This window comes from Artibeus jamaicensis, unplaced genomic scaffold, assembly GCF_021234435.1.
Source record: "Artibeus jamaicensis isolate MK-2021 breed Jamaican fruit bat unplaced genomic scaffold, CSHL_Jam_final scaffold_537, whole genome shotgun sequence".
Classification (NCBI taxonomy): domain Eukaryota; kingdom Metazoa; phylum Chordata; class Mammalia; order Chiroptera; family Phyllostomidae; genus Artibeus; species Artibeus jamaicensis.
The window spans coordinates 29,767,456-29,839,544 of NW_026522047.1; positions in this window are offsets into that span (position 1 = coordinate 29,767,456).

A 72,089-nucleotide genomic window follows, 5' to 3' on the forward strand; every position below is an offset into this window, starting at 1 on the left:
TCTATGGCAGCAACACTGCTTCTGCTTCATCCCTTGCCCCCAATGCTTGGTTGGCTAGTCTATGATGGGTAAGACCCTTCAGAGGAACGGCAACCTAAGCCAGACATGATCACTTGGGAGGCAATAAAGGAAGGACTCAGGGGCTTCAACAAAGAGGAAAGGATGGATCCTAACCCTCTGGCTATTCTGACACAGCCTGAGTCCCCATTTCCATCTGGGAGAAGTGCTTCTTGGCTCTAATCCACTTAAGCCTAAAACCTGTGATGGGGGAGGTGGTGCAGCCCCTTGCTGGCTAGAGCAGGGTCTGGGGTGATTGGGCATAAGAAAGAATTCACAGAGTCCTGTAAAGCCTGCTTTGCTAAGAGTACTTTTATTCATATAATAAGGGTCCGAACAGGAAATGAGTATGTTTCCCAAAGTTTTGTGCAACCCCTTACCTGACAGACACTGACTCAGACTAAACCCTCAGATTTCTTAGGAATGTTATCTACTGTTTGATCTTTGCCACCTGACATTGATTGATGAGCTTCACCTGTATTCCTGTGTATTACAACCCAGTAAAAGCCATTGACGAAGGGGCTCTTGGTCTTTTTCCTCTGAGAGATTGGCCACCTCTCCTCCCCAAGCAGATCATGTCTTGGTAGTTTCATTTCCATCCATGGCACATGGGGGGACTTTTCAGGCAAAGTTGCTCCCACACCAGTCCTGGAGGTTCATAGTCTAAGCTCAGGAGCCAGTACTGTCGGGCTCTGGTAAATGCCCACTTCCTGGTCTTCAGCCAGCCACATTCTTGTTATATCCTCACTTGACAGAGAGGGGCAGCAAACTCCACTGCCTCCTCTTATGAGGACACTAATCTCATTCACAAGGGCTCCTCTCTATGACCTAAGCATCCCTCAAAGGCCTCATCTCCTAATACCTTCGCACTTGGCATTAGGCTTCCCACATGTGAATTTAGAGGGAGACACAAATATTCAGTTCATAACAGTAGCCACTTACTGGTTTTATTGAACTTGTGGATTATGGCAAGAAGCCGGTCTATGGTATTTTGAAAGAATTCGAAGCATGACCCACTTTACAGACTGGGGAGGTGAAGATTTAGAAGCCAGAGAGAGAAGAAGATGAGCTCCAGTCCAGCCCCTGAGAATGGGCCATGGCAAGGTTGCCCATGAAGTGCTTCCATTTACTGGAGGTTTGGTTGAAAAAAGAAAGACAGACCTTGGAAGGGACTCCACACAACAGATAAATTACTTTTCTCTTCATGAGCCCTAAATGCATACTAGGAGGGGAAACCAGAAGCATTTCTCTAGTTCAAGTCCCTGAGTAAGGAAACACATGACAAGAGAAAAGGAACTTCCCCATAAGAGATCTCCTTTCTGATATGTCTACAGAAGCAAAAGCAAAGCAAAGTTAATATTCAGTGAATAATTCTGCTCAAACTGTAGGCTTTTTGAGTACAGAGACTTTACAATGGAATCTATTTCTCCTTCCTAATAGGTACTTCTTGTGGGTCTTCAATACTTATTTATTATGGGCACCAATGTGAGCAGATGAATCATGATTTTCATTTTATTTCTTTAAACACAAATCTTCAAATGAGTGGCTTTAATTTTTAAGTGAAAGTGGAATTTTCCTTTTTAAAAATATTTTTATTTATGTATTTTTAGAGAGAGGGGAGGAAGAGAGAAAAAGAGGGAAAGAACCATCAGTGTATGGTTACCTCTCATGCATCCCCTACTTGGGGACCCAGGCATGTGCTCTGACTGGGAATCAAACCAGTAACCCTTTGGTTCACAGGCCGGCACTCAATCCATAAATATTTCTACATTATGTTCTACACCTGCCCAACAGAATCTCCCCATTCTGATCAAAGAGGGGAGATTCTGATCAATCCTACCCATCCTTTAATATCCAATTCAAAATTCACTCTTTCCCCATAATTAATTTCTCTAATCAAATGACCCCAAATTTTCTTTTTCCCCAAACTACTTACAACTTATAGTGACTTTGCACAACTCAGTTTTTATTTTTCAAATGTTTTCTCATATGGCTGTTGATATTTTTTTGTGTATGCATCTCTTCTCTTGTATGAATTGTGATTCTGGGGAATGAGAAACATACCTACCCCTTTTCAACTTGCCCTTGTGCCTAGAAGAGCACTGAGCAGATCCAAGCTGCCCTGCTCTGCTTACTGACTGTGCGCTAAGTAAACAAAAGCCTGATGTGCTGTGCCATTTCCGGCCTGGACTCTGCTGTTTCATGGTCAGCTGCACATCCTTCATGGCAATTTACATTTCTGAGCCAAGTCCATAGTAATTACACAGCCTCCAGATTTTGAATTTGCCGTTGTGGTCCCCTTTTCCAAGCAGACATGGCTCTTTTTCTAACGCAATTCTGAGATGTTACCATTCATCAAAATTAGCACATAATTAAATTATTAGCCTATCAATTAAAATTACACATTGTTTCATGTCAGTTGGATTTTCAACATTGCATGATGGCTTCTCCTAGGTTTAGCTTCAGAATGTGGTTAGGTCACATGCTGTGTAAATAGGAGACTAAAGTTTCACATGTTCAAGGGGAACTTAGAGATAATATCCGGTGCCTACAAATGTTTAAAATCTCGATTAATAAGTTTCTTTTCCATGGCTTGAAGAAATGGTCAAAAATATGCTCAAAATTTAGTTAAGAATGTTGTTTACCATGACATTATTTATAAAGGGTTAGAAGCTGGAAACTTATTCTTTCTTAAGAAATGGGAATTTAAAAAATTAAATTCTGGTATATGTATTGTGTGTGTGTTATGTATAAATGTATGTGATTATTGAAATGATGTAAAATAATTTGTCTACATGGTAGTAAATGTGATGTTATTGATGAACTGCATGAATGACATATCATATTAAAAATAAGAAATACGTGAACATATAGATAAACAAAGAGAGGGAGGTCTAAAACATCCACACAAAAGTGACGTCATATTTATCTCTTGGCGAGCGGAAGGATATGTGTTTTTCTTTTATTCAATTACTGTTACTCTATATTTATCTGGGTTAGCTTGGGTTGCTTTGGAAAACATTTGAAATTTAAATCATAAGTATTAAAGTATGCTATTGTCAAGAGAATTTGAAAAAGATCTATACATTGACTACATTTAAGTAGATTGTGAATTCCCAGTTAACTTCAGCGGCGTGGATGTGAGATGGGGTTGACATAGTTTCCAGGTACCTGGGCTCCAGGTCATAAGAAAGTAAAAGGCGACCAAGGTTTGAAAAATATTCTCTACCCACATCCAATGCAAAGAGCCCATCTTTATCTAGAAGCTGAGGGACTCTGTGCATGGTAATCAGCTACAGCAGCCTGCACAGTTTTATTTGGCTCCTCCAAATGATAGGCATACTAATTTGTCATGAGACTTCCCTTCTGTGCGTTAGAGGTCATAGAGTTAATGATAGAAGCATGGTTTGCAGGCAATTCTTGTTGCTTTTTTTTTTTACAAACAATGATAAACTGCAAAAAGAAGTAAGGCATTAAGAGGAAGAGACTGATGTGTGTTTATAGAAGTCTGTACAGTAGACTTTATAACAACAATAGTCATTATTTTCCTGGTACCTTTTGTCCTGGCTGCATGAGCATATTTAAAACAATAATTAATTAAGAACTGGGAGTGGATTTAACGAAAAGCTCACTGTTGCACAGTTCTTTAGTTCCTGGGCCATTCAATCGTCTATGCCATAGTGGTTTTTACAGGTATTTACTGAGCATCTGCTGTGTGTTCCCGGCACTGTACTGAGATTTAGTGGCAAACAGTCACTGCTTTTAAGAATTTGAGGATTCCAATTAGAAGTCACATGTTTTTTACTATAAGCTAAATGCCGTTGGTACTCAGCACACTTCTATGGTGTTTTACATGGGTTACTTTGTAACAAAATATGATAGCGCAAGATTACTTACCTCTGGTTTGCTCTACATTACCACAGGAAAGGCTTCAGACCAGGCCTTTTTCAATGTGAGATGCGTGAGCACCACACACAGAGGGAAATCTTGGGACTCTATCCTGGGAACTTCTCAGCCAGTTAAATCCAGCATCTCTTGCTGTTTTTTCCACACTCTGTCCAATATACAAATCCCTCAAGTCATATTTCAATTCAGGGCCCATTCTTAGCAGGTTCCTCGGGGTCTTCTTTTAATTGTCCCTTCTTCAAGAGAACTTTTCTAATCTCACTACCTAAGTTAGGTCTCCTCTTGTTATTTTCTAACAAGCTCTATCCCTCTACAATTTTTTGCCCTCCTAGCAACAATCACAGCCTGTCAACACCTTATTCTCTATTTACTCACGCACTGTCATTGCATTCACTAGACTCTAACCTGCACGGGGCTGTGATGAGGTGTACCTTCACTATTGCATTCCCATTGCCTGGCACAGTTTATTCAACATATAAAAGGCATTCTGTAACGATTTCACAAAAGAAAAATGAAGCAATTCACTAACTACCATCACCTCCCTTTGGCAAAGGACTTCCCAGAATTCTTCACTGGCTTGTTGGAAAGCCGTTGTGTGGTCTCTCCTGGAGCACATGCCCACCAACCTCAGGCTGAGGAGTGATTGTGTCCACGCAAAGAAGGTCTTAAGTGCTGCCTTCCGGAGAAGTGAACCGTGAGTGGGACAGTTCCATTTAAAAGACTTGGGCACGGGACAGAAATGTAATATTCAATCTTAAAGCAAACTCAGAGAGGTTAATTATATTTTCCAAGGTCAGGACTTGAATTTGGATTTGTCTGACATTAAAGCTCAGGCTGTGGCCATGCCAAACACACTCTGGCTGATGTAATGAGATTCAATTTCTTATCTGCCGACTTCTATCCCAAATGACATTGCATTCTGCACCTCTGAAAGAGAAAAAAACGGGAGGCGAATGGTTGCTTGGCAACGAAGGCACCAGGATGTCCTGGCTGCAGCCTAATCAGCTGGAACCTGGCAAACTTCCCAGGATTAGAGTAACAGGAACAATTATTTATCTGGACCCTCATATCCTATCAGGGTTGCTTTGAATTCCAGACTTGCATATCAAAATTGCAAACATCATTTCCAATGTCACATCATCTAAAATGGAATTCTGTTCTTTAGGGTAATTTAAAACTCTATGGGCTAATGATTTATCTATTGATGAATTTACCCAATGTTATCCTATCAACTATTGAAGAATTTCTACATAAGCCATGCTATATAAAAAGTTTTTCCTGATTTTAAGACAGTTTATTTTATGTGCCTAAGTCACACATCTAGACCATTAAATTACCTAAATAGAACCAGTAGTTTTTATTTGTTTAGGAGTAGATTTAAGATTATAGCCCTTCGCCAGTCTTCCATTCCCAAGCAAGGGACTAGGCAGCCGTGCAGAGCATACAAATTGGGTTGCAGGACCTTTTGTGTGACACTTAGGCATTCACAGAAAATATAAAACATTTGAAATTGAAATGATTGAAAAGGTGGAAGATCGGTGAGGCCTCGTTTGGAGAGAGATACGCTGTGCGCCCACGTCCCACCATCCCTCACAGCCATGGTGAGGAAATGAGAGCTGTTTGCTCACCTCAAGACTAGTGAGGGTGCTTCCACTGACCATGAAAGCACTTTGCTATGGGCCCCTGCATTTGAGGACAAAGTGAATGGCTTATGTCTGAAAAATCTCCATCGCCAAAAGCTGCCAGCATGACTTTTTATAGCAGAGTTGGGGTTTTGCTTTGGAAAGAAACTCCCCCGGCACTAACTATAGTTCGAAGTGATGTGTATCCATGGGCCTGTAAGCCCCACTTGAGAAAGATGAAGGGGGATTTCTGACACCGTGTGTTAAAGGGTCTCTTGGAGAGGCAGAAAAGTCTCCTGAGAAAGATGCCTGGAGCATTCAAAATTGTATAGCCGAGGGTCGAGCAAGAAGTCAAAAGTGGAAAACTAGAAATTGCAGCTCTTAGTCATGGGAGGCAAAGGAGATGTCTGCCAGGGCTCCAAGAAAGAAAGTGCAAGCATCAATCGAGAAATTGATTGATGCTTGAATCGAGTGGCTGAATCGAGAAACAAGGAGACAGCGGCCCACTCCACTGCAGGCTTCGGGCTGGAGCTGTGGGAGAGGAAACCTTGGCTGTCAATTCAACGTGAGAGTGTCAAGGTGAGACTGTTACATGGGACTTGACATTTAATTATTGAATGGAGTCTGTTCTAGAGAACAGAGGGGCTGAAGGTCTTTTCTCTGCAAGAGTGTCCAGGAAAGGTACGAAGCCAGTCCTAGAGTGCATGAAACTAGCCCCAGAGCCCCAGAGTGGCATTCCTGAATAATGAAGGGAAACAATACAGGGGTTTTCTTTGTTTCTCGTGATTTCTGCTTGTGAACACCACTGGCTTTCTATCATTTCCTAAGGAAAGAGCTCCACGCTTAGTTTTACTAGCATTTTGACATAATTCCAAACACCTGATAACTGAATATCCTAGCTCACAGAAAGTAAAAGGTGAATGGTAGGAGCAGGGGAAAAAAGAGTTGTACAAGGATGAAAGGCAGTGATGAAAATTATCCAGGGCAGGCGCCATTTGGGCTCTGTACCATTCCTGAGTTTTCATCAACTACAGTATGGTCTCATTAATTTGAGCTAACCAAGTGGAACTAATGTGGTGTCATCAGTGAGCCAGGCACGCTGGCATTCATTGACACCGCATGTGATTTCCTGGGCCAGAGTTTCTCCACGGGGTGTTGGGATGGTGTACAGCAGGCGTAATGTACTGAGAGCCCACGTGTTAAGGAAGCCTCGTCTCTTCACCCTGTGAGCCACCCAGAGATGATTGTTTGCTACGCTTGCCCTGACTCGTAAAACGCTGAGAAGGAGCCCTACAGGCCATGCTGTGAACTAGATATTAATAGCCCCATTTTATAAAGTAGGAAATGGAAGCTCATAGTGAGACTAATTAAATTTGTACTGAAGAACTAATGTTCATCTAACTTAAACTCTTCACTAGACATTTTCTTCCAAAGTAATGGCAAATTAGGAGGACAGATTTTTTGCTGTGACTTAAGCATGACTTTCAAATACAATTTCAAGGACATTGCAACTTCTTGAATCAATTTTCTAAGAAATGTAACACGACCTATTTGTATATAGGTGATCCCTGTACAAAGAATAAAGAATAACTAACACTATATGTGAGGCACTGATCTGGGTACTGTGTATGTACTCATTATTTAACCATCATACAAAAATCAATCAGAAATACTGATACAAGGGAAGTGTAAAAACTCATGTCACATAGAACAGTAAGTGAGCAAAGTCAGAATTCAGGCTCAGCTCTTCTGACTTCAGGACCACTGCACTTAACTGTGACTTTTTTTTTGTACTGGCCACATAGGAAATTAATACTTAAATGACAAAATCCACGAAGAAAGGAAAATTATTAAACTGAACAGCAATGACATACAAACTGTGGTAAGGGTATTTGTTCACAAATTAGAATTCTTTTAAACTAATCGAAGTAAGAAAAAACTCCCAGAAGATGGATGGAGGAAAAGGCTGAGCCCGAAGCAGTGGGTGAAGCTTCAGCAAGACGCCTACAAGAGAAAAGAGGTGGTGATTGCCTTCTCTCCTGACTCCGCCCAAAACAGGCATTTTCTCTCTTCAAGCTCTGACAACATCTCTCTTGGGTTTGCCAATTTCTGTTGCGTAAATATTCCCTGACCTTAACTGATTTCGAGCTAGTAATGCGATGTAATTGAACAGGAAGTTGGGTGCACAATTGACTCTTGAATCAGTGCAGCCCAGTCCAATGCAACCCGGATCGGGGTCATGTTACTTGGAAGGAAAAATCACTGTCCTTGTCTCGCCCCAAAAGGAACCATTAGCAAGACTTGCCTTTTAGAAAGAAATGCTAAGAACCAACATGACACCTCTCCACAGCAAAACTAAAAACTTCTGAAAACTGTAATCTGAAGATTTCTCCCTTCATAGTTTCATTCACTTAGGAAAATTGTAGTTATGTAAAATATCCCCTCACTCCTCCAGGCAATGTCTTCCTGGATATTTCTGTTAATAGGGAACTTAGTTTTTATTAACTTTTATTTTTTTGTCAGCAATTTCTTTTCTATTTTTTTAACGAGGATGCAATTGTTAATGCATTTTCTTCTTTAGAATGAATGCAATTATTACACTGTACATAAAATAATGTTTCTTTGACTTTTTGAGTATAAGTAAAATCAAGAAATTTAAAGTTTTGGCTGAAGTTATTTTTTCTGCATATAAGACTTATTCTTATACAGTAGGTTTTTTCACAACCAATGAGTTTGGTCACTATGACACTGTGATGAACATGTTTATAGGACACCTGGCTATATCAATGAAACACAAATCTCTGAATGATCATTCCAGTCTAGGAGGGAAGATCAAAAGGTCTATGTCATACAGCACTAAAGACGAGGTCCATGAAAGAAATAAATGATAAGCTAGACTTTATTTAAATTAAAAATTTCTGCTCTGTGAAAGGTGATATCAAGAGAATTAGAAGACAATCCATGGACTGAGAGAAATTTTGCAGAAGACACGATTGACAAAAGATTGACTATTATCTAAAATATACAAAGAACTCTTAAAAGTGGACAATAGGAAAAGAAACAACCTGGTTTAGAACAATGAGCCAAAGATTCTAACAGACACCTCACCCAAGACGTAGGGATAAGGAAGAAGCACGTGAAGAAGATCCACATAATATGTCATCAGGAAACACATGAAAACAACATGAGCTACCACTACAGACCTGGTAGAACAGCCAAGATCCAGAGCACTGACATCACCAAATGATGGTGAGGATGGGGAGCACCGGGAACTCTCACTCATTGCTGGTGGGAACTTCACATGGCACAGCCACTTTGGAAGACGGCTGGCAGCTTGTTACTAAACTAAACGCTTTCTTAACACATGACCCAGTGACTGCACTTTATGCTAGTTACCCAAAGGAGTGAAAAACTGAGACCCGCACAAAACCTGCACACAGATGTTTATAGTATAAACATTTCAAAATGGTTATAGACTAAACATGTATTTGTGATTGTCAAAACTTGAAAGTAAGTAGATGAATGAATAAATACACTGACACATCCAGACAATGGAATTATCAGTCAGCACTGAAAAGAAATCAGCTATCAAGTCATGAAAAGCCATGGAGAAATTTAAATGCATATTACAGAGAAAAATAAGCTGATCTGAGAGGGCTATATACTAGATTACTCCAACTATGTGACATTCTAGAAAAAACAAACTATGGATACATTTTTAAAAATCAGTGGTTGCCAGGAATGGGAAAGGAGAGGGATATATGGGGAGAGCCCAGAGGATTTTAAGGGCAGCAAAAATACCTGTACAATATCATAATGTCAGTATTCCTTTATCCAAACCCATAGAATGTACAACACCAAGAGTAAACCCCAATGTAACTTTGGACTTTGGTGATTGTGATATATCAATATAGTTTCCTTCTTGGTCAAAACTGAGTCATTCTGGTAAAGTATGTTGATAATGGGGTAGGCTACATATGTGAAGGCAGAGGGTATATGAGAACTCTTTTTGCTGCCTCCTAAATTTTGTGGTAAACCCAAATTCGATCTAAAAAGAAGTTTTTTTGCTTTTTTTTTAAAAGCAGATTAAGAGCGTGGGCCTGCAAAGCAAAGGATCGCGGTTCGATTCCCAGTCAGGGCACATACCTGGGTTGTAGGCCAGTTCCCAGTGGGGGAAGTAGGAGAAGCAACCATACATTGATATTTCCTTCCCTCTCTCCTTCCCTTCCCCTCTAAAGACAAATACATAAAATCTTTTTAAAAAATAAATAATTAATTAATTAAAAATCAGATTAGTGTCCTGAAAGATCCTAGAACAATATCTTCCCTTAATAATGCTATTTTTACTTAATAAGGTTGCTACTGATAAACCCAACAGAATCATCTATCAATGTCTTCAGAGATCTTATTGATTAAAAACATGGCATTCTGTCCCAGTGATGAATTGTTTCCCAGTTCCTGGCAGAGCTGGAGCCTCCTGACTCAACCCAGCACTGCTGTTCTACTGCGCAGCCCCCCACGATGCACACAAACACGGATGCTATGAAAGTTGTGCCAAGCACAACACAATGAGGCCTATTCAAGGAATTGCCATCTGGGTTTAAAATACACCAAGTTGTGTTAACAGGCTAGTGGTTTATCTCTTGGTCTCAGAACAGACTGAATGAGAGCTGTGGCACCTCAGACAGACACTGCACCATTTCTCATGTGAGCCTGTGCGTTCCTAATGCCCGCCAACCGCTTCATTCGAATTACTTGGTGGTGGATGAGCTACAGACATACACGGACCCAGTTAGCATGGGAGACAATCTGGATTTCTTCTACGGGTAACATTTTGTGTGAGGGAGAAACTGCCACACTCAGATGCAGAAACAAGAGATGGTTGTACCGGTGCGGAAAGGAGAGTAGCTTTATTTTCCATTCTGATACCCATAAAATTTTAACACATGTCAAGTAAATTAAATAACTAACACAGGCTAAATCTAACAAATAATTCTTCCTTGAAGTATTTGAGATTTAATTTTATGTTTCTCAAAAGAAGTATCTGCATTGTCTTCAGGAAGAACAAAAAAAAAGCCCCTTTAAATATAGACAAAATGCAAAAGGATAAGAGATAGCCTTATATTTACTGAAATATATGAAAGACTCATATTGTTCCCCCTTAGCCATTTTTGTAGTGTGCAGAGTTTCTAAGAAAAGGAGACCTAACTTCTCACTAATCAATCAATCAGTCAATCAATCAACATACATTTATTTATTTTAAATATTCCAGCATTTATAAGAATGTCAAATAAAGCCTTTAGGGACTGAAAAAGTTCTGCTGCAGAACTGTCTCTTTGACAAGTAGAACCTAAGAGGATAAAACAGCTCACATTCTGCATTAAAGCAATTATGCTACAATGCCCGCTATGACACATACTCATAAAATAGTGGGGGGAGGTATGCTCTTAGTTAAAAGAAAAGAAAGTGACAATAAAAATCAATGTCTCAACTCATAGCCTGAGTCACAATGGGCCACACCTACAGAAATGACAGCAGTTTGACATATGAAAGAAATGGGAGTAATTTTCTCTTGTCAGTAAATGAAATTTGCTTTAAGTCAGCCTGGCAAAGATTGTCAAGGAAGAATAAGAAGTCACAGATTTGGAAATTTCAAGGTCAAATGCCAGCAGAATCTCAATTAATGAAATCATTAAATGCCACTTCAACTCTGGTTGATGGCAATGAAATAAACTGACAGCATCACAGCATAGCTGTCCTCCCAAAGGTCAGTGCGCAGGGACAAGGAAGGCGGGCCCCAGACACCCAAGACTCCTTGTGGGGACCCATCTTCCTTGCTAACTCACGTGCTCCCAGTGCTAGTTTGAATATATGTTAACAAAGTTGTCATATATTTCACATGTAGTTTCATTATATAGCCATTAAATAGAAAGGATAGTCTTTGAGTAAACTAAAGTATGCAAGATTTTAAATGGAAAAATACCATGGTCTCCTTCATAATAATTTTCTGTGAAACAGAATTATTTGCTTACCTCCTTTAAACACCCCACGCAAATGTATCAGAAACTGCTCCTGATTTTTCCCTCTGAATGTACCCAACATCCAAACACTTCTGACCACCCCTCTATCCCAGTGCTTGTCAAAGCCCCCCAAATTCCTCATGTGGACAATCACCTCCTCACTGGTCTCCCTGCTGCTACTCTGGGTTTTCCTAAAGGATCTTCTCAACAATCCTCTGATCCTTTTAAAATCTGAAACACATTTTTTAAAAATGCATGTTGCTTAACCACTGCATTTCACTGTGAGAGAAAGTGGTAGTCCTTCTAGTGACCTCCATCTGGCTCACCCCCACCCCATCCCCCCCCCCGCCACTGCCTTCCTTTACTCACTCTGTTTCAACCCCTTAGGAGCCCCCTTCAGCCCCCCTGGCAATTCCTTCTGCATGGAACTCTCTTCCCAGATAATGGTGTGGCTAAATCTTAATCTGCTTCCAGTGTCAGATATCACTTTCTCAAAGAGAATTATTCTATTCCAAATCTCCCTTACCCTGCTTGTTTTTTTTCTCATAGCACTAATTACCTACTACTATACAATATTACTTATTTGTTTATTACAGTTATTGTTAATTGTCTGTCTCCTTATTATGAAATAGACTCCATGAGGAATAGGATCTTTGAGTTAATGTCTACCATATCCCAGGCACCTAGATTAACAGTTCTAGGCACACACTTATTACCAGAGAAATGTTTGTTGAATGAATGAACTATAGACAGTGGCATGAAAGCTCAATTCACTCGCAGGACTGGGATAAAATTTAATTTAAAAAGAAAGCCTGTGCTTGCTTGGAAGAGATAAGCAATAAGGCTAACTCATGATGACATAATGAATAAATAATTTCTACATTTAAACTAATGATTATAAACAATAGCAACAACATTGTGAACTGGTAAAACATTAGAATGCGATTTTAAAGTTTCACGGTAGAAAATAAAAAATAATTTATAAATAAGAGTTTAAATAATTGATCACCTTCAAAGGGTTTTTTACTTATCCATTTCAATAAATGGAAGATAAGAAATAATTCTTGAAGAACAGTTATATTTTTCTTTGTTTTATTTTAGTTGTTCAATTTCAATTGTCTCCCTTTTCCCCCCATTAGTCCCTCCTGCCCTACCCATTCCCCACCTTCCACTTATATTTTTCAAAGAACTGTTTCATGCATTTCATGGTGCTCCTGTTCCTGGTACTGCCAAGCTCACTATATAGGCTTTCTCTAACCCCAACCAAGCAAGAGGTTAGTATTAGGATACCCATTCAACAGACAAAAAAACTGAGGCTCAGGGAATATAAGAAGTCTTGCCCTGTGCTCAAGAAGCTCGACATACTGGAGCAACAGTTGCCTAAATACTTCTGTGACTTTGCCTTTCCTATACCTAGAAAAATTATCTTTGATTTATACTTGTTTCAACCTTGTCAAAAGCAGTTTGGGCATACCAATTTAGCACATTCAAAAGATTTGGCAGATAGTTTGCTAATAGCTTCTGTCATTTCAAAGTTTCATGATATAATTATTTTATTAGTATTTAGTAATTTCATACTGGAGAAGAAAAATTGATTCAAGATTATGGCAAAACTAGTTAGATGATCCATACCAACTTCAGAAACATTTAAATATGATTTGTTGAAATCTATTCCAATTAATTGCCAGCATCATCTAGGTACAGCCATTCTCTTCATGTTTGTAAAATATTTGGAATTTTTACCAAATATACAAAGCTTGTATCTAGTAAAGTTGTCATTAATATACCCTAACACACTTTGGTTTTGCAATGATGAAATTGGAGTAAATTTAGCATGTAAAATGAATATATTTCCCCTCATTGATTTTAACAAAAGTTATTCTTAAAAACAAACAAATAAAACTTTGGGCTATAAACAGAACAAATGCTTTTACAGTATCTGAGAGAGATCAATGTGAATATTATTATATAAAACTATGGAACATATTATAAGTGTATGAACTGTTACAAATTGAAAACACCTATGTAACTGACATTCAGATAAAGAAACAAAACTAACAGAATTCTCGAAGCTGCCCTTGCACTCCGACCCCTTCAGGTCATTAAAATACCACTCCCTCCCTGCAAGAGTCATCGCTATGCTTGGTGAAATCCTTGTTTCTTCATTTACTTTTCATTATTATTCCCTTCCAGCTTTGTTGAGATACGATTGACAAAAAAGAAATTGAATTTATTTAAGTCAGCAATTTGCAATCTATTTCATTTCATGGCACACATAAACTAATTACTAAAATTCTATGGCAAACCAAAAAATATATTTTTTGCTGATCTGACCAAAAAAATGAGTGTGATTTTGATTCATTCACATGGGACAGTCACTGTTGTATTGGCTGTTGCCATTTGATTTATTTGACAATCTAAGGGGAAAGAGGTCAGTGCCCTGACTAAATAGTCAAGTATTATATGTTTTAAAAATTCTTGGCACACCAGTTGAAAATGATGATTCAAGTTACACATTTTCATTTTTGTGAACCATATATTAGATTATTTAATATACATACACATTGTGAAATGATTGCCACCATAAGTTATTTAACACGGTACCTCCTGTAGTTGCCTTTTGTGTGTGTGTGTCCGTGTATGGCGAGAACACTCACCATCTATTCAAGTAGCGCATTTCCAGCACACAATGCACTGTTGTTTACCATGGTCACCATACTATGCACTGCCCAGAACTCAGTCATCTTATAACTGAATAGTGTGGTACCTCGTGATCAGCACCTCCCCTTTTGCCCAAACCTCAGCCTCTGGCAACCACCATTCTACTCCCAGGTTCTGTAAGTTTAACTTTTTAAAATTCCACGGTAAGTGAGATTCTGAAGTATTTGTCTTTCCGTGTCTGGTTTATTTCACATCACGTAATGTTCTCCCGGTTCATTTATGTTGTCCCAGATGGAGTCTTCGTTTCTTCACAGCATTTCTAAACATTTGGAGATGAAATTCATCTTGAAGCAGCTACGGAAGCTGCCCGTCTACAAGAGGAGAGAAAAAAGTCGTTGAGCTGGTGTACGGTAAGTTGCCTGAAAGAAATACAAAGATACACTTTTTCCTCCACTGTCTTGTCAGCCTAAGAAGAACTGCAGTTCTATAGTTTATGTCTTCGCGTTCATCTGAATTTTATGGAGTGGGTATGCCATTAAAAAAGGGGAGTGAAGAGAATCTAAAGAGCTCTTCCTTTAAATTCTAATAACCAAGAAAGAATCATGATGTTAATCTAATGAAAACTTTAGAAGCCATCTCAAGTCAACAAAGAATATTTCCTTATTCAGGAAGCCCATGTTTTATATTAAATGCCTTATCAATTACATTGCCGTCCTTTATTCTCATATCTTACTGAACTTTTATGCAATGTTTTGGTAATAAAAGTGTTGAGAAATTTTTAAAATGTCCAAATGAGGTTAGTATTTTTTTTTCAAGGAGAAATACAGTAGTATAGGTGGCTGTGGTCAGAGTTTTCTTAAGGGAAAATTGCTCTGGGAAAGTAGTTATGTTGAAACCAATCTGCTCAGTATCATGAAGAGGAATTTTGAAGTAGCGACATCTGTTTGACCCATCAGGTTGAAAATGCAAACACTCTGACCATGTAAATTATAGCAAATTCTGTTTGCTACCAAAACCCCAATGGCCCTGTCCTGGTCTAACCAGAAAAAAAGTATATATTTTTGTATTTTTGGAAACAGAAAATAAAATTGCATTCATGATTCAACTTTATAAATTAGATAAAAAATTTAAAAAAGAAAAAAATCATCCGTAATTCCACTGCTCACAAATAACTCTGAAAATGTCACTCTGTGTTCTGTTTTTTTCCTTCCATTTATATGTCATATATTTGTTAACAAGATAGAATAATATTATATTACTGTCCTGCAATGTGATTTTTGTCATTTAGCAATGCGTTTTAAGTATGTTGTCACATCATTCATTATTTATTTGTAAAATACATTTTACTTTTAAGATGTATTTTAATAAACACACTGGTGAGATTGTTGTTGAGGATTTCATTTGTTTTATATGTGTGTATACAAATGCATATGCGTGCATGTCTGTATATGAATTATTTGTATTATTTGCCCATTTTTCCATTGGTATATTTCTCTTTATTATTATATTCTATGGAGCCAACATAGTAAAGATTTCACTGTCAAATATTCATGACTCCAATTTCCAGTTTAAAATTTGTCTTTCAAGTTTGTTTATTTTTAAATTTACATTTAGAAATTTTCTTAATTTTTTCTTCAGTGTGATGCTTCAGTAAGATAGTGCTCAAAATATAATTACATAAACTTTCAACCATATTTTTCTTTACTCTATACATGATTCTATTTTTTTTACATTTAGTCTTTAATCCTTACCTGGAATAAAATAACTTTAGAAAAACAGGGGAAATATTATTTTATTTCAAAAATATTATCAGTTTTAACATATTTATTGGATAATTCATTCTCTCAGCCTGATATAGAATGAAATTTTTATCAAATGCTAAATTCTTATAGGTACTTAGATCTATTTATAAGTTTTCTACCCTTGTTCAATTTGTGTAATAATGATTTATCATTACTATACTACTTTTAAAGATTTTTTAGCTTGATCATACATTTTACTTTCTGGTTGGGCATGTCTTCTCCTTAATTCATGGAGCATCATTATCCACTTCATTACTAGTAAAGAAACCTTGGGTCAGCATGCTTCCATTTATTTCCTCTGAGACTTCAGCTTCCATTGCCATATGTTTTACTTCTGCATGTTATACTCTAGTCCCACAAGATGTTGTTATTATTTTTGCTTTAAACAATCACCAGACTAATTTTGCCCCACTTCTGAGAAATAAAATCCTTGTGAGGTTCTACTCAGTGCCCCGTGTGTTAGGGGATATTGCCACTCCGGTGAAACTGAGCCCAAGAGAGATCAGATGGACTCCAGCACTCCAGGCAAATTCTAAGGCTCCACCTCGACAGTCCCTTCACTCCATCGTGTGACTGATTTACAAAGTAGAAAGGGAGATGGCAAGAAGGGAAGTGAGGCCAGATCAATCCACTGGTGGATCCAAGGAGCCAGTACCCAGTTGGAGGGGGTCACCGAGAGTTTCAGTGGTCCCAGGAAGCAAAACTGGGAGCAGCTTACAGAGAAGCTTGGAGACAGAGGGGTGCCAAGTAGATGACTCTAGGGAGAAGATAAAACATTCTTCTTCCTTCGCTACCAACCTCCCCACATCATTTCACCACCATGAAATAAGGAAAGGTAACTCTGAGTGGGAAGTATCTGTTGCTTGGGGTCTGCACTGTGTACCAGCTCAGCCTCCTTTAACATCTGCATTCCACTGACACATCTCTACAGACCCCAGGAGTGCCGCAGAAAATGATTTAAAAGTGACTCTCCTGAGTGAGGCGTGTAGGTTTTCGATGATTTGGTCCCTGGACTCTCCAGTCCTTCCCTTGAATTCCCCCTTTCCTTCTCTGCCTATGTCCAACCACGCAGAACTATCTTCAGGTCCCATAGTGCACTTTGTCATTTGTGTCTCTGTTTCGTTGTCTCTGTCTCTCTCTCCAGAACGATGTTTTCTTTGTATCTACTGGGCAAACATTTACTCGTTTTGAGAATCTGCCTCAGGATCTTGGATTAGACTACCTGAGCATATGTGTAGCACAGACACTTCTGTGTGGAGGTGTCTACACACCACTGGAATTGTGAACTGAGATCAGGGAACGAATCTGGGGTTATGGTTTGTCTCTATGTCCTGTTGTCCAGCACACAGTACTTGGCACATAGTCATCATAGATCTGACAGGAAAGTTTCTGTTAGCTGTAGCTTTATAATGTAGTGACTTAAGACAAAAAACATTTATGTGTCTCATAATTGTTTAAGTTGCTGGGCAGTCCTGCTGACCTGGGCTGGATTTGGCTGATCTCAGAGGCCTTGCTCATGTGTCCATCTGTGGTGAGCTGGCTGGTTCAAGATGGCCCGAGCTGACAAGGCTCATCTCTGTGGGTGTGGGCTCTTCTCAGCAGTGTTCAGAGGCCCAGCATAAGCAAATGCAGGAGGCTTCCTGAGCACTAGGCTCTCAACTGGCACAATGCCATCTCTGTCATATTCTGTAGAAAAAAAATAATGCACAGGGCCAGCCCTGCTTCATGGCGCAGGGAGAAGAAATGAGCAATCGGTACCATTTTTGCAATTATTTCATAAGTAAAAATATTGACTGTATGTAACAACTATGTTGGTATTCTGTTGGTATACGTGAGCAAGACCTAAGATTGTCCTAAAGATGTGGGTGGGATACAGATTAGATACATGACTTTCGTAAAAATACAATTTAAACACAAAGGAAAACAAGGAAGTTCATTTTAAAAATCTTACTAGTTGATCTGCCTGCTCCAGAAGATAAGTCATTAAAACAATGGTATCAGTAGTCTCAGATCCACTTAGTAGGTTTACCTGGGTGTGCTTAGGAATCAAGCTTAAACATTCCTCAGAGGAAGTTGGAGTCTTTCATTCCATAAACCCAGGAAACCTCAAGCTGCCCCATGTAACAGAGTGGCAAGGACGCGTAGGAGTTGGTGGTGCAATTTCTGGGCCATTTCAAGGGACACTGGTTTTCCAAAACAATCTTTGTTTCTCTTTTCCTGAATATCATAAAAACTTAACCTAAGTACCACGAAATACAAAGCTTTGAAATGACAAGTTTTATATCTAAAGTCATAAAGATAGAACGATTCAGTTTGAAGTGGAATTCAAAAGTGTTCCCCTGGCTGCTCTAACAAGCTTATGGACTTTATCTTTTAATTTACATAAAATAAACATGTTTAGCATAATATTGTTGTACAGTGTAAAATAAATCTTTTCCCCATCTGAGTTCTTTTACAATCTGAACATCAAACTGAAAATTGACCATTTAGAACATTGACCTGAAAGAAATCATTTGGCAAAATCACATAGAAAAAGGTTTGCTTTTAAGGTTAAATATCCTCTTAAAAATGGAACAAAGAACAAAATGCTTTAATAACAGACATTATAGCAAAAAGGTATATAAAGAGGAAAATTAAAGAATATGTTGCAATTTTTAGATTTTTAAGTATTGGGAGAAATGTGCTTCATAAGTAAGAATGTCATTAAGTGGCACATTCCAATCAATTTTTGTTCACTTTGCTCCTGAAATGACTGTCAACCAGATCTATTCAGCTTCATACTCATTCTTGAAAGATAAGATTGATGGAGTCAGTTACTGAAACACATGGGAAGAGGGGCTGGAAGAAGAAGAGGCTGCTGTCAGAATTGTGGCAGTTATGTGCCAGGAAATGACAAGTCAGTGCTGGTGTGAGACAATGACTAGCAGTGGCAGAGAAGTGGGCAGAGGCCTCGTGTGAGAGAGAGTTGCCAAACCACTTTGTCCAGTCAACTCTCGAGTCAGTGCCTGGGAAAGCAACCACAGGCCCTCTCTGGAAAGCTGCTAACACTCAACTAATTATTCTGGGAGGTGCAGAACACAAAATACATTCTCTATTTTATGGAAAGGCCAGTTGTCAAGCTTAGAGAGGGTGTAAGGGAAGACCAAGAACAGGGTCCAGACACACAGGTTTTCAGAACTGTGGGACATCAGTCAAGGCCTTTGGTCCTTCAGGTGACTTACTCAGGTGACCCAACATAAGATCAGACAGCCCTGGATTTCCAGACCTCGGTAAAAGGTAAAGTGGAAACTGGAAAAGTTTCCAGTCTCCTCCTACAGGACTAGGAGATGAGAAAACTCTCAATGACTCAGGCATAAATAGCAAGTCAAGGCCAACAACTTAGAAAAGCTTGTTCACAGGACCCCATTCAGGTTTTGTGGGCCATTAAGTTTATACAGCTGGGAGATGTGGTTCTCTTAAGAAAATACAAATAGAAAACATGATTTGAAAATAAATATTAATTTAGAATTTCAAAGAAAAAGTCAACCAATGTTTGGAGTCTTAAATATTCATATTTTTTCTGAAATGTTTTTAGTCAATTTACCAAAAACATTTTCTTAGTCATATTCTCTGGCTTCCCCCTCTTACCTACAATATGCTATACCTTCTGGCAACTCTTAAATCTCAGTGGAGTCCACAGAAGGAAGGATATATGAAGCTAAATCTTCATGATGTTCACTGGAAATCCATCTTGTGATTCAGTGAAATGCTGATCTTGAGTGACCTGATTTGTATTTAAAACTGGCTGTCAATGAAGTTCCATGTCCTATTCACATTGTGGAATTCTAGACCTCAAAAACTAGAAATCTAGCCATTAGGGATCATCTAGACTAAACCTAGTATTTTTCATACCAGTAAACCGAAACTCAGAGTTAGGGAATTACTGAGGATGCCATGCCAGCCCCTCTTGCCTGCTGGTCTTTGTAAGAGAGCCCACTGCCCACTGTCTCTTCAACCAGAACTGGAGTGATTTACCCCGTTTTGATCAATTAAAAAGTTGAGGGAATAGGCACACACAAAAAGATTTTGCACTTCCTTCCTCCTGAGCATTATAATTCAGCACAGCAGGACAACAAGCATGGGCGACAAGTGATCTTAAGTCAGTAAGTCTGGCAACACAACTGAGCAATACCTGTTAGTGTCTGTTATCTAAATGGACATCTTTACAAAGGTGTCTTTGTAAAGAACTCAGTGCTAAGATGTTACTCCTATTAATACTGATTCCTATGAATAGAAATATATTTGGATTCACTGTATACTACATTCTGTAAAAGTATCATTCAAAAGATCTAACTAATATCACTGTTCTGTGTCTCTATCTGGATAGTCTGCCCCAGCTTTCTACCATTATCACATCACCTCTCCATTGCTGTTTGGTTTTCACTTAGCCTGACACTGCTGAGTTCTGTCTTCAGAATTAATAAACTGCATTTCTTTCCAAAGCTCTTCAAGCAAAGTGGTTTTAATTCACTTGGTTCCGGAAGATCTGTGCCTCATCACACTCTTCACATCTGCCTTCCATTCACTGTAACAAAGTTATTTGCTGATGTCATTTCTCATTTGGCTCACAAATGCCAACCTCTGGAGGTAGTTTCTTATACTCATTGTCTCAGAATGAAAGAATTGGCTTCAAGTGTCTTGTTTGGGGACACTCTGTGCCTGTCGGGTATGAATAGGTAACTACAGATTTCTGGGCAGTGACTATGGTGCAATGTCAGCAGAGTGGGGTTTTTTGTTATTGCTTTTTACTTTGCCTTCTCCAGCACCTATGAATGTGAACTGCTAATGGACGCCTTCTGTAGATCTAGCCTCTACTCCAGAATCCACATCCACTATTTAGGGTTCCATGAATGAGTGTCCATGTCCCAGCACTTCTGTCCCTGACACAGGCTCTGCTAGCTCTTGGATCCTGCTTGGAACCCCAGTCCCCTGTTGATATGACACTGTGTCTTGTTACTTATTTGATAACGTGGGTGGGTTTCCATAGGAAGTTTGTGCTATTCTTATTATATTTCTAAACTACCCACCTGTGTTTATTTGACAAACATGAAGTAACTCCCAGGCGTTAGGTACTGTATTAGATACAGTGACAAGTAAAACATGCATTGTATACACGAGATTAACATCTAGGCTTTCTTCCTCTGTGTCAACTGTCAGTATGAATTATGAACTAATAAACACTCGAGGAAGCGTAATATGTTCATACTTCCTATTTCTATAAACATTATGTGTTTGGGTTTCCTTTAGGTTCTATTGCTATAGGATTGACAGATGACCTTTCTCATTTGGACATTGGAAGTTGAATACTCTGGGTCTCTGCAGACTAGTTTACTCTGTAAACTAATAAAAATGTACTGGACATCTGTACATCTGCTCTTGTCTCTGCGTGAAGCAGATGTGTCACTGTCACGCAGCCTAAGTTGATTACTGTAGGTGATTTCAAGGAGAGAACAGAATTTAATCAAGGGGAACATTTTTCTAGAGGGGTAGTTATAAGCCCTTATTTTGTACTTATAAGATTGAACTTGATAAGGCAGCATAGAAAAAATGAATAGCAGGAGGCTAGTTTATAACCAAAACCAGTAACCTTGGGAACTCACAAACTGGACGAAGATGAACAGAACCTTAGTAGTAGTTGGTGGCATCCTTGGAAACAGAAAAGTATAGAGAGTTGGGAGTAAGGGAGGTCATTTGGGACTATCCTGGTGAAAGAACGCAGGTGGGCAGGCTTTGGAAAAAAGCAGGATGAGCAGGGGTGAAAGGCAGAGGGTGCGCGTGTGCTCCCTGGATTATCTCCACACCCTGCCATTGAGCTCTGGAAGATTCCGCCAGCCCCACCCCACAACCTATTAACCTCTGTGCAAATCCTCCTTTACTTAAAAGGCATCAGTGAATTTCTGTATCTTGCAAATTTCCCTGTGTTTGTTTTTGATAAATGACACAATATCGCCTCAAACTCATCATGTATACACAGGGAACTCAAAGTTAATGGTGACTGAAGTATGAAATTGTTACTGGCTTCCTCCTAGTACCAGCATTTCGGGGAGTGATTATAGACTGCTACGAAATGAAGAGGTCCTTATGCACGTTTACAGTCGATGAAAGAACTACAAAGAGTGCAAATGTTTTCCGAGTACAGAGCTGTGGCTCAACTGAAAGCAATGTGTGGCTCATCATGCTCTCAGCTGCCTGTGTCCCGCACCCTCACAAATGCATCTCCCAGAGCAGCTGGAGAAACAACTGGGACACAGGCAGATTAGTGAGCACTCATCCATGTTCGCTGCTGCCAAGGTGAATCTTCCCAAGTCCTGATTATGTTTATTTAAGTGAAACATCTGCCAATAAAAAGGAGACATGTTTATGGTCACGGAAGCACCATGGCTTCTGTTCTCGGAATCATAGTAACACCGACGCTGGCTGGATGGCTGTGTCCTTGGGCATTTTGTTTTGTTCTTTTTATTATCATTACACAGCCATAAACCCTGTAAAGTGAACTTCTTGTGCCACTGAGATGGCTAACAGCTCTGGCAATAAAAGAGCTGATTGCTGCCTATGAGGTTGAAAAACGATGGTGGAGGGGACGCGCTCAGGAAGCAACTGCGTTCACTAACGTAAACCGATCTTGGACGCTTCTTCCCAGAGCTTAGACACGAAGCAGCGATGAGCCAGCTGAGCACTGTGAGAACTCTGCATGTTCTCACAGATACGAGCAGCCTGAGTGTGAACTGTTTTAATTTTTTTTCATTTTTTCTAGGAGTAGTCATAAATAAGAGGCTGTCCATTATCCAGGGATAGAACTGGGAAAGATATGTAAATAGACTGAAGCAGTATATTCTGGGTAGGATTGTCTCTATTATCCTACTCATAAATTTATTTGGGAAAGAAATGGACTATTATAAGAACATAAAACTTGAGGCCCCTTCATGTGTCCATTCAACAACTACTTCAGGTCCTATTTTGTAGAGGGCACAAATCCCAGTTACAACGTATTGATAGATGGATGGATGGGACTGAGCAGATTGGGCAGAAGTAATAGGAGACACATGTTACTACTGCTGTGTAGAGAAAAATGGGCAGTCTCTAGAATACACATGGAATAATAATACACTGAGCACAGACTGGACTGGAAGGAGTCTAGGGAATAGAGAATAATTTGGGGCTTCAGTATGTTGCAAGAGATTCATATAATCGAAATGAATCAGTATAAAAGTTGGAGTTACTTAGGATGCTATAGTTTCTGAGAAATGGGAACCAAGTCTGTAATCAACCCCGCTAAAGAAAATTGGCTACAGAGTATGTAAGTGCAGTTTTATCTTTCCCATTTTTAAAGGGAATACATATCCCCTTGTTTAAATACCCCAACACAAATTATATTAATTGCAGTTTTTCAGAACAAAAAGCTAGCTTATTTTGAAAATGTGGCACATAGTTAATTCCCCAGCAGACACTTTAACTAGACAGCATTTTCAGGGAAATGAGTACACAGAAACACTCAGAATGGCCCATTCTGTACAAACCCTGTCCCAGAACAGGTATTTCCAGTGGTGTTTGTCCATGAATCAACACAATACGAAGTCAGCAGAAACAACACATTGCAGACAGAAAGATTTCAATAGCACCAAAGGAGTTCAAGGTCACGGCGACATTATCAGCAGAGAGTAGCGAGGGCCAGCCACCGCTGCGTGGTCTGGTTCAGCAGTTTCTGAGTATTCCTTCGCATGTTTACACATCTTTTGATTATTAATATAAAAAAATTAAACACACACACACTTATCCCTTACCCTATTCCATTCTTCTAGAAATGTTTCACTCTTTGTTTCTAAAAATAGTGCAATCTCTCATCCTTGAACATCTATCAAGTTTTTTTTCCCCATAAAGGACAGCACTTAATGGAATTAGTTCTCTTTGATTCAGCTCATACATGTTTTATTTTATTCCTACTTTATTTTTGAAATATTAAGCGGCTGTACAATATTTCAGAATCTGACATGTTGTTTTATGTGGATACTTTCCAGATTAAATAATATTTTTAGAACTTTCTTTAATAATGCATACCTGCTGGAATTATTGCATTTCCTAGTAGAAGCTGCATTTTCTCAACCACTTCCATCTTCTTTCACAATAGATAAAAATGTACTATGATCAGAAAACGATTTTTACTAAAAATTGACTAAATATTACAAAGTTTTTTAAAATTTTGTTTTTAAAAATTTCACCTGGAAGAAACACGTTTTGAGAACTATGAGAAAGAGAATAAAAAATACTCATTGAGAGTGTTAGGAAAAACAGGCCCAGGTATGAGGAAAAGCTTGGAGGTCTGCATGATTCACAAAAGCACCAATAAATCAATCAGTGTAAGGTACAGGTAGAATACTGAGAAGAATCCAAGAAAAGACATTCATAACAGAATCTAAGACTAGTAACTGATATTTATTGTGAGGTTACTACGTGCCAAGTCCTGTGCATAAATTATTTAATTTTCTTTCAATTCTGTAAAGTGGGTACTATCATTGTGCTTATTTCATAGCTATTAAACTGAGCAAGGGGGCAATTTGCCTAATTTACCACAGCTCAAGAATCCAAATGCTGTTGCCCTTCCACATGGCCATCATGCCACTGTGCCAGCTGGCAAAAGGAAGTTCAGGGCCAGATCCAAAGTGCTATAACACTGTGCAATTTTTTTGCAGCTTCAGGTGTACAGGGAAAATTACCCATTCACACATACATTAAATAGTTCCTCCGCCTTGGAGAAACACAGAAGTAGTACAATTAAACAACATTGTTATTACTTTGATTTATCCCTAAACATAAATTGTCACTGTTAAGAAGATGTGTTGAGTAAGAAAACTCATAAGCAAGATTCTTTTTCTCATATATATTTTCCCCTTTCTCAGTTGCCGCCGAGGTACAGAAAGTGAAGTTAGTTGTACTAGTTTGTATCTGGTGCCCTGGTGGCATTGGTCTTTCTAAGGCCTCTTTCTTTTATTTTGCTTGTCATAGCTCATCACCACTCCTATTCCATTGCAAATGCATTGAATGAATGTCAGGACATAGACAAATCCTGAACAGATGTGTGGAACTGCTTTCTGAATGAATCTGTCACTGGCTGGACCTCATTTTTTTTTCTCTACAGAAGGCTGGATTGAGCTCCAGGTTGTTCGAAGCCAGTTTGCTTTCTCACCTGACATCAGGAAGACTCACATTCTCTTCTGCACTGGCCAGATTTGACTTTCTACTGCTGTCTTATTTGATGCATCAAAAGGAGTGATTTCACTGTTTTGATTACTAGGGTTAGCACTCATCATTTCAAACACTTGCTGGCCACACCAATGTGTACTCATCTTTCTCCTGGGTGTCCTCTTTTTGTCATGAGCTATTTTCCAACTCTAATGTCATAAATATATTCACCTTTATTTTCTTCCAGTGTTTGTATGGTATTAGTCTTTTTCTCCTAGTATTGGTCTTTAAGGAATTTCTGTGAAAATATTTTCAGGAGGATAATGAAGTTACAGTTGATTTGAGAAAAATGATGAATGTTATTTTATGATGTTAAATTGTGCCAATCATTAACAATGTGTTTCTCTTCATTATTCAGGGGTTTGTGAGGTTTTTTTTGTCTTTTTATAGAATTTTTAATGTGGCTATTACTTATTGTTTATTATATGTTATAATGTTCAACAGAGAAGTGTATACATATTCTATGAATAGCTCAATGAATTATCACAAAGAGACCACATCCTTGTAATCACCACCTAGATATAAAACAGGAATATTAACAGCACCTTCAAGAAAACTTCCTCCCTCCCGAAATTACATGTTATTTTGATTTCTAATAGTCCAGCTTAGTTTTTCTGATTTTTAGATTTTATACAAATGGAATCATATCAAATACCATTTTGGGTCTTTTATCTTTTACCATTATGTTGGTGAGATTCATCTATGCTTTTCGTGTAACAGTAGATAAGTGCTTTGTGGAATAACAGTTTAATTTTGTCTAATTTTTTTGGTCCTCTTAGACAGTTGGGCTTCCAGTTTAAAGCTATTATGAAAAACATCTACTTTGTACATAGCTTTTGGTGAAATTGCTATAATGTAAGTATTCATATGTTCAGCTTCAGCTAAGAATGTCATGCAATTTTCAAAAGTAATGGTAACAACTTCCTTTCACACCAACAGTGAAGCATCTATTGGCTGCACATTCTCATCACCCCAGGCCTGACGGGTATTTCTTCTTGCTGTGTCTTTCTTTAGGCACCACAGCAAGAGGAGCACAGTGTTCTTTTGCCCCTTTAACTGAATGTGTTAACTTAGGTGACTTGGCTAAGGTGGCATTTGCCATCATCCACTTCAAATTTAATAGTTTCCCTTTGCAATTAGTAATTGGGTGCTGATAATTTGGAGATGTGTAAATATCCCCTTTTCCTCATCCACCTTCCACCCACTAGTATTTGCACTGACTGATCATTTTCTAACCACATTTTCTACTATATTCATGAATATAAATGTATAGTAGGCTCTGTGTTGTAAAGTAAGCATCTGCCCTTTTAGAACAAGCTCTTAAGAGTTCATTTATTAGAAATGAACTATAACTTGTTTTATGACATAGCATTTCATCTATCTCATGAACATTCTATGTGCACTTGAACTTTATAGAATGAAGATTTATGTTGTAACAGAGCAGTTATTTTAAAGATTTCATTTATAATACACATCAGCTGCCTCAGTGCAGGTGGCGAGAGCATGTCCACAGTTGTGGACTCTCTCATATTTGCTCCTCTGCCTTGGTATCCTCAGGTGGGATTCCTCACTTTTTTGTATATAAAATTCCATGGTGTGTTTGTTAAAATTACATGTTCTTGCTACCTGTTTTCACATATCCTGATCCTTTGGATTTTGGAGAAAGTTCAATAATTAACATAAAAAAACAAGGCAATTTTAATGCAAGTGGTTGGGAAACAGTGCCTACATCATATCTTCACTTGCTCTGCTGTTTGAACTGACATCAATGTGTCCATCTTTGTTAGATGCTTGGTCTTTTTGCACTGGAGAGTTTAGGGAGTGGGCTGTTCAAATAGTGTAACATTGACTCATGGTAGCACCAACAGCTACTTTACTGCAATCCAAACTCTAAAGTTTAAATGTCAATTTACCAAGGCATTTTTCTTGCTTTGGGTTTAAACATAATAAATAGCTAGATTACCTAACAATCTGAAAGTTCAAAGCGCTCTGTTCACAAAGCAATAACATGTTTAAGTGAAAGGAAAGCCTACCAGATCAGGAAATGAACAGCATTCTAAACCCAGATCCCCTCTCTCATGGTGCTAGTCTTCCCCATCGCCGACTGTATGGGAGACAGCCAAACACAGGAGTGACACAGGGCTGTTGCCTGCTGAATCATCTTCCATGTGGTGGACAGTTGGTAGGGTCAATGTGAAGGCATCTACTCCTTCAGGGACATTGATATTTTTACGTGCACCAATTCATAAAAGGTAAGTTACCTGCTTTACTAATTCTTCATTAAACTTTTGATTTTTCACTCAACTCCTTCAGTTGATGAGAACATTGATGTGTCTGTGTTAAATGGCACAGGCGTTTGAAGGGCAGATTTTTAGCTCTATTTTAATTGGATAGAACTTTCATTTTCATCTTTTTTTATTTTTTAGAAAGCCAGTTTGTGCTAGTTGTGGAAATAATTATCCAACACACGGCTTTAAAAAATCTATTAGAACGATCCCCTGGGAAAGTCAAAAGCCAGGCAGGATTAGCTTTCCAAGAGGGAGAACAGTTGTTTAAACTCAAATGTTGCACAATCCAACAAATTTCTAAGGTTTATTTTTAGCATAAATTCAGCTATTCTATTTTTCCCCTACAACTGAGTGAGAACATTAAAATGATTAACGTTGCCCTAAATCACTCCACCACCTCATGTTAGAAAGACAGAAATTAGACTATGTACATAAGGGAACGGAAAAAGCTGTGAAATTCTAATTTTCACCTCATTTTTACTGGAGTATTTTCTCAAATGCTTTTTTCTTTAACATTTCATGTGCCACAGTAGTAAAAAGTAGACCAAATAATATCAGGGAAAAGTAGAATCAATGCTGCCCTTTAAAATCAACCCGAAGGCTTTGTTATCTCTTTAAATTCTTTTTTAAATAAAATAATTATGTACCAATTGGTTTACAATTATTATGTACCAATAATAATTATATTATCATTGTTATTATCATCATTATTTTATTATGAACACCTGCTTCAGCTGTAAGGTCACTGAAACGCAGAGGACAAGGTAATAAAAGAGATTTCATTTGAAAATGTTCTAAATATCTCTCCCTATGTAACTGAGTATTAGAAGACCAGTCAACTCTGGGGACTTGGTTTCTTTAACTATAAAATGGATTGAATGTAAAGTCATTATAAATATAGTTATTGATAAAGGAAGCAGATATGATATCCAAACATACTTTAAAGTAACAAAATATAATCTATCATAGGAAATAATTATTCTGTTCATAGATAACATGCTTTATAGGCCTAAATAATTAGAATCTTAAATAAAATCAGCTTCTATGAGCTTCAGTTTCTTTGTTGTCAAAAGTGAAAAGAGTTGGACTAAATCAGATGTTCTTTACCTGGGTTGTGATGTGTGGTCTCAGAGGAACAAAGTGACCCCAGTACAGTGTGAAAACTTTTGAATGAGTGCACAATCACTGGGAAGAGTACACGTACTTTCTTTTTGGATTCTCATAGCATCCAAAGCTAAGAACACAGCAGATGATCCCATTGTCCCATTGCTCTGACACCCTAAGGGTTGTGACTTTCAACTCCGCTTGGGGTTCTGATTAAGAAAAAGATTTCCTTTTTTTGTTGTACTTACAGTCCAAGTGATTATATGTTATAAAATCTAAATTGCCCTTTACCCATCCTTATAAAACAAAGAAAATAATAAGCGTTTCCTAACCTGGACATTCTGTGAATCAGTTGTCATGAAGTTTCTGAGACATCCCTTTTATCTAAAAAGACAACCCAAGTTGATTACAAATTCCATTTACATGAAGACATAATGTCCATAAAAAGAAAACCATTGCTTTTGTATGCAATAGGATTTGTCTTGAAGAACAGATGGAATGTAACCCAGAAGCAGGTGGGTTATGTATACATTTGTTATGTAAAAAAAAGCAAAAGCTTTGGCTTAATGAGAAAGTCAACTTCAGTTAAGAGCGTGGGAGGACACTTTTCCATGGAAACAAAGGCATAATTATGAAATACTAAAGCTGTCAAGATAAAAGTTGCTTTAACAACTATGTTGAATTTTTGTCTTGGTGTCTGAGGGAGGGGAAGAGTGCAGAGATAAAGCAGATACCAAACAAGGGGCACCTAAGCAGGATATCGACAGAACGGGGTAAAACATTGACATCTGTGAAACATGCTGTTGGCTTAGTCAATTTTGTTCCTTTAAATCCCTCTTCTTGTGAATTGTCTCATGTGACAAGACACAGACCTTAAGCATATAATAAATTCCACTGCTGATTTTTAATTCCCAGAGCATAAGGACTTTTGTACGAACATTCTGGGGCTAATCTGTTATGAGTGTCCTCCGAAATAGCTCCAGTTCTTTAGACTCTTCAAGAGATTTGTTCCTTATGTTGTTGTTTTTTTTTCTAGTCTGTTTTACTGTTTTTGACTTTGGAGCTGTGTGTGCATGCAAGTCGAGGTGCTGTACAAGAAAGAGAAGGAAAGGGAGGGTATTCCTTCTGGCTGGATCCAAATGATTTAAATTATGAATGAAGTAGAGGTATGTTGGTACAAGTGGGTCATATCAAACCAGAGGAAACACAGTCTATTGCCTATTAATATGCATGCATATCCTTTGATACAGATGTAAGTGCTTTCCAGAAAAAGGAGGCTGAAAAGCAGCCTCAGATGATGGGGGAAGAAGATGCTAAAGCTAGACAGTGCAGATGCTGACATAGAAGCAACCAAGAGCTTCTAGAAGTGTATGCATTCACTTTGTCCCTGTCTGTGCATTGGAAATTCAAACATAAAGCAAAATCACTGCCCCAGGAGCTAACTAGCTTTGTGGTTGGGGAAGGTCAAAACAAAAAAAATGGCTATAAAATATGAGATGGAAGATTTTCAAAATGTGATGACTGAGATTAGAAGTACATAGCTTTCAAAAGAAGACTGATGAGAATGTTATATTCTTAAAAGTGAGGGAATACTACTAATAAATTGTCAATAGAAAGATCACAGGCCCTCTCCCTATCCTCAGAAACTATTTAGGTGACTGTGGAAAGCAGTTTCCCTTTGAAGTCAAGGGTCTGCCCTGGGTTTCAAAGCTTTTCATAGAACTTTGAAAATGAACTTAAATTCCTGTTATTCCAGGCATTTAAAGGAAATAAAAAGAAAAACTGAGTCTTGTAATACAGGGTGAAAAGTACAAGTGAACTAACAAGAAAATGAAATCAAGGAAGCAAGGATTGGAGGGAGAAGGAGAACAAGCCTAGGAGAGATTTTTTTATATAGGCAAAGTTTTTAAGCAAAGTGAGGAACCAAAGGCTGTGTGCCTATCATTTATCACTTGTGTATAAATTGTATCCTTAGCATCCCTCCCGCTGAGGTAAAAATAGTCATGCACGTAAATTGACTGGCTCTGTGTCATTCCGTAGTGACTCTGTGAGAGAGGGACACCTTCAAAGAAGAGAAGGGAGAAAGACTACCAGCATCTGGGGCCTAATACTACAAGGGCCAATATAACCTTGACATTTTAGCACTCAATACACATCACGGCAATGAGAAAGGAGAGAGACGGATGTCTGATTTTTCAGGAGAAAGATATGCAAGAGCTATGTCGTGAGAACTCAACCAGGGAAAATTAAGTTTGAGAACTTGTTTAAGAATGTGGATCAGAGAAAACTGAGGCTCAAGTTTGTAAGGCTCTAAACTCTAAAGAACAGAAGAATTAAACTATAATTTGTTTTCTGCACAAGAGAGGTTTTGAGAATATCACAAATTACCTTCAGGGAGATTTAAAGTTCTATGTCTTGCCCTTCACTCTTCAATAATTCTAGAAAAACTCTCATTTTTCAGAGGCAGCAGGCTTATATATTCTTTGATTTTCACTGGAATACACACAGCATTAGTAGACAGGGTAAAGACAGTCACAGAGGGCTTCTTGATCACTACACCATGACATTAGTGATCTTGCAATGGTTGATTGGTCTAGGTTATCTAGGGTTATCCCCCACCTCTTCAAACCCACTCCTTCATCCTCTTATGATCTCATCCCCATTATGAACTTACCTCCTTTCATACTTAACTAGATAGCCAGGTGGTCCACATGTGGACAAGCATTCATTCTATGTGAGCTAAAATGCAGAATTAGAAAAGTGAACAAACCCACTCAGTCTTTATAAACAAAGGAGGTCAGAATTCAAGACAATTGTCCAAATTGTATGATCCAGACAGTTAAAGTTCAAGAGCTCAATTTACAAAACCAAGAGAAATTTTACAAATCAAGACAAGTCCAAATACAGGAAGAATAAAAGCTGGGGTTGTCATCTGCAGAATTCTAATGCAGGAGTAGACCACAAAAACTTTGGATTTGTTTAAGTACATGGCTTGCCTCTGATTTAAGCAAGAAAGAAAGAATAGGAAGGAGGGGTCAGGATCAGTGATCACTTTACCCGTGGCGGTTGGGGAAGGAGAGCATTGGGATCTGACGGTTAAGAAAAGGCAGGCATGTAAAATCTACAAACAGAGCATTCCCAAAAGAAGACACCGTGTGTATCATCTTAAAATTGAGAACAAGCTTGGTGTGCTCCAGAAAGTCAGAGTGGCTGGACTACAGTGAATACAATTTAGGACACTAACTTTTAATTTGCAGAATTATGATATTTGAAGACTGACTTATTGGTACATAACATTTCAATCGTTTCTAGTTTTTTCTCACTGGGGGACCTCTGAATAATAGAACCAAACTTCCGGCTTACTAGAACACTACAAGAGAACACAATTGAAAATAATGCATAGAAATCGAAGTTGGATAAATCCCAATCAAACTAGTTTGCTGTTTTACTTCTATTTAATACATATTTATATAATGTATATTTATATTTATATGTATGTATTAATACATATTTATAATACATATTTATTTGGGGAAATTCCAAAATGTTTACACTAGTAAAACTTGGTTGAAATAATTTGAGGGACACAAACTTCCTTTCTTTGTGTCTTTACCTAGCACGGATGATTTGAAGAATTTGCCTGACATACTAGTAACTTTCCAAATGCACATCTTGGCTATTGCGAATAGTACTGCAAGAAATTTGGGAATGAATATATCTCTTCAAGATCCTGATTTTAATTCCTTTGGATAAATACCCAGAATTAAAATTGCTTAATCATGTGGTAGTACTACTTCCAGGCTTTTGAGAAACTTCCATACTGTCTGCACCAATGGCTGCACCATTTTCATTCCCACCAGCAGTGCACGAGGCTTCTGGTTTCTCCACAACCTCACCAGGAGTTGTTAGTTTTTGGTAATGCTGAACAAGTTATTACTGCCATCTGTGCTATAGTTTTTCCCACTGCCTAGTTTGATCTATACAAAATAGTGCTCTAAACTTGGAGAATTTTATTCCTTTCTCAAACCAAAGCATTATTTATTATTAATATTTTCAGAGCACTTAAATCCATCCTTTAAGTGAGAGACAATATCAGATTCTGAGAGTTGACCATATGTGATGATATGATGCACAAATCAGCTAATTCATGGACAGAAAAACAGTGTGAATCCTAAAGAACCCAGTGCCCAGAAACCAACGGTTTGTGGTTTAAATGAAATTAAGTTTACATGTCAATAACATTTGGTAAATTATTAATTGGTTTATCTGTTTGGTAAGGAAGGTCATATGAAAATGGCATTTGCCATAATACCAAGTTTATCTAGACTAAGTAAGGACTTCATGTACTCTTTTGCATTTTCTTCATTCTTTACTGGTGTAAATTGCCAAATGATGTTGGGGAGGGACTTAAGTAATATTCTTTAACTTTAATTCAAGTCAAAAATGAAAACTTGCCATATAAGGATCAAAGAAGCATGACCTATTTGTAGCAATGCATAAATATTTAGCTCAAAAAAACCATAGCAAAAATAACAATGCCCTGCCCAATCTATAAGGCAAATGAGAAATCTGGATGAGGTGCAGCTTTTCATCTTCCAGAACCAAGACAAAAAACATAGGGTGATGGTCAATTTTAAGTGTCAACCTGACTAAGCTAAAGCCTACCTGAAGAGCAGGTAAAACATTTCTGGGAATGTCTATGAGGGTGTCTCCAGAAGAAAGTAGCAGTTGAGTAGTAGACTGAGTAAATATCACTTAACAACTTATATAGACATCATCCAGGGTTGAGGACTTTAAATAGAAGAAAAAGGCAGAATAATGGCAAATTAGTGGTTTTCTCTCTTCCCTGCCTTGGAACAGAGGTCCTCCAGCTCTCAGGCTTTTGGACTTGCACTGAAATTGCGTTGACTTTCCTGGTTCTCCACCTTGCAGAAGGCACATCTTGGGCCTCGTTGACCATCTTAATCACATAAAGCAATTCCTGTAAAAAATCTCTTACTAATTCTATCTCTTTGGAGAATATAATCTGAAACACATAGTAAACTAGATTTATTATTTTTCTTGCTCTCATGTTAACCATTTATAGCCAGAGACAAAGCAGTATTTTAACATCCTCACTGTCTGTCTACACCATTTTAAAGCTTGTCAATGAACTTTGTTTCATATTTTAGAAGCTCACCACAGTGAGAGACCAGGGTACCCTGTTTTTTTGTGTGTGCATGTCAGCAGTGGCTGTGAGGGGCAGCTACAATAGGCCCCTGCTCCCAGTGGTCTCACCTTATGCTGAGGACACCAGGACACTCAGTGCCTCCATGTTTCTCCTTGCATTCTCACATTCATAAATAAATAAATGTCATCTTACAATCAATGTGGCTGTGCTTGGTGATACGCAGGGCTTTGTGTGTGTGTGTGTGTGTGTGTGTGTGTGTGTGTGTGGTTGTGTTTAACAGCCCTACTTGAAGAGAAAGCTGGACAGTCAATCCAGTTGCCTTGAGCAATTTGCTTCTACAGATCAAACAAAATAGTTTTCAAGCTAATTTAAGAGAAATTAACATTATTGTTTGCAGTGAAACAGAACTTTCAAGATTTTCAACAGCATTGTTCCTTCTGTGACTCTTTGTATGAAGCAGTCCGATCAGCATCAGCAAAATGTCTCCAGCGAGGAAACCAGATCACAGAGGTCAGAGGCTGCTCCTAAATCATGTAACTGAGACAGGGCGCTGGAGTGAAGATCAGAAAACCTGGCGCTCCATATTTCCGTATCTTCCACCCAAGAATTTTGTGTTTTGGGAGCAACAACATTTGACTTCATATGAGTCACACCACCAAAGTGTCTAAAACCTGGAAGAAGATAAGGACTAGCAACTTTTAAATAAATCATATCCCAGAAAAAATATAGCTACACTTTTGTCAAACTATCAAATAGTTGGCAGCTCTTTGTTTCCTTTTATGTTTTTTTCTTGCTGGAGTTCACTTTCGGGTTAAGAATAAAAATTCTGAAGAGGTTATACTCCTAAAACTATGTCCCTACTCAGAACTACTGCCAAGAGAATTATTCGAGAAGTCCACTCAAGTACATTTCTAGTTGGAAATACCCAAATGTTTGCACTGTGCCCATTGGTTTCAATAAGCTGGGGCTATAAGTCTGAAGTAAATTCAAGTTCAGGTCCACCAGAAGAAAACCTCCTTTAGAATTATGCTTCCTATTCTATTCCCAAGGCCTAATGAGATTTCTGGAATAATAATTTTGAATCAATGTTCTTCTGGAGCTTGCCAAGCCTGGGTTACATTTCTATGGGAGACAGTTCCCTCTTTTTCATAACACTTCATTCTGACATCAAAATTTATCAGGAAGATGTCCATTTTAGGATCCATATCCAACTAGCCTGGGTGTATGAGTTACCTAATTCTATAATAATGCCACATAACCAACCAGTAAACTTAGAGGCCTGCCACAATTTATTTTTCTTCCTGTGTCTATAGGCTGTCTGGGTGGTACTAGGAAACTAAACAAGATTCAACAAAATTCATTCATTAAACATCACTAACTTGAGGTCAACCAGGCCCCAGATTCTCTGATCTCAGATGAATATTCTGGAATATCTAACCAGGTCTTATCTGTCAGCAGGTTAGTCTGAGGATATTTTTTTTTTTTTGGCAGGGACAGAAGAGAGAAAGAGCAACAGTGACAGAAAGAGAAGGTGGAGGTGGGGAGACATCTTGATGCTCAGCCTCAAAAACGGGCACATTGTCACTTTTGCCATATTCAGTTGGCTAAAGCAAATTATAAAGTCAGGCCAGATTCAGGAGTGGAGAGATAGATTCCACTTCATGATTGGAAAGGCTCCAAAATCACATTACAAAGAATATGAATACAGAAGGGAATGGGGGTGGAGTGGGGAACTGGGGTCATTTCTGCAATCAACGTAGCCCACTCGGAAACCTGAGGCCCAACACTTAATGCATATTCTTTCTGAGAGTGGGGCACAGCTCAGAGGGCCGAGATCAATGATATATTCTCTAATTTGCTCTCCATCTTCTGTGGTGCCCATCACGTTCTCTCATCCTTGGCCTTTCCCTCCAACCATGTTCTGGAAAGACATTTTCTATATAAAAGGACTAAATTAACACCCCTCAAAATAGGGGGGCACAGGCACTGCCCAATCAGAATATGTGCCCAAGAGTCCAAACAGGAGCTAATGGTAAACAGCCAGCAAGCACTGCTTCATGGCTGAACATCAGCCCTCAAGCTCTCATGAGAGAAACTTCTCAGAACCGTCTTCTCTAGACACGAGCTCTCTATGTCTCTGAAATATTTGGGGCGTAGATTCTTAGGAATCTCATGGATATACTCAAAATTCAGTATCATATTTTCTATATGTGTTATGTATATTTTTCTGAAGAAAAAAGCTATCATTTCCACCAGATTCTTTAAAAAAAAAGGCCCATGACTCAGAAGATTAAGAACCACTACTTATTTGGGTTTACCTGATAAATAAATCAGCGTATTAAAATGATGGAGAACAGAATAGTCTTCACTCTCCAAAAGAGCACTTCCAAATTCTCCAACAGGTTATATAATTGACGTCACTTAGAGGCATTTTGAGGACTAAGGGGAGCAGTCTCTAGCCGTGTAAATTTGTAGGATTGAATTTCATACTGCTAGAGGGTTGTTTTTCCAGGAGTGTCACTGGTGTGAGGAAGATCTGTCAGCCTTAAAAATATCCCCAGCCTGATACACAATGATTCCAAGTTCATAGGAATTTGATGATATACAAATATGATTTTTATCCACTTCCCCAGAGCTTCACTCATCTCTGAGAATTACTTTATCCAATCAATCCCTGCATAGTTTGTGTTGGGAAAGGGTGACCTGGGCAGAGGGGCACTGAGAACCATCACAGAGAGAGGACCCTGAAAGTACCTGAATCTACTAACCAGTAATCACCATCCTTTCTGCTACAGGGAACCTCAGCAGTGACTAAGTGCTCCGGCCCCCGGAGCAATCAACTGGGGCTCGACCACCTACCTAGAACAAATGAGTTGGGGGGACAAGAGGCGCGAAGAATGGCAGCAAGACAAAAGATTCTGATCAAGCTGCAAACTTTATTTTTCCGAACTGGGTATATATATAGGGGGGAGGGAGAGGAAGGAGATTAGGTTGCTTGCTATTGGCTAGCTTGAGACAAAGAAGGGCCCGCTTATTGATTACTTGGGTGCAACTGGTACTCGTGGACACCTCATGTGCCTGTAGCTGATTGGCTTGTGGAGCGCACAGGTTCCTGTAATCAATGCAATGTTTTTAGCTAGAAGCCAGGTGTAAGGTTCCCAACAACTAAGACTATGCTCACCAAACTCATGTACGGCTGCTGCCATTCCTGTCTTTTATTAATCACATTATAACAAAGGAAAGGCAAGGGATTCTATGAAGAACTTCATTTACTTACAGTCAAAGACAGAACCTTTCTTCTAGAAACCTGGTTGCATGGGTTGAGACTGAGTCACACACCCTGCTGTCTGCTCCCACTTTTGAAACACAGACAAAATATAGGGTGAGGGGAAGAGCATTTCTAGTGGTGAAAACCCTTAGGAGAAGGATGAGCGGTACCTTGAATATCAGTCTTAGAATTTATACAGTTATAATTAAGTAGCTTTTACAAATTGTCACTTGTCACTAACATGTGTCTAATTTATTTTTAATCTTTCTCCCAAGACTCAGAGAGGAGTAACTTTTAGCTTATTCTTAACCTTTTGTTAGCAACCTCATTCTGAAAGCAACCACCGGCTGTACCTTTTCTGGACTTCAACTCCACAGTAGGAAAACCCTGGAGGGCAGATTTTCCGCTCTTCATTATTTTATTAAAAGGTGTCCGAAAGCCGTGGTCATATCTATCTCCCAAAGAGAGTCACATCAATGTCCGACTCAAAGCCACAGCCACTGGCCTTGTTATTAATCCCTTTGAAAATCCAAATGTTTTCCCCCCTCCAAGGAAAAGGTCTTTTTCTTCTACCAAATATTTTATAATAATATCTAATTTATTTCAATAATAGTAGCCCTGTAGGTCAGATAAAACACTTTTTTAATTTTTAAAAGGGGCAGATTGATTGTTTTCATGTCACAGAGAAACAGAAATCAAGCCAATAATAAGGAAACAAATAAGGCCATCTAACAAAAATGGACCAGAGCGCCGTTTTGACTTTAAACAGAGTCTTCACCGCTATTGTAGGAAGGCAGCTCACGTTCCTTCAACAAGCCCCTTTAAACAAAGCTCTTGTCTTCATCTGTTAGAGAGCAAGAGAGCAGGAGAGAGTGTCATGAAAATGCTCGGTCCCAGAAAGGAAGGGCAAAAATATAAAAGGACAGCTGCTTGACTACAAAAACAGTGGGTGAAACTGCTTTCACACAATAGCTTTTAAGTTCTCAGCAAAAGCAGAGGAAACTAAATCAACACTCTAGATAGATATGATGCTTCCATTAGCATGACTAAAATCAAGACTGTAAAACACTTTGAAAATGCTGAAAGTTAGGTGTATATTTTTAAAAACAGAAACAAATGAAAATCAACGACGAAAACCCCGAAACCTCTCCCCGGGATGTCTGCCTGACTCCAGGCGGGGTTTTTTCTGTACTTTTTCCGGGGAAGGACATATGGCCTGTAGGCCAGCGTTCGTATCTCCTTTCCGGGCTATCGACAACAGCTTGCTTTTTCTACACTTCCGTCCTTGACCATGTCCTTCAAGCCCTAGCATCTTTTTCAAAGTCTGTGTCTTAATTTGTAGCTCAGATACAGAAGCAGAACTTACCCTTGAGAAAACATTCAGAGCCATCTCTTAATTTAGGGAATGAGTCAGACCCCAGCAGAGCCATCCCTGATCCACAGTATACAATCCAGTGTTTGGCATGCGACCAGCAAGACAAATTCATTAAAAACAATAAGAAGTAATAATTCTTTTAAAAGCCCACAAGAGTAAAATAGGAAAGACTTAAAAGCTTTAAAAAATTATGTTTATAGACATCAATGGATTCAACTACAACACTGTGCTCATATCTTGGTATTTATCCAGGTATTTTTAATAATTAAATCAGATTTTTTTTATGTTGCCTCACACTGGCTGGCACCAACAGTGCACTAATCTCCATGAGGGGCCAGAGAAATCAAGGATGAGGACCTCCTACTGCTAATCCACAGGAAGGTTGCAATTTTTACTGTAAGACATTATTGGAAGTATATTGCAGATTCACCATCTCTGAACCAACAAGCTTGAAATGATAGCTGAAAGAGGAAGGTGGAATTAAACAGGATGCGTGGATACAGCATCCAGAAGTTTCTGTATAGGCCACAGAAAGTTCTGCATAAGTAAAGAGTGGGGTTTGGGACAAAGAATTAGAGATATTTTATGTTTAAACTAAATTACTCTAATGAAGAAACTCTCAGAAAAGCAAGTGTTATTTCAAGCTTTATTCATAAATATTTAGATATAAAGAATGGGATATAAGAGGCATAAATAGTAATGGAAAAAACATAATAAAAAATTACATGTTTTAATTTAATTTTTTAATTAAAAAATTCCATCTATTGTTTAGAGCCCCATCTGCGAAATGGGCTGTTCTCTAAAAGGACATGGTGACAATTTGGAAGCTTCCCATGTGGAGTATAGACTTAAAAATGCTGCGAGGTATTTATTCATAAGTATAGAGGCACTTTCCAGAAAATGCTAGTTACTTACTATTATCTTATTCAGTTCCCTAAGACTGAAGAACATGCATAGGTTCTTCTCCCCATTACTGAGACTATCAGAATGTATTTATTTGCCGAGGATTATGTCCTCCCTGCATCATTCTTACCATATATACTTAAATAGTTAAAAATCTCTCCCTTTTTGCCACTCACATTACTTCTTTTCTCTCTCTTTCTCCTTACCTGTCTTTCTTTCATCCACCCTTTTCTCGTGGTCAATCAAGGACGATTTCTTTGGCTCTTTTCTGCAATCTGTGTAGAAAAATAGGGGAGTTAGACCCACTTATGTCTAGAAAACAAGTGACATTCAAAGGTCCTGGACAAGATGTTGAAATACACATATAAAATTTTTCCTATAATCTGAAGTGATCATATTTTTAAACAGTAAGCTAACCATTCCAATAACTCATACACACAGTTTATAACTAAAACTCTCATGAAGACTAATCAGGGAATACTGTTTCTGGGAGAACAGTTTTTGCTTTCAGCAGGCTAGAAAGTGCTGTTTATTTTTTCATCAGTGAAAAGAAAAGCTGGAAGGCCGTTTTCCGCTCTCAGCATGTCCCAGCTGCAGAGGTCTAGTGCACAGCTTGCCACATTGCTGGGAGCTTTGGATTAGCAGCTTGGGGTAGCATGGCCTGTGGATCCTACCTCCCGCCTGTCATTCTGCGTACTGAAACAGCTTCTGTGAACAGCGATGTTTTAAAATGTAGTCTAAGATGAAGGAGACAAACTGCTCTCAGAAAAAATTAACTTCTGAAATACTAAATTCTCCTGGCAATGAGTTAGAGAATACTCCCTTTAGTTAAATAATAAGAAGAAGAAAGAAAGAACTAGCAAGTTAGCTTTTCAAGGCAACTGACACCTACTCGAATGTTTGGAGGAGAATAAAAGCGTATAATTTTGGTACCAGCTCTCACAGGAGAGACTAAACACAGACAATTACAAATGATAAATATAGACACAGAATTCATTTCTTTGTTTAAAGGCAGGCATATTCAAAGCAACGGGAAAGCTGGTAAGAAAGAGCCCGTCAGAAAGGCTTCCTGAAGAATGTCAGTGGTCATTCTTGGCTACTTACAAATCAAATGTAGAACTTGAAGGTATCTTAAATCTACTTGGTTCACATTTCCATGTTTTAGGTATGGAACTAGAGAGAGGTGGTACACGAAACAAGGACACAAAATTCACACATGGAAAAACACACTGAAATTTGGCTCTCTGGAGGACTTATTCAAAGTCCATGCCATCCAATAAATACTCTGTAACCCTTTAGAGAGAGAGGGCTTAGCACTTGGATGGTGGCTCTGACTTCAGAGGGGCACACTGAGATGAAGCTGTAACAAAGCATCTGATATCACAGGAGGAGAGATGCCAGGTGAAGGACTGTCTAACGAACCATGGAGAGCGGTGGGGGCCACGGAGGAAGAACAGTATGTGTGCTACTACATTAAACAAAGTATCTGAGTACCGGTGAGTACTGAACTATATACATGTATAACCGTGACCCATGATCTGATAGTGTGGTCATTGCTGTTGATGTTAAAACATAAAAAGTGTCTATGGTTCTATGAGGGCTGCTTTTGATGACAAATTATTGGGCCTTACTGTTTCCATTGTCTTTCAAAATGTATTTGTTTCTCTTTTACCTTATTTATCAACCTGATAATATGTTAATGTTCTAATTATGAGTTAATTGGTAGAATGATTTTTATATTTGTTGATATTGCTCTGATATATTTCCATGGAAAAACTAGCCTATTAGAATAATTATGAAACTCTGAAAATGAGGAACTCCGATATTGTGATTTGTAATAAGAAATATATGTTTGGTGTCCACCGTTCCAGACAGAGCTCCTAATATCCCTGGAATTCCCTAAGTGAGTAGAGTGACAGAGGTGTCTTCTATTGTGTTAGTGAAGTGACTTTTGGCTTCTAGAAGCATCTCTGACCTCTGCCTTAACTTACATGGTGTTCTGTGTGTGCGCATGCCTGGGTCTGTTTTCCTTTCTTATAAGGGCCCCCTTGCTCCAGTATGACCTCATTCTCACTTTACTAATTGCATATCCAAATAAGGTCACATTCTGAGGTACTGAGGGTTAGGGTTCAACAAAAGAATCTGGGGGGAGATTAGACACAATTCAACCCGTAACACTTCCCAGTGGAGCAGGAAGAAAAGTGTGAAAACGAATATCTTGAAAATAAGAGCTTCCCGGATGATTTTAGCTAAAATTTCAGTCAGTGATTGTGCTTGCAATGTAGAAGCCAAAATAATGAGATCTACTCACTCACCTAAAGACATTTAGGTTTCAATATTAATCATATGTTATTGATTGGAAAGGTAAATGATTCCTAAATTATATTTGTTTACTTTTAGGTGAAGAAATATTATTTTCCAAAACATTTCATCTCTGTTCCACCTTATTCTTATTGTCTTTTTCTGTTTATAAAGTTAGTAATTGTTTACCTAATTATAATGTAGAGTTTTTGATGGCAGGGATATTCAGGATGTGGTCAGTACACAGAGTCAAGCCTTGATTGGTCATTACTTTATTAAATAAATAAAGACCAAAATTTTGTCCTTTGTAACATGTATTTTATACCAAATTTTGCTTATTAAATCAAAAAGCAATGGTCTACATAGTTCAATATTTTCTTAAATTTCCTATGTATATAATCATATTTACTTTTCATAAGAGGAGTATCTTCTACCTTTTAAAATACTCCATTCCTATCACAACATTTAAAAATGCCCAGCCTGAATTTATCTGCCTGGGCTTGTTTATAAATTCGCCCCTTTCTAACTATGTAAACTTGGGGAATTCACCTGATCCCATCTTATTCCAGCTTTTCTCACCTACAAGATGAGGAAAATAACGATGCCTACCTCCTGGTCTTCTCATGTGGGATATAAGAGTTCTTACATGCAAAGCTCTTAGACACAGGTTTGGTACATGGTGAGCCCTAAGATGAAATGTATCATTATTGAATTGGCTTCTACCCTTAAAACAGTGTTGACCAGAGGTTGTAGTAGCAGAATCCTTTGTTTTGTTTCCGATTATAACAAATTGTAGTGGCTTATAAAATTTCACTATTGAGTAAGTTTACATTGTCATCTTTTTATAGGTATCTGGCAAATTGCAAAAATGTCTGTTAAATACTCCCCACCCTGATGGGATTTTGAAGCTCTTTCCATCACGATGTGGAGGGAATGTCCTCACCTGTTAAATCAGAACCAGCCTTGTGACTTGAACAACTTCGAGTTCCTTACTGGGCTGAAGAATCAGTGGTCAAATGGAGAGAGACCGAGGCTTCCAGGCTGGGACTGTCAGAGACCAACTAACCCGAGAGCTAACTGCAGATGCGTGAGTGACGTCAGGCAGACCCATCTCACCGAACAGCTGGGCAGCGTCCAGTCCGCGGTGGAGAACTGGGAGGTAGGGTCGGCCTGGCTTTCCTGCACCTGTCACATACCTCCCCCAGCAAACCTCACCGCTGGGGACCCGCACCAAGCCCATCGCTCTCCCCACCAGGTGACAGAGGCTTGTCGGATAGTCAATAAATAAAAAAAATTGTTAGGTAAATAAACAACTATGATGTTAAGCCACTAAGTTTTGTACCTAATTGATACAATATGCTTTATTTTATTTCTTAAAAATTTTATTATAGAAATTGTAGCAGAGAATAAGAATAAATATCCATGTATAAAACAGCTGTAAAAATTATGAATATTATATCATTTCTGTTTTATCAACTCCACTTCCCTGGCAATATTTTATTTAAGCAACATTTTAAATAAATTCAGGCAATTTATTATTTCAACTGTACATACTGCTGCATGTATCCCTAACCAATAAGAATCTTTTATTAATTTATTTTTAAGATTTTATTTATTTATCTTTAGAGGGGAAGGAAAGGAGAGAGGGAGAGAAATATCAGTGTATGGTTGCCTCTCGTGTGTCCCCCACTGGGACCTGGCCTGTAACCCAGACATGTGCCCTGACTGGGAATTGAACCGTGATCCCTTAGTTCTCAGGCCCACACTCAATTCACTGAGCTACACCATCCAGGGTGCAATAAGAATTTTCTAAAAACATTATCACAATGCCATTATCTCATTCAACAAAATCAATAATGGTTTTCTCATATTATCTCATACTTATGTGATATTCAATTTTTGAGTGTCCTATAGAATGTATTTTAAAGTTATTTGTGGAAATCAGAATCCAAATAAGATTTACAAATTATACTTGGTTATCTCTTAAGACTCAATCTAAACTGTTCCTTCAATGTCTTATACATGTAGTTGATGAAACTGGGTCATTTACTATCATCTGTTCCTATTGAAATTGTTTTTAAATGATTTAAAATAAATAGTTTATTAATTTGTATGGGATCGGTAAGGTGGACACTTTGATCATTTGCTTCAGTGACTCTTAAATTGAAGGTCAAATTGACAACAGGTCATGTATAGAGACATTGTCATACTATTTTCACTTTAAGTCACTTTAAAAGCATAGAAAACTTTCCACTTTTTAATGTTTAATAAAATAACTTTTTATGATCTAAATGCAACTCTTACTATGCTAGTTTCCCATCACAAATTGCCACAGTCTGGTTGCCTCTAACAACACCCATTTATTCTCTTACAGTTCTGAAGGTCAAAACTTAGACACGAGTCTTCCAAGGCCTAAATTAGGGTGAGGGCCGTGCTGGTACCTTCCGGAGGGTCCTGGGAAGAGTCTGTTCTTTGCTTCTTCCAGCGTTTTGAGGTTACCTCCTCCTTTTGGCTCCTGGCTGCCTGCCCCCTCCAAACTCTGCTTCTGTTCTCACATCACCTTCTCCCCGGACTGACCCCCCCACCTCCATCTCCAAAAGAACAGATATGATTATCAGACCCCTCAGACCATCCAGGATAATCCTAATTGAGATTATCCAAGATCACATCTGTATAGACCTTTTGCCCTGTAAGGTAACATTCCCAGGCTCTGGGGCTTAAGAGTTACATTTAAATCTGCAATTATATTCTTTCTGGAATGACTGATCAATCTTATTAAAAAGAATATTTAGAGAAAACAGACAGAAAAATAAAGGAAACATATCATATTCTTTAATGTCTCATTCTTTCTCAAGTCTACACATGAAAGCCTTTTTATAATGCCTCCATACTGACATCCTTTCCAACCTACCATTCACTAAGGGTGCCACTAAGGGTTGCCGTCTGAAAAATTGGAATCCAATTTTCCCAGGAGACTCTACTTTAGAGACTCACTTTTATTTACTATAGTAGCAAAGATTAACAATTCATTTCATAGAAAATCCTAGTTCTTGTAATGAAGTTTAAATTCTTTCTATTTTAAATTGGGTTCTAGACTTGTACTGAGAATGAGCCACTTATGTTCCTGGGATAAGTCTCTCAAAACCAGTTTCTAGTCTCAGATTATCTGCTTTTAACTCCGAAAGTTAAAAGAGCTGTTTGGGAGAACATTTCATGCAACGTTCAATTTCATTTCAAGATAATGAAAAGTGAAATCTGAGACCATGCTTTGAAACCCTCTAGCCTTCCAATCACCCCCAATGACGCCACATGCGAATGTTTTGAAAAAAGTAAGCACTCCCAGTGCCAACACAGAGGAAATGTTTGCACAGTTCTCCCTGGGTGCCTGTCACTCTGAGTGCTGCTCTTATTTAATCTTCATAAAGCATTAGATTAAAAAATTAGTTTTCCAGAGCATGGCATTTCTAAATATTCAGTAAAACTATAAATCCCCTAGTTTCCAGTCATAATACCTATCTCAGTTTACTTCCCCTAACTCTAAATCTGGAACTGATGATTTCATGGAAATAAATTCCTAGAGAAGAATGTTCACATAAATAAGGAATTAAGTGCTAGCTAGAGGGTCTCTAAACTATGTGCTCCTTTGTCCTTATGTTTACCAAATAAAGGATTGGCAAGTGAGAAGAATCTATCACCTTTATTATTTCTATACTAAAATAATGATATTGCTTTGAATTATTTAGTGCTTAGTAAAGTGTAGTCTGTTCTTGGGTGGCCAGTTCATGGTGGAAAAAGAAAGTAACTATATATATGAATAAATGGCTCTGTCTGCCTTGTAAAATTTGCCATTGCCAGTACAAGGTGCATACAGAAGCTGACCTGAGCTCTTTCTGAAGAACGTCAGTAAGAATGGAGAGAGACAGCAGAGGACAGTGATGGTAGTGGTTGATTCTTAATGAATCAGCGGTAGGAGGGCAGGGGATGATTGAAATATGGTGTCAGTGAAAAGGTGGGGGAGTTCAAGACGATGGGATGATGGCGTCATTTCTAGCCTGGGTGACTGGATGGATAATAAATCCAACTAAATAAATAATTTTAAAAAATACTGCTTAGTCGGTAAAACAATAAATTCGCTTTGGATATGTTTTCATTAGAGCTGCCAAAAAATGGAGATTAACACTGATTCTTTCTAAAAGAGAGCTGAAAATATATATATTCTGGAATTATAAGAATATAGTTGATAGGTATAATCCTGTGGTAATACGGATTCAGCCTGCCCTTTCTGTTTGGTGGAGATATTCTCGTATTGGTCTGATGTAGGAGAATGTCTCAACTAGTGTCTCCATCTCTTTGAGTGAGGCAGTGCTTTCTACGGGGCTATATTCGGTGCACCCTTGGGAGGGAGAAGTTCAGAAGCCTTTCTGTTGTTATCTTGGTCCACCGTCTGCTAAGCTTAGTTCTTAAAGCTGTATGTACTCATTCCTGGTGCTCACCCGGTCTCCTAGTTTTAAATGCCATACATATAGTGATTACTTTCAGATGTGTATTTTCTACCTCAATCTCTTTCCTGAAATCCAGACCTATTTATCTAACTTCTGCTCTACATCTCCACTGAGATGTTTACTAGACCTGAAAATCCATGAGAAAAATGCTAGACAGACAATGCAAGGAGGGTTAAGAAATTAGCCTTTAGCTTGAATACTGGAATTTTCTACTAGAACACCATGCCAATAATATCTCTGATTATTTTGTCCACCTCCTCAGAAACAGTTCACATTTAATCCTCAAACAATTTCCTAAATTAAGTTAAAGTGATCCAGTATTATTCGTGAGAACCAAGCCTCGGAATTGTTGAACGACTTGAGATCACAAAGTCAGTGATGGGAAAGCTGGGACTGAAGCCACGTGGTGGTCAGAATCTGCTTCCCCAAGTTGTTCCACTGAGTACATTTCTGAATAAATTCAGATACTATACCCTAATCAAATCCTGATGATGAAGCAAAGCAAAGGTTTCCAGGATGAAGTTAAACAGCTGTAATAAAATTTCCCTGTACAGGATCATAAAAATATGTTGAATGTTTGTTGTTGTTGTTGCTATTTATGTCCCGAAGGAAATACTTGATTCATTAATTTTCAAATGTATCTTTGGCACACTCTATTTTTAGAGTTCTTTAAAATGTATTATTTATAGATATCTTCCATAAATTAAAAACTACTTTCCAAGGATATTTACTGAAGACCTTAATTCTTCCTTCAACTTTAAGTCTTCAAACAAATAACAAAAATGATTTAATGGAAACTTTAATGACATATTCCCAACTATGTAATCAAAGAGAGGAAGTTTCTGTGGCTTTCTTTTTTCCAGTTTCCACAAATACAATTAATAACCCCAGTTCATTGCTGAGGAATATTGAATACTTTTAAAAAGTAACATGATATAATAGAATATGGCATGATTTTTGACTTAGGAAACTTTCCTAAAAATTAAATCATTCGATTTGATTATTCTACTGAAATGTAAGCAAATGTGTCCACCTCCATCACTACCTGAATTCAAGCTGTTATCAGTTCTCAACTGGGAAGATCCAAATATATGTCTCTGCCCATGACTTCTCCTCTGACCTCCAGACCAGTATAACTGTTTGAAATCATCATTTTAATAACTTTATGTTATCTTAAAATTAACATGTCAAAAACGAACGTAAAATGTTACCTGAAATTTGTTCCTGTGCTTCGCCTGTAAGAATTCATGGATAAGGACACACTTAAATTAAAGCGAGTTTGGAAGTTTATTATAATCTCGTGTCCTTCATCCTTCCTTCCAATCTGTTTCCTGTTCAGTATTCCTTCTCCAGCGGATTGAACCATGAAAGACTAAAACCTGGAATCATCTTTGGCTCTTGGCCCAGTTCCTCACCGTCTTCATCTCTCATTCCCAGTCTGCACATCAGGAAGGGTGACCTCTCCACAATGCGACTGCGTCAGGTCACGAGCTCTTCAGGGACCACCCAGTACTCCCAGCATAAAGAGCCCTATTGCTAAAGTGGCTCCCAGAACTGTGCACGCACTGGCCCTTCCTGGACCCTGAGCCTCAGTTCACACTACATCCCTACCACAGTCTGCACACTAACCTCACTGACCTTCTTTCTCTTAAAACAGGTTACGTCATCTTCTCATACAGAATGTTCGTGTGCGCCTGTCTGGTCAGCTCGGGTTGCCATAGTAAAATCTAATAGACAACATAAATTTATTTTTTCACAATTCTGGAGGCTAACAAGGTTAAGATCAAGGTGCCAGCATGGTTAGTTTCCAGCGAGAAACTTCTTCATGACTGGTAGGCCACTTCCATCTTGCCATGTGCTCATATCCTCTTTGAGTGTATGTGGTAGAGAGAGAAAAAGAGCTTCTTGTGACTCTTTTTTATAAGGGCATGAAATTCATTATGAAGGCCCCAACCTTGTGACCTCAGCTAAGCAAATTATCTCCCAAAAGCCCCTTCTCCAAATACCATCACTGGGGTTGGGTGCAGGGGTTCAACATATGAACTTTGGGGAGACACAATTCAGCCCATAATGTCTTTCCTCGAACACACTACATACACCTTTCTTATAGATAGACCCTAATGAGCTTTTCCCAGACAGTCTTCTATAATTCCAAATGAAACTGGACATTTACTTATGTGGTTACCTGAATAAGGTCCCCATTTTCCATACTCTGTTGTCATTTCTTTGAAAGAAAATAACTTTTCCTGCCCATTCCTATATATTAGATACTCAAAACAGTGTCTGATATGTAGTACATATGCAATAAATAGATACCAAATTAAATGACAAGTTGGGGAAATTAGCTCCCAACAGACTGATGATTGCCAGAGGGGAGGAGGATTGAAGGACTGGATGGAAAAGGTGAAGGGATTAAGAAGTACAAGCTGCTAGTTACAAAACAGTCACAAGGATATAAAGTACACATAGGGAGTACAGTCAGTAATGTAATAACTATATATGGTGTCAGGTGGGTAGTGAAAATATCAGGGGGAACACTTTGTAAAATATATGATTATCTAACCACTATGCTGTATGCCTGAAATGAAAACAAAATAGTATTGAATGTAAACAATAATTAAAAAATAAAATTGAAAAAAAGAAAATTACTTTCCAAATTTTGCTTCACCACTTCCTAGCTCTTGACCTTCCATGACCTTCCAGTTTACTTAACTTCTCCAAGTCCCAGGTTTCTCCTCTTTACTGTAAGAAGAGCAACAACTCCCTCTCACCGTGCATTGGGGACATCCTGCTCAGTCCGTGGCTCTCGGTAAGTGTCCATGAGTGTCACTTACTTTCAGAGGTGGAATGAAGAAAGATTGTACCAGATATTTTAAATGCACCTACAAATGTTCAAAGAAGAAAAAGATCCTCCCCTTGATCCCACTTTCATCAGCTCCTCTGAGCCTTCTGCTCAGTTGAACCTGAACTTGGTATCCTGTCTCCACAGCCCATGTAGAGTCTAGTTTTCACACAAATTCTGCTTTCAGTTTAGCCAGAACTCTTCTTCCTTGATATCTGACCACCCTCAATACTTAATCAAATTCTTCGTCTCCCACCACAGATATCTGATCACCCAGGTCTGCCTCCAGCAAGAATTCTGTTGGGTCCCCTCAGCCAGAATCCCTTTCACCTTGACCTTAAATGCCTCTTAGTAATTTTCTAGCCACTGACCCACCCTGCTCCTTGGCTGTGAATTCTCACTTTTCCTTATTCAGATTATAACCCTGATCTCTCGCCCCAACTGTAAAACCCTTATTTCAGTAGTCCTTTTTAAATAAAGTCTCCCCTCTTGTCGTTTTACTAAGTGTCCTAGAAAATTTATCTTTAACGCGAATGTTCAAAATGAGGTAAGTTTATTGTATTTATTGTTGTCCAAACCCAAATAGAACTTTATATCAGTGAGAAAAGAAGAGTGCTTTAAGAGAAAAGAGCAGAGAGATTATAAAATCTAGTAAAAATCAAGACATTAGTGATTCTAGTAAGACTGAGAGCCACAGATAAAAAGGTTTGTCCATGGTGGGGATAAATTACTGGGAGACAACACTGTCATATATGAAAATAGAGCAGTAGCCAGGCCCTAATTTCCCATAATCTGCAGCCACTCTGACTCAAACTCAATGCCCTTTAGGTCCTAGGGGGAAAATTTTTGAATACTTATCAGGAGAGGAATGGCTATTGCTCTCCCCAAATCAGAGGCATAATTACCAGAGGATCAGAATGAAAGAGATCAAAGCTGTTTCATGCGACTTGGCCTGCTGGTTCAGGGGGTTGAGTTGTGATTGTAAAAACAATCCTACTCTGTTTTTAAAGCACAATTATTTTTTAAAAGGAGGGAGATAATTAAGTCAGTACACCAAGATGTAAAATGTGTTCCATCTCAGCAGAGAATAAAAAAAAATGTAGCCAAATACAATTGTTTTTTTTTAAGTTTGGATGTCTTTTTTCTGAATAATACCTCAAAGAGTTAGTTTCATGATCACTACAATTTTAATTATATATCACACACATTTCAGATTAATAATATGCAATGTATGTCAATCAAGAATCTAGTATTTAGGGATCGGAAATACACACATCAGACATAGCCTCTTATAATAGGAGCAATTTTTAGTACATCTGTGCTCTGACTTAATATCTGATCTTCCAGGGAGTGTCTCTCTCTGTTTTCTCTTTGCATATCTGACATTCTCACATTTGTTTGTAATTATTTCTTTATTGTCTGTCTCCCAACTAGGCTGGGAGTCGTTTGCATTTAAGAAGCTGGTCTTATTTTGGTAACCCCAAGGCACAGCACCTGAATATAATAGAAGACTAGATTATATACTACATTGAAAACTTCACATATATTAAATATTATTCACCATAAATAATGTTCATAATTATAAAGCATTAAATTTAATTTAGCAAAAGTTGACAAATATGTTCCAGTTTCTGAATTTGTTACTACAGAAGATTAAAAAAAACAGATATAGAAAAAGCCATACCTTTTTCCTTTTGTCCAAGCCGCTGAGGCATAAATTGCATCTTTAGAGATACACTTTCCTATGACCATGCTCTCTTCTGAATACATTATATGTATTTGTCTCGGTCAGTTTCAGTACTATGTACAAGTACCAAAGACTGTGTGGCTTATATACAACAGATTTTTTCCCCCTCACAGGTATGGAGCCAGCATGGCCAAACTCTGGTGAGAGCCTTCTTTCTTTCTTTCTTTCCTTCCTTTTTTCCTTCCTTCCTTCCTTCCTTCCTTCCTTCCTTCCTTCCTTCCTTCCTTCCTTCCTTCCTTCCTTCCTTCCCTTTCTTTCTTTCTTTCTTTCTTTCTTTCTTTCTTTCTTTCTTTCTTTCTTTCATTTGCTTACTTATTTATTTTTAGAAAGAGGAGAAGGGATGGAGAAAAGAGAACGAGAGGGAGAGAAGCATCGGTGTGTGGTTGGCCCTCAAGCACCCCCAACTGGAGAACTGACTCACAACCCAGGCATGTTCCCTGACTGGGAATCAAACTGCGATCTTTTGGTTCACAGGCCCATGTTCAATCCACTGAGCTACACCAGACAGGGCTTTTGACTTCTTTTTACATCCTCACATGGCAGAGAGCAGAAAGGAGTAAGCTTTCTCTTGACCCTTCTAATGGCACTAATCCCATTCACCAGGGCTCCACCTCCATGATCTTGCCTAATCCTGATCATCTCCCAATGTAGTTATAAAGCATAGTTCAACATGCAATATTGCTCTGCTGATGAACCTTTCTTACTAGCTTCCTTTCAGAAAGTAACTTTCTCTTGAAGATCTTAGAACTCCACATCACAGCCTTCAATATAACAGTTAATCTGACTAGTTAATATTCAATTCTTCTTAACTTTTGATGGTCATGTACAATATCCTAATCTTTGACCATGTTTCTTATGCATGAAAGACAAACATAAATTATATGTATAACTAAATATCAATTAATCTATAAAAAAGAGAACTACAGCTTTAAATTACACTCACATTTAGAGCTATTTTCCCAAGGAAAGGTTAATGGAATAATTTGCTGCAGACAAGTGCTAACAAAGCTTTGCTATCTGATGCCACAGATGATGAAATTAAAATATGTATGGCTTGAAATGTGGGATTTCTTTGCTTAATTAACTGCAATCCATCTTACAAGCTGTTTTGTGAACAATTAAAAAATAATAAATGAATATATGTCTATAACCTGAACTTTAAGATCATCTCTGGCCCTTATATACCTAATATTCCACATCTTTGAGGAGATGCATTCATTACCTCTGAATCTTAAGTTCCACATCAATAAAGTTGAAATGTTTGGTGTATTTTGAGGACTAAATTCTATTATTTGAAGCTTACTTAGCACTGCATCTGTCACAAAAATGCTCAATAACTGTTCAATTATTTTTATGAATTATATTAATTTGTTATCATTAACCTTTTAGTCCCATAGCATGCATGTCTACCTACATACATAACTGTACTTATAAACACCCAAAACTCTAGACTCCCACACCAAAAATGTGAATAGACTGTCACACAAATCACTAAGAACATATGTAATATTTAGTTTGGCACATAACTAGATGGTCAAGAGCATGCATACCAGCATAATTAACAATCTACATCACCATCCGTTAGGATCAACTCATGACCCTATAGCTACTGGCAACACAGGCAATGCAGAAAGGTTAGCTAGTGGCAAAGACATGTCACTATCACTACTAAGAAAAAAAGAAAACCTCTCTCCAAATGTAGAGTATACTCCCAGTATAAATTTAACAACATGCTCCTTTTGATTATAAAGTTGTGCATTCCAATAATTTAAAATTAGAGAGTGATTTTGCATCATGAGCAGTAGATTATCTTAAAATGCCAAGAGAAAAAATTTCAAATAGATATGTATTCCCTCTGGTACTTTGCCTCTCCTGACAGCTAAATGGAGCTAAATAAAACTCATAACATGTGAAAATTGAAAAATACATTATCACCATTTCAAGTTTAAGAACTTAGGCTGCTTTTATAGGAAGGCAAACCAACACTATAGGATGGAATCAGCTGTCATCTTTGGCAAGAGATGTTAGTCAGAAAAACATTAGTTTAAGGAAATGCTGTATACCTATTTGAAATACACAATAAAGTACATTGCAGATTCCTTTATATTTTAAATCAAGTTTCATGGACTCAAAGTCAGTCATTAAAGCAGGCTTTCATTTCTGTCCCTCAGGTACTGCATTTCTCCAATGTGTGCCAACTCATTCTTTCCACACTGTGTCACACAATCTAAAGCACTATCGACCCAAATTGCAAACCACATTTATCCATGACATTTTAGCAGAGGTCCCACTCATCATGATTTACTGCCTTGTTCATGTAGAAAGCCCTGCAAGCCTCAACCCAGGATCAAATTTATCTTCTGATGGTTCTGTTAGTACATCCCAGATATACTGCGAGGATAGAGAAAGTCACCCAGGGGTGGATGGATACAGGTGCCCCTGCAGAGCTGTGGTGTCCAGCCCCACCTGAGGCCTTGGTGCAACCCAGCCAGCCCCTGTGTGTCTTAGTCAGTGTGCATTCGCATTGCCCTCTGCAAGTTTCTCCCAATGCTGACCTCAATGCCAAATCTACTCCCCCAACCTCTCCATTCTTGCTATCGTTTCATTGTCTGTATCATTTTATTTTCACTTCATGTTATTTTCTTGATCACAGAAGGAGATAGTTTGAAAGGAGTTCTCCCTTAACTGTCTTGCTATATTGTCTGCATAAATTTCTGCCCAAGTTGAATCTATCTACCCTTCCTCGCCCTATCCTTAAGGACTTCACTCCATTCTATATCTCTCCCTCCATATCTTTGAAGTGCTCTTATATTTCTTTCATAGTGTAAATATGATAAAAGCTTCTTAATTCAAAACAAACAAAATAATAATACTCTTTCTTGATCCAACATCCCTGTGTGGTTCTTGCTCAGTCATTAGTTGTGTGATACAGTTCTCTGTACTTGTGCAATCCTTTCCTATCCAGCCATTGTTTACCCCATTGTGATAAAGCTGAAAACTTCGATATTACAAATATGTAGTAATTTACTGAACATTTTAGATGTTTGTACTTGTCAATTAGGTGTTTCAGAAATTAACCCCTGGCAGTGTGTATGAAAATGAAACTTTTGAGCTCAACTCATTACAAGTTCTGTAAAAATGATCAATTCAGAGCCCCTGTGTTGTTAGCAAATTAAGTATGACTGAGGGGACAGAAACATCTACAAATAAACACACAACCATAAATGCAAGTGTGTATGTATATACTCAAGACTATAAGTGTTTTGTATTTATGTCTGCATAAACAAGTAAGACAGACCACAAATTATTTGGGGGCATTGGCAATTTGATAGACCTCACATGTTATGGTGCACAGGAAACTTTGATTAATATTTAAGTAACATTAATTTGAAATTAGTTTTCCTTTGTCAAAGAAAGTCAAAGAAAATTAAGTGAATGTTATACACCTATCTATAGTAGCTGAAGAAATAATAATTTAAAAAGCACTAAGTTTATGAAAATAAGGCACTTATACTAAGATAACAATTCATTTTAATTAAAGTATCAGATTCAGGAGACTTGAATTAAACTTTGTAGTTTACGGTTTACTAACTGTATGGCATTGGGAGAACTAGTTAGCAACCACAGTCCTCCTTGATATTCTCATCTATGAATTGGAAATTTGCTTCACAGAGTTAAGACAGCAACCCTATAGAGAGACTCTATTCGAAACGAGTGGTGTTTTAAACAAAACCATTCTTTCAATGACATTACAGTCAGGGTTTTGTGGAAGACTTGCGTTGAGCCCTAGACCAGATCACACCTGAGAAGCCACCTGACCATTTGCGCAGGAATATACTCCTCCTCACTAAAGCGAGGTCTCCAGGCTCCTGGAGCTCTCGTACGTACTCGAGGCCGTGTGCAGATCTCCAAGTTAGCGGTGTACACTCCGGTGCGAGGGAGTCAGTGCGGGGGACAGGGTTTTTTTGTTTGTTTTTTTCTGCCATGGAGGAGTATTTAATTATTGATAGTGTTTATAATCACCAGAACATATTAATAATAAATGTCAGCCCAACTTTTATTGGCTTTATTACTGTTTTTAATTCTGTAATGACAACATGTCCCTAAATAGCCTAGACTCAGAGTGAACAGATTGCCTCACCCCGGCCGTTGGTTACTCCACTGTATTTTTGCACATTTGTTCATTGATAGGCAGTATTATCAGAAGAGTTATGATATTTCTCTTGCTTTCTCTTTCCTCACACCAACACACCCCTATAGAGAGTTATATATCCCAATTAGCCTATATAGCTGGGCAAAGCAGGTGTTTATGTCAAGCTATCAAAACTCCGAAATACACATAATAAACTTTCCAATACTTCTCAAAGGAAGTCGTCTGCTGGTTAAGGGCTCTGTTATTTTTTTTTTCTGTTAAATAAAAGACAAACTAGTACATTCCCGTTATCTTCTTCCCTACGAGTAGACTGCTGCTTCTCTTAATATTATTTGCTTTCCCCATAGTAATTGTGGAAAGTCAACGTGAGAAATGTGTTTCTCATTCCCCCAGAGGACGGTGCTCACAGTCTTACCACGCACGGCCTTCAGTCAGCTCTCTGCTCCGTGCCAGAGCACAGGATGCTCACTCCAGACACGGCATTTTCCGAGGACCTGCGAGGCCCACTTTTCCTGCTAGAAATCAAGTGTGAAGCCTCAGCTTTCTGAGTGCTTGCACATATGCTCCTCGCCCCCCTGCAGAGACGTGAAGCCCCTTCATCTCTGTCCCTCCGCAGCAGGATCCCTCTTTATCTGCCCAGCTCCCCCGTGAGGACAAGCCCTGGAGTGGCTGCCTGCTCTCTGAGTGATGAATTAATGAACAGCCTGGGAGACTTAAATGGTTTGGAAGGATTAAAAACTCCTCTCATTTGATGACTTTCACTGAATAGAATATGTTTATCCATTTCACAGGACCTATATTTTTAGATCAATGACCTTTGGGTGTATGATTCATTCTGATTTAATTTTTCCCAGTGGGTGCTGTTTCACATAAGCCTATTTAAAACGGTAAAGCAAGCAATGTTTTAAATGGAATATAATCTATCCTACACCTGTTTCCTTAGACTATTTTTATAAAAGTGAATGGTTTCTATGACAAAGTGTATTCTTAAAATACAATATTCAACTCAAAAATATATATATTTCCCTTTCATGTATCAGATGAATATTCTCACGTGAAAACCAATGAATTGAATGCAATTTTTCACAAAATAGCCATACATACACAAAAAGATATTTTTAGTTGAAATGATAGGAATATTTTCTAAGCATAATTTATTTGGGCAGGAATTTATTTTGTGGGGTTCCCCCAATTTCTTTTGCCTCTTATGTAGTGAGAAATGCACCCAGATAGAAACCTTTTTTTGGATAAAAACTGTGTAATACAATCTGCTTGCATGATTTTGTCCACTTTCATCACTAGAATCTCAGTTGTAACAGTCAAGTTGTTTCCATTTAGATCTCTAGGTCTCTATGTAACAATTTTAAATAAAGCAACATATACCTGGAGACAAGAATAGAACTACAAAAGTGATTTCTTCAGCATGACCAGACTTATACGCCAGAAAGATAAAGTGTACTATTAATATTTTTATACAATACATAATGAATATATTTCCTCTTTGTTCTCACTCGGTGCCCTATTACATTTACTTAGCATATAAGAAAGAAACAATTCTTTCTCATCATATCCCCTTTGTACTTGAAAGATTCACTTATTCTTCCCACCTGTGAAAGAAATTTCTGACCTAGACACCAAAGATTCTTAGATCACTTCTGCAATCGGAGACTACATAATGTATTGTGCAAACCATGTCACAGCTGACAGTGAAAAATGTCTATTATCTACATGAGGGTACAGGGTGAAAACCTGGGCTGCTCTATGAAAATCAGGATTTATAGTCACATTATTTTATATAACATAAACTTCAATCATTGCTCAGTTACTCTTTCCCCTCTACCAACTCAAACTTGCTTTAGGAAACCTGTAGAAAAGGAGGAGCATCGGAGGCTCTTGTATCCCCCCTTTTCATTACATCCTTTCCCACTTATGTGATATGGCTTTGGTCTATTATAAGGTGGGCTATAGATGCAGGAGAGGAAAGGGAAGGGGAAAAAGTCTTACCTAATTGACAGGGTTGTGATATGATGTTGGCACTCTTTAGGCAAAGGCTAAGTCCAAAGCAGGCTTTTTTGGATTCCATACTAGCTACGTAAGACTACGGTTCTGAGGTGCCAGGCCATGCCTCTCATTCATCAGGAAGTTTATTATGATTGTTCCCAATCAGTGCTTGACCTTTAGGTGGCTTTTCTCTTTGTGGGACCCATCATACCTCCAGACAGTCCTCTTGGACAGAGTCCCCTCCAAAACAACTGCTGGCCATGTCTCTTCTATGAAGTCCATAACTAGTCCACGGTAAAGGCCCGTTTTTGCTCTGCTATGGAGAGAAGTGTAGCTTGCTTACCAGGAAACACTCTCTTGGTCTTCTAGCTCCAGAGAGCCTCTGAGCTCAGATTTCTTCTAGCAAGGACAGCCCAGCCTGGTTCTCCCCAGCCTTAGGGGACACATGCCGAACTCTCTCAGGAACTTTCTGGAAGCTTCTCTCTGTCACTTGGCACAAGTCAGAGTGAAGCACTCCACCATCCTCCTTTACCAGGAATGAGGCTGTTGAGGCAATGGAGGTCCACAGTACATCAGCAAGTCTGCAAAATAACCAACCCTTACTGACCTTGCTGGCCTCTTTAGCTCTCTTACAGAGGCTAGAGCTGAGTGATTGGCTGATGCTGGCAGGTTTGCTTTCATTATCACATAGTCTGACTTGTGTAAGTGACCCAGCACTTTGCTTTGGGTTATGGAAGTTCTTGCCATGGAGTAGTTACTTGTTCCTGGCTTTTAGGGCCACCCAGTCTGTGATATTTTGCAGGTCACGGCAACCTGAGTGAACCTAGTATTATTATATCTTATGACCAGTGTCCCAGGGATACTTCAGAGACCCAAGGAAAACACTCAAACACACGAAGAAACTTATTGAACACGTCGCTATATATGAAAATGACATGTACATTAATGTATGTGTGGAATCTATATCAGGAACTGTCATAACCCTCATACAGTAGGTGCTCAGCACATGACAGTTTACACCCCAAAATGTAATGTGACTAAGAGACTCGACGTAACTTTCATGTAACTTTCTAGGTTCCATAAGGCCTAGTCTCGTGCCCATTGGTTGTGGGTGCTGCTTCCTGGTTCCCCCTGTGGAGTTTACAGAGTTACTTTGTATCATTTAAAGGGCAGCCTCCAGGCAATTTCTCTTTATGCGAATATTTCTGTGGAAATTATATTCTAAAATATCTGGTTGTGTGATATTATAAAATCCTTTGTTTTATATCTGTGTTTTCTGATAACAGTGTTTTATCAGCAATAATGGTTTGAAACATTCTGGAGTCAGAGGGAGGGTCCCTTGAGAAGTTTATGAAAGCTATAAACCTTTTTAATAAAAAGCACATTTACACACAATATTTTGGTTATCATTTCAAATGATCCCACATTCCCTGAAGCCTCCTCTTTGGGGATCTATATTATAAACTCCCTAGGTCCCTAGGGACAGGGTTTTTGCATCCTGATGGGATAAGAGGATGGAGGTGTTTAGGACTCTTCCACACATTTACGGAGGGATGAGAAATGTTTTGCTTGGAATCCAACCTGAAGACTGATATCTTCCTAGAAAAAAAACAAACGTGTTTTCAATGAAAATTTTGCCTCTTTTTCAAACACTGCCAGATGATACTTCCTTTCCCCCACATCATTTCAAGAAGAACTAGAAGCTTAATAGAGGCCTTGGTGTTTATGTGCTTCTTGTCTAATACTGATGCTGTACCAAGATTTTAGCATATATAAAACAGGGGATTTCCTGTCAGAAGGCTACTCTTTTCTTCAAAATCACTGATGTATACCACCAAGAAGAGTCCTTTGCCCCTTCCTGACCAGTAAGAGCCCAAACACCAATGTATAAGCTTCAAAGCAGCGCATTTGCCCTAAACAGTTTCATTAAGGAGGACTGACAGCTGCAAGGAAGAGATCACAGGGGCAGGAGGTCGCGGAGGGAACAAGCAAATACACCAGGTTCTAGAGGCAACAGTGCACCACAGGGCAGAGCCCGTCTTCCGTGAATCACACTCGCACACCTCTCTGCTTTAGTAATTGTTACACTGATGCCCTGTCCCTTACTTTTGGGACCTCTTTGGAGCTGATAACATAGCTTTCGAATAGTAAACAAAAATATTAGAGACCACCAGATTTTCCTCAGGGTGCTTAAAATTTTTCCCTTGTCCAAGATCTTTAATGGCCATGTTGTCTAGCTTTCTTGGAGGCGAAAGTCACAGTCACAAAATCCTATCCTCTCACAATGGTGCTCCAGCAATACATCCTCTGGCAATGGTCTAGAAATTTTTTCTTTAAAGTTAAAGTTTAAAAATGTACTTCTATTCTCTGCCTTTTGGTTCCTCCTGAGCAACTTTTGGCCAAAGTTGGTAGAGAAAATGGTGCTAGGGCCAGAACTTATAAAATGGTGAAATAAAGTTGCCACATTCAGTCATCTTAACACTTGTTTCAAGCTACTCCTGCAAATTAAGCCTTGACACAGAGTACGAATGCCAGGAACATGAACCTAGGAGCCCCCGAAGCAGTCTGGAAAGCTAATTCCCTAACCATAGCAGCCTCTGGATTTTGCTGAACTGTAATCTCTTTAAAGATGAAACCATTACTTCTTCTCTTTTTATCTACATCTGATCTCAAATGTCTAAAAGATAAATTGTCTTAAAATAAGTGAGCAATACATGTCAAGTGAATAAATAAAAAAGAATAAAAATTGTATAGTTATTTTAACATTACTGTTGCCTTCCAGTTTATTAAAGCATTTGAAAATTTTGAGGACCCAAGACAAGACTGTTACTGAATGAAAGAACGTAGCCTTGGAAACAAACAACAGTCCAGCAAAGCAGCTATGTCATTTTCTGGTTCTTACACAAATCATGTGCCTGCATTAATATTAAATGTAGACACACGTAATTATGGGCAATGCATTGAGGTGTTTCGGTAACTAACCATGGAAGGAACCTACACTCAAACTACACTTTTCTACTTATCATTTTTGTCCCAACTCATAAAACCAATGTGTTCGTCAAGGTCCTTGTGACTTTAGAATTCTGTTTTTAAAAGACAAAAGAAAGACATTAATAATTTGTACCAAAGCCTCTATCTAATTCTGTCTTTAGTGATGATTCTGTGGGGGGGGGGGATTACCTTATAAAAAGTCTTATTTGTCATCTGAGTAACTGAGCCTTCTACAATGGGGTCCAGATATAGTAACTGTATATCAAACTCCACTTTGGGGAAAAAGCGTTAAATGCTCCATGGCAGCATGTGAGGAATCCATCAACCAGAGATAGCAGAGCTTGGAAGAGAGGAGTCTTGTAGAGAACAGAATGAGCCCGTTGATCACTAAAAATAACCAAGGATCGTTATCAAAAAAAATAAATTTTGGCCATATAAGTAATATAAATATCTTGGAGAACATGTGCTGGTTTTTATCCTAGGATAATATTGAGTTTCTATGGGTATTTGTGTGCTGGCAAGGGAGTGTAGAAGAAGTGCCAGTAATTTTTATATAGTTCTGCCCACAATAGCACTAAGTGATTTATCAGATGCAGTATAAGACCATTTGACTACCTGAAGGTTCCAGGATTTTTTTTTCAACTTTTCAACTAACTGAGTTTGGAGACCATATGGTAAAATCCTGCCAATTTTTCAGCATACACACCACAAAACCCACTACCACTGCACACACATGCAAACACACCAGATGCTGGAAATTTTATTTAATTTTTAATTAATTTTTAAAGAGAGAGGAAGGGAGGAAGAAAAAGGGGGAGAGAAACACCCGTATGAGAGAGAAACACTGATGGGTTGCACCCCGACCAGGGAGCAAACACGCAACCCAGGCACTGGCCTGACCAGGGATTCAACCAGCGATCTTTTGCTTTGTGAGATGATGTTCAACCAACTGAGCCACGAAGGTCAGGGAAGATGCTGGAAATTTTAATTTTCAAAGTAAGTCTATATTCTGCATTAAACCATTGAATAGTCAACACGTATAAAAGCAAGAGATGATTGTCAAAGATGCGCATTGTGGAGTGTGCTGCTGGTTACACTCATTCACACGTGTACAGAGTTGCTGCTATAGCCACATGGACACTGGGGGATATATTTAGGAGAGTCATCTTTCCATCTGTGGCATCATATGTATTTTATTTTGTTTACATTTTCTTATTTTATTTACTTTATGATCAATTACATTCTTCTGTTCTAGGCTAGCGTTCTGATATATAACCACAAGACAGCAAGAATGAAAATGATTCATATAAAGAGGAATCTTGGACAGGAGTGATTATCTCTTTTTAATTAAGTGAATTTATTTTTCAACACATTAAATAGTCTCAGGGATAAAAAATGCATGACTTTGAAAGAGTAATTCACTTGCTTTCTGTGAAAAGCTTCTGAGGAGAAAGTAAAGTCTGGTCTCAACCATATCATAGACAAAAACAAAGAACAATATGGAAAAGCTAAGAGTCGAGCTAAAAGCTGCATGAGTTAACCACTGATGTGAACTCACAATGAGCCACAGAGCTTGTGAAGTTCACAGGCAGCAGCGGACTTGCACACATGCTAACATGCACAGAGACATTGAGCAACTTCTTATTCTCCGCAACCTGGGGGAATTCTGTTTCTGTGTTTGATCAGCAAAGGTCATCCTGCCGTTACTCATCATCTGAGGTAACAATAGTTTGGGAATTTAGGCTGAACTACCAGTAATTATGGATAATTCTACCCACCAGAAATCATGTGAAACATGAAGTCATTAAATTCAGATGAGATTAAGGTCAACCACATTAAAATGTCAAAAAGCAAAAATCCAGTTTTTAAACAAAGTTATTTTTGATATATATGATACACAGGAAGAGACAAAGGGCCAGGAAGACTGGGTTCTGTCTGAAATGTACCAATTTTCCATGTGACCTTAAAGGATGCACATAACATTTCTGGACTAAGTTCTCTTATTCATACAGCAAATGAGTTATTTGGTATCTGCCAACTCTTTTTCCATCAGTAGCATTTCTAGTAAATATAAGTCCAGTTCTTGCTTTTCTATTGTCTCTCTGGAAGCTATAAAAGAGACAGGCAAATCCTGTTAGATACTTTTAGCCACCAGAGGTTTAGTTCAAGGAGGAGGAGCTGCTTTTCACAAGGAATCATTTGATGCTTTTGCAAAAAAAAAGATGCTTCAGAGAGGCACTAAAATTTTCTTTAATAAAAACAAATTACTTTAGTTATTTCCCCAGTGCTATTTCAAAGACCACTAAAACCCTCTATTTGGATTAAACAAGTGAAGAGGCAGTAAAAATACAACTGTTACTTGAGAGAATACATATGCTAGAACAATTTTTAAAAAATAATTTTTGAACTCAGTGCTCTTATGCACTCTTAAAAATTTTTGAGGACCCCAAAGACTTTTGTTTATGTAAAATATATACAGTGTTAGAAGGTAAAACTGAGGCAAATTTAAGATATTTATTAACATGTTTTAAAATAACAACAAACCTGTTAAATATTAGCATAAACAGCAAATTTTATTAAGAGTATATTTTTCAAAATAAAAAGATTGTAGAGAAGGGTGGCACTGTCTTACATTTTCTCTTAGTGTCTGGCTGAGTGCATTATAGCTGCATTCTCATACATTGTTCTAGAGTCAATCTATTTTACTGTGTTGTTTGGTTGAAGTAGTTGAATAAGATTTACCCTTTCACAGATATAGTTGGAAAAGGAAGGAGGAGTATTTTTATAGTCATTTCCCATAATTGTGGATATTCTTTTTGGTACTACAACAAAAGCTAATGTGTTGTATTGTCTAAAGATGAACTGCATTCTGGGATTTGAAGCTACCTCAATGATTTTTGTATTCCAATACATTAACATCCATTGCCGTTCTTGCACTTTGAATATTGTTCTCTCATGCCTTGTTTTTTAACACCATACACTGATCATTCAAAAGATACTGGTTTGTTAAACTGTAAAGATCTTCCAAATTCAATATATAATATCAAACATCATATTCACTCATATTACCATCAGTCTCTTTCAGTATTGAGAACCTGTCACTCAAACTCTCAGGTGCTCAGACAAGTTTTAGAAAACTAATTTTGGCTTGAGAGCTAATTTTTGCTTGAATTTTATCAGTGATAACAGTACTGTTTTGTTCACTCTATATTCATTTTCAAAAAAAATATGTCAAATGCCCAAGTGTGAATAATCACAGTTTACCAGTTATTCTTTCAAGTACAAATATATTTCTAATAAGAAAAGCAGCTAGTTCAGCTCACAACTTAATCATGTGCGAGTTTTTTCTAAAGACAACTGTTGTCCTTGGTACGCGGCAGAGCTCCTTGTGCCAACTTCCCATTTTGTCACACAGAATGTTGAAAAAACCTGCTCTCAAGGATTAAAATTTAATAAAATAAGCAATGTTTATTGCTTTATCAAGGACATTTGTAAGTGGAACTTTTTAAAAATAAAAACGGCCCATTCGTGGCAGTGAAACATGGTGAGAACTAGCACAATGCCAGCGTTTCACCTACTCTTGCCTTTACATCCCTGCTGAGGATGAAACATAATACAAAAAGTAAATGAGCTACAAAAATAGTTTTGACCACATGGATGACTAAAATGATCTCAGGGACCTGTGGTCCTAAATTTCTGGGGTCAAAGACTGAAAACCCTCCACAAGTTTAAGACTCTCAGGTAGATATAATTCATCAGGTTACCCTGAGCAGAGGGTACCCTGCATGGACCTCCAGGAGCCTTAGCAGAAAGTATTTGACAGATGGAGGTAACGAGATTGACAAGGAAGAAGATATTATGGAAAAAAGCAGCAGACCATCTTAAAAGAAAGCTTGCCGTATTGAACCTTGTCCATAGCCAAGTCTCTCCACCTGCTGTTCTCCAGGCCTCTCAAGGGAGTCGGTGTAGGATACTGGGAAGGCGAAAATAATCAGGATCTGAAAGCCTGGCTTTAAGCCCTGGTTTTCTTTGTGGATTTGGGGAAACCATATAACATCCCTGAAATTGTTAATTCTTTCCTCGGTGATATGTAAGTAAAATGATTTGACAACCTAAAATGTATCTACAGCCGTACAATTTATTATGTCTTTGCAACTGGTAAACTCACTTCAGTGAACTTACCTAAGGTTATAAGGCCAAGAAACTTATATATATAGATCCTCTTAGGTGATGTATAAAATGTAAAGGCTTCCAGTCCAGCAATAGCCGGGAAACAAGAATATATAAATACACAACTGTGGTGAATCCTGAGATCTTCCCTGGCATTTATAATTATATATATGAGCATTATCCAAGAATAGCATGTGTCACACTCGGGGCCACACCTGCTTCTAATATCGAGTTACAGATCCCCAATGACTAGTGACTTCCATGAATTTTGGGTTACTTTCCCCACCCAACTATTTGTCCAAAGTACGTGGCTCCTGGCTGGCTGTGGTTCAGCACTCAACAAAGACATCCAGAGCCCTGGCTCTCCATGTTTTCTGTGCTGCTATGGCTATCACGTTGAGAAGCTCGTTTTTTGATTTGTTTCCTCATAATCACAGCTCGGCTTCTACGGCAAACATCCAAACCAAATTCAAAGACAGGGAGAAAAGCAGCAAACCTGGTGGCAAGAGACGTTCTGCCAGTATGCCTGGCTCTTTTCACAGGACGAATATGAGTGTACAAGTCCCCTCCATTCTCCGTAGCCAGTAACAGTCTTCTCCTCACAGCTCCCTAAGCAGAGCGCGGCCACACCCACTGCTTCCTGCACAGAACTAATGTGAAGTCCGGCAAGAAAGGTGGAATTGGATCTGCCACAATATGGTATTTTTAAAAGAGAGAAATTGTCATACAAAGAATATAGTCATACATTAATTTTCAAAAGAAACCAAAAATAACTGGTATTTTAAAAGTGGCTAGAGAAAAAAACATGCTTTTTAGATAATGGTTTCATTTTATTGATGCTGATCCTGGCCAGCAGGATCTGTGTATGTTGTGGTTGCTATGAACAAATTCACACGGACTACAGAAGTCCTGTGGAGAAAAAGGGACAGCATGGCCACTCTCCAAGTGAGAGAAAGGGCCCTGGCCCCTGCCTGGACAGGCTTTTATTGCTTCTCTGGGTACATTACACGGAGGACAGTTCTCATTTACTATGCACAGGTTCACTGTGATTACCTTTTACAGATAACAAAGGGAAGAATGTTGCTAATTACTTCAAAGAGAAGGATGTTGCAGATTTGAGGGAAAGGCGGTTGAAGGGGTCACACTACATACTTGAGAGGTTTAGCTCAGATTTTAGGAAGTTACAGTAAGCACTTCCTGCCTCAATTCAGGGTGAGGTAGTTACAGCAAAAGCAAGTCTCAAGGTGGCCTAGGTACAATGCAGGCCTGACTCCCCACAGGAAAACCTCTCTGAGGGCATGGTCCTGTGTGCCAACTCGCTTCCCACTGGTTTTCCACATGGGCACTGAGCTACATTTCCATGCCATGCAAAACAGTTCCCTACATTTTATAGATGAGCACCTGAAGACTTAGATAAAATCAGCTAGAAAAGAAAAGGATCAGGTGTTACAATCACCTGCCAGACCTACTGACCATGCATTATTACCTTACCATACCAATAGCTAGTGGTTGAAATATATAATCAAAACACTTTATGATAGCATGTTATTAGTTTCTTTATACCTGTATATAGAATTCTTAGTAACAGTTTTGCAGTTGTCACACTGCTTCTCTTACTTGTTGCTTTCGGTATTTGATGATTTATTGTTCATTATTTTAAATTCTATATGCTCACCCATTTTTTATAGTTTTAGCATATTTCCAGGTTGAGGTAATAAAACATTTAAAAGATTACTTAATTTTATCTAGTAAGACATTTTCATAGTGAAAATGGAAACCAGACTGATTTATAAAATTGAATCTCCAACTCTGATGAGAATTTTTAAAGGGGAAAAAATGACATGCAGTTCAAGAAGTGTTTCATATCTCGAGTAAATGGAACTTTCAGGATCAATTTACACTACTCTACAGCATTAGCTACTTTTTTGGAAAGTTATGTATAAAACGTATAATATGATATATATGATTATATATATATATCATATTTCCCTTTGACAATTATAATTTGTAAAGGCTTACTGCTGCCAAAAAAAGATCCCAAGGTATAAAAGTGTCTTCGAATAAATATATTTTAGACATCTACCATATACTATTTGGCTTAGAAGGAGATCATAAAGATTTTAGAATAGCATTTAACATCACTAAGAGTTCCTTATATTGTTACAGTGCTTTATAATTAGCAAGGTCACCTTCATTTAATTTGATTCTCAAGAACGTTGATGTATTAAGCATGCATACAATTCTTGTTTTAGGAAATCAGCTGTCACTTTGAAAATCCTTTTCTCTGCTAACAGAGGATTTTTTTGTGTTCTAAGTTCCCATGCCATTGGAGATGACCTCATCATATGCACCCTCAATCTTTATGATATTTGCATACTCATTTAACAAACATATTAAAGGTATCACGCAATTAATTTCCATTTCAGAGAATGCTCTCCTTGGATCAACAGTAGGTGGATAATTAAGTAACTGCAGAGCTGAGTTACTTAATGTTGTTCTGGGTATTCACCTGACCTCAATTACTGAAAGAGGGTAAGAAACCCTTCTTCTTCCTCTCTGTGTTCTGGTGCCACATTGTGACCCATTTTTGTTAAATTCTGAATTCTAGAATACGTAAGTCCTATTTAGGAAATCTAATTAGTAGTCCACATGAGACTGTAAGTGAGCATAAGCTTATGTGTGTTTCTTATACAATTGCTAGGTAATTATAGTGCCAGAATGAGATATTAAGTCTTATTCCATATATTTTTAGAAGTTTTTTTAGGTTTCAGCAAACTATAAAAATGCCATAGCTATGGAAACTGTGTACCCAGACCACAAAAAAAAAAACATTAAATAAATCTGCTTGTTGCAGAGAGTTATCCAAAATCCATCTTCTCCTCTCCTTCCTGAGCCTCCATGTGGGTAACATTTCCCTGGCTCACTTACAGTTAGTTATGCCCTAGGAATGACATAGTGGGATGTGAATGAAAGTGAAGGGCTGGCCCACAGACTCCTCCCCTGTGTGTGTTACTTTCCCTTCTGATTTCCCAGAAAGTTGGGGACTCCACCAGTACCTTAAAATCCACCTTGAGCAGAGCATTCATTACCTTGGGTCCCACCAGGCCTGTGCAGAGAAGGACTACACCACCAATCCATCCCCTCTCCTGCAGCAGGACAGAAGCAAGGAAACACCTGCAGTGTGCTTGAACTTTTACAATCGTTTGCATCTCCTTTTAAATTCAGGGATAAGTCCAGGTTTCGTCAACCTTCAGCTTATTTAGCTTGAGAGGCCATCTTTATGAAAAAAATACAAATTACATATACAACAGTCACAAATGTGAATTTATTTAGAATGAGACTTTTGAAAATTCCAATGAATTATAAAAGACTTGGAAATTTGGGTCCCTTTCTTATGAGATCTCTTTGGGCAATTATGAAAATTTCTTACATACACACAAAAATAATGCTTTCTAGTTGAAGACTGGAGTACTCTTGTCACCTAAAAGACCTTAGATTTCTGGCAATTCCCAGCTCTCCTAGGGGCTTGGGCAAGGGAGGGACCCTGGAGTTTAAGCTCAGTAGGTTCATGGTAAACCTGTATTTGCACCAATTAGCATAGTCTATCTGAAGCTACCAGTACTGCTCACGCCTTGCAGTGAGGCAGAATGAGATCCATAGGGATTAGAGGCTGCAGCACTTAGTGGGTACACAAACTAGTAATCCACTTGAGATAAAAGAAGAAAATTGTTTCCCAGATTTCAGTTTTCGCTCCTAAAGTAATTTTGCCAAACTTTCTTAAGTGTTTACTAATTGATGTGTCTTGATAATATGATTTACTCAAGGACACTGTTTCTTCTCCTGTTATCTAGAGGCCCCCTAGCTCTTTCACTGCTTTTGACTCCAGACAGTCAAATTGCAAACTTTTCTTAATACAAAAGAATTCTTTTCACCTCTTTTCAAATTTCTACTGCAAAACATCCTGGGAGGTATATAACACATAACATCTGAACCAGTATCAGGGACCCCCATCTACTCTCCCCTTGCTTCCCCAGCGAGACTTTCAGCAAAACCAGAAACAGGAAACAAATTTAAGGCACTTCCATATCCAACACCACCAGCTATCAGTTGTAAATGGTACTACAAAACTAAATAGGACTGTGCCCTGAGGGTTATTTTTCCATTTATCTCATGCCAGCGAGAAAGGAAAAAGAGGAGGTGGTAAAATGACACAACTTGTTTTCTCTTTTAGTGATCTTTTTCCTAGAAACAGTTTATTACCAAGACGGAGACAAATCGATGCACAAAAATCATTCTGAGGTTTTGAGTATCTAATACCCCTGAACGGAGCAACATTGGTCCATACTGCCCCCTAGAGGCTTTTTGTGACAATGCACAGACTGACTGAAACTGCAAGAAAAGGTTGTGGGTGTTTCATACCCTGAAACATTTACTGAAACGCATCTTTTGATGTCAAAGGTTTGTTTTCTTGTTTTTGTGTCCTGTTGGGATTTTAAAAGAACAAAGGTGAGAGTTACCGATATTTTTTGCGAGAATAAGAGGCTTCCTCTTTCTAAAATTTAGAGTGAGTTTAGAGCCCTGGATGACACAACCTTCTGGAAAAAAGCATGAACACTATTATAACTGGGTACAGCTATGTTCAGAATGGGGATCACTCGTGGTAATAGGGTCTATGAAAGGTTTCACATAATGCCTGGCACATAGCTTAGATTATATTGGAAGGAGGGGAGGAGGAAGGAAGGGAGGAAGGAAGGAAGGAAGGAAGGAAGGAAGGAAGGAAGGAAGGAAGGAAGGAAGGAAGGAAGGAAAGAAGGGGAAAATTACAGTAGGAAGTGACTGGTCTGAGAGGCAAGCACCAACAAGAAAGGAGTGGAGGGAAGAGCACTTATTTCAGGAACAGTTAGGCTATAGCTGCCCGGCCTGGTCAACACCCTATCCAGCCTGGTCCCTCAGGGGCCTTGTTTAACTTTGGTATCTCTTGCCCCATCCCCCGCCTCTCAGGGTTGCATTATAAAGGAAAGGACTGTGTCCAACCACCCTGCTGTGGGAAATGTATCGACGGGTTGGTGGAAGAAAAAAAGAGCTATTCTGAAACACAGGGAGAAAAATCCCTGAAGCGCAAACAGCCAGTAGGAGGTCGGGGGAAACCCCAGAAGGATGGCACGGCTGTGGATTCCCCAGCAGAGTGAGCCAAAAGCTTCAGACGGACCCGCAGATTTGCACATTACGTGTGAGCCACCCCTTCCCCAGGAACTGCAGAGAGAATGAGCACTGAGAAGTGGGTGATTTCAGAAAGACCAAGCTTTCTGCACGCTGAGCACGTGGTGTCTCAGAACACCTCTGGATTTGGGCTTCTGCTGTAACTGTGATACAGTTGCTCTCAGTGGCAAGTGAAGGAAAAGGAATCTGACTTCATAAGTAATACTTTCATATCAGTCTTTTTAACTTTTTCATATACTATGTTAGCATCATAAAATATTCTTGTTCTTGAATATTTACATTTAAAAATCTAAACAGAAGAATTTTAATTTGTAAAAAGGGAACATTTAAATATTAAAGACATGTTTTATTTTTACTACAGTCAGGAAAGAGCTGAGTCATGAATTCAGTGTCAGTTCTGAGTAAATCTGAAGCCAGAGCAAATTTTCACCAACGAACTCTTGCAGTAATATTTCCACGGCCAGAAGTGCAGAGAAACAAGATTTACAAATGAATGTCGGTAAAAATGAAAAAATTTGATGTTAAACACATTCACATATTTTAGAATACTCTCAAATTTTCTTACTCTAAAATTTTTCAAAGTGATTTTTTGAAAATTTGATTACCCCCCAAAATGTGATGAAATTACAAAAATTCCTCCGAGACATTTTCTCACAGAAAAGTGAATGGTTTTCTTTAAAGAGGTTTACAAGCTTCTCATTAGTATTTTAATTTATAAAATAACTTGAATTCAGCATACGGATTTAATTATTTTCTTTAAAATGATTTAAAGAGATTTATCTGTCAAAACCACAGCAAATTGAGAAAAGCTTTTTTCTTTCCTACAATGTCTGTTTTTGCCGAACACTCTGCTATATTTGCTTGAAGTGGAACACAATGAGCAATTAGTGTTCATGGTATCTCAGGTTCAATGCCTGGAAAAGTTCCCAAGTGAATTATGTCCAATTCTGCTGATAGTTGTCATGTTTTAAGTTTCAAGGAGCTGATCTTTCCTCTGGTAGTCTAAAAATAATGTAGTTCAATTCCCTATAAAGCTCAGTGTGTGGGGCAAGATTTTCGGAACACCACAGAATACACCATTAGAATAAATATTCTATGCCTGTTCAAATTTAGCTCATGTGACTTAAAAAATTTGACCCCAATATTCTATATATTCTACATATATTAAATAAACAGCTGAGAACAATTTCCTTCATCCATAGAGTCATCAGAAGTAAGAGCGAAAGATGGTGAGTATGTATGAAATTAAAATTAGGTATTAACAGCTATCAATTTGGTGCCTGACTAAAAAATATGACAAATACATATTCTTATGAGAAATATATTTTAAAAATTTCTCTAGCATTTTGATATTTTAAAGGAATATTCTATTAATTGTTTCAAATCCCTTGAATATATTTGATTGTTCTTTTCAGGATATCTATACTCATAAAAACACACACACAATAACCTTTGGGGAAAAATATTGCTTTAAAAAACAGTATATCCCTGTTTTTAACTCAGATGTGTTTAAATATGAGTTAGTTCAGCAGTTTTAACATAGATCACACCAGTTTAATTGGATGCCATTCTTTGCAATATGTATAAGCCTGAACTTAGCTTGAGTCTCATAAAATATTTTGAGAATTTATTTTTTGTTTGGGTTTGGTTGCTATATTCAGATATCTAGAGAAAAGCTTTAAAAATAAAGTAAGAAAAGAAAAGAGGACAGCAAAGCAAAGAAAAAGTGTATAATCAGACAATCTGAAGGGTGATATTACAAGTGTTCATTTCAGGGAATCCCATAAAGCCAGAGACTCAGTTACTCACTCATCTATTCATTCATTTAACAACGTTCTACCCTAAGCCAGAATTGCTCTAGGCTCTGATAAGGTACTGAACAAGATAGTGTTCTTCTTGCATATTCTGTTAATGGAAACAGAAAAAATATTAATATATAATATGCTACTGCAAAAAGTACATAAAGAAAAAGAAAGTAGGGTAAGGTAATAGAGACCTGTGAGAAAGGGAACAGTCTGAACATCTATAGACTGAAATCAATTCTTCATATTTTTTCAATATAAAAGGTATCTATTTGTATTTCATTCATTCTGTGCACCTACTCAGAAATTATGATGTCACTGGCAGTGTTCTAGGCCCTTGGGATACACTTGGGGGAAAATAAAAAGGAAATGAATTTCTTTCTTTGTTGGAGGAGATATGGACAATTAGCAAGAAATCCAATAAATGATGTAGTATGTTTGAAGATGAAACCCTTATGGAAAAAAACTCAGAACACCGTAAGAGGAATAAGCTGTGGGTATGGAGAGGTATCTGTTTGTAATTTGAGATAAGATCTGGACGGCAAAGTTTGCTGAGAAGATGATAATTGATTAAAGTCCTGAAGGAAGTGAGGAAATAAGCCTTGAGGATATCTGGAGGAAGGTATTTCAGAAAGAGACCATGGCCAGTGCAAGGAATCCAAGGAAGCCAGATACGCGGCAGAGTCAGGGAACGCAGGAAGGCCAGCATGAGTGAGGCGGGTCCCTTAGGAGGCTGCTGTTGTCCTGAGACGAGACAGTGGCGTGGGCGGCAGTGGAAAAGGTGCAACACAGCCAGCCTCTGAAAGTAGAGTCAATAGAATTTCTTAACAAAAAAAATTCAATATTCATCAACAATCCATCATCATTCAGACAAGAAAGGAAAGAGAAGCAGAACGTGCCACTTACTG